The sequence below is a fragment of the Polyodon spathula genome, chromosome 19 (assembly GCF_017654505.1).
Source record: "Polyodon spathula isolate WHYD16114869_AA chromosome 19, ASM1765450v1, whole genome shotgun sequence".
In the NCBI taxonomy this organism is placed as follows: domain Eukaryota; kingdom Metazoa; phylum Chordata; class Actinopteri; order Acipenseriformes; family Polyodontidae; genus Polyodon; species Polyodon spathula.
The window spans coordinates 20,680,504-20,752,592 of record NC_054552.1 but is presented as its reverse complement, the minus strand read 5'-3'; the positions used below and the strand labels follow the sequence as shown (position 1 = coordinate 20,752,592).

Genomic DNA, 72,089 nt, shown 5'->3' with positions numbered 1-72,089 from the left:
ATATATTTCATATCACATCATTAATATATTTAAAAAGCATATCAGTGACAATCGCCCCCACCATGCTGTAAATACAGAACTAGAGCCATCAGTAATATGAAAAAGATCATTCACTATAGGCACTTTCATCCACTATAGGCACAAGTACAAATGTAAGTTAGACACACTGACAAACACAAATTAGACACTCTGCTCTAAATTGCTCAGAAAATAAAATGAATAATTGGTCACTCTAAATTAAAAAAAAAAAATATATAATAAATAAATAAATAAATAAATCAGCCTTGTTTAAAGGTTGAACACCCCCCCCCCTTCAGCTGCTTCATTCAAAAACATACATAGCAAACCTATGGAAAGCTACAGTTACTAAAATAAAGTTTGAAAATGCTCTGCACTGATCCTTAAAAGACCGCATACACAATTTCAGACCAAATTTTATAAGTGGGCTGTTGAGCCCTCTAAGCAAACATAATCTATCTCTGTAGTTCCCTATTGTTTCCCTCTCTTCTGTGGCAGCCTGTTAAACGCAGTGTCTTTCCAAAATCAAAGACATTTCTCAGGTGGCACGGAAGGTGGTGATTATTTTGATCACTTCTTCACATAGGGAATTGGGGTCATTCTTCTCTTTCAAAGGGCAGTTTTAGTTAACAGGTTCCCATTTTCTATTTTCCATCTCCCTATACCCACTAGCACACCCACTCACAGGGCAGTGGTATTGTTGGGTGAAAATTATTTTTAATAATAAATATATAAAATAAAAATGTATGTCATGTATGTCATATATGTGCTTTCATATTAGCAACTAATCTCTATCTCCCCACCCTAGCCCAGTAACCAGCATTCTTTTTTCACCCAGTATTTTTGATTGTACAATTTTGTTTAAATGTGTAAAGCACCTTGGCTAAAGATGCTATAAAAATGTAAATAAATAAATAAATCCCTGTTCTGTCCCTGTCCAGTGGAAGCAATAGAATTGTTCTTCCTCTAGAACAGTCAATCCATTTTCTATTCCAGGTGTCCAGATCAGAAAAATAGAAACTGAGAAATAAAACACATTGTCATTTCCATTTCTTTCTTTTCTATTTTTCAAAAGCTGCCTGTCCCTCAGATTTAATAATAAACTGTCCACTATTGGAGAAAATCAATCAAACAAATATAAGCAGCGCGACTGCCTGAGTCCTCTTTTGATTCCTCCCGCTCTCAGAAATTGGATGTGATTACAGAAGCATATCTCACAATCTCAGGCCCTGCATGGTCACCATGCACCTCTGCCTCAATTTATATTCTCTAGGCTGTGACAAGCAGGCTCTGGGGGGAGTAGAGTATTGAGCTGGGATTGCAGACCTGATCCTACCCAAATGACTGGTATAACGCCAGGCTTAAATCAAAGCCAACCTGATTTAAAAGCAGCCAGTAAGGTATGTGGCTGAGGGCCTTATCTAAACGGCTCAGTTTGTTTGAAAAATGTTGGTCTGTGATTGCTTTGGTCAACAGTGATTCTGTCCCTCCCAGCTGAAAAAGATTGCTGATACAAAGGAGTTTAATTTAGCAGAAATAGAGGAAGGTTATAAGTGAAGGATATTTGAGAAAATAAAAGAAAACCGAAGTGGCAATGATAGCACTGCAACAGTTTCAATGTTGTAAGTTATTGGTAACATTTTCAACATTGATTTTTCTGTTATCACAGTATTAAGAACTAATACACTGGTATTCGGTTGATATACCATTGTTCTAGATTCCAATATGTGTTCCAAATTGTGTTGATTGGTTATTTCAGGGATTCATTCTAGACTTTAAAGCATCTGTGGTGTTTTTTCAAATTATTCTGGTAATCAAAGACACATAAAAAGGAAATGTTTACACTTCAGTGATGATGTTGGGGTTGCGGTGTTCAATGAATTTAAAGTGTGAAGTTGCTGCCTATTTTATTTTTGAGACCTGTCTAGTTTAGTTAATGACAAACAGGGCTTCGGCACAATGTGGAGACTGATGCAATTTTAGTGAGACACTGCTCTCCTTAAAGGCTGTCAGTCAAGGTGAGTGACAAGCGTAATCTTCTCAGTTACAAGCGTCCCTCATCCAACCAATTTATTCCCCACAAAAAATCGGCAGATACGTCAAGTAGTCTAGCAGTGGTGCACTGTTGATACAGTGGCTCTCAAAAGTATTCACCTCCCCTGGACTTTTCCACATTTCACTGTTTTACAACATGGAATCAAAATGGATTTAATTTGGTGTTTTTGCCACTGATCAACACAAAAAAGTCCATAATGTCAAAGTGAAAAATAAAATCTACAAATTGTTCTAAATCAATTACAAATACATAACAGAAAATAATTGATTGCATAAGTATTCACCCCTTGAGTCAATATTTGGTAGAGGCATCTTTGGCAGCAATTAACAGCCATGAGTCTATTTGGATAAGTCTCTACCAGCTTTGCACATTTGGACAGTGCAATTTTTGCCCATTCTTCTTTGCAAAATTGCTCAAGCTCTGTCAAGTTGAATGGGGACCTTTGGTGAACAGCAATTTTCAACTCTTTGAACATATACTCAATTGGATTGAGGTGCGGGCTTTGACTGGGCCACTCTCCCATAAAGGCCAGTTTGGTGAAGCACCTGGGCTAGTGTTGCCGTATGCACAGTGTCTCCCAGTTCAGCTGTGGAAGACTATAACTCCTTTAGAGTTGCCATAGTCCTCTTGTTGGCCTCCCTGACTAGTGCCCTTTTCGCCCAGATTGAGGACGGCCTGTTCTAGACAGATTCGTAGTTGTGCCATATTCTCTCCAATTCTTAATAACGGACTTTACTGTGCTCCGGGGGATATTCAATGCATTGGAAATGTTCTTATATCCTACCCCTGATTAGTGCTTTTGAAGAACCTTATTCCGGACTTGATTTGAATGTTCCTTTGTCTTTATGATGTAGTTTTTGTTAGGAAATGTACTAACCAACTGTGGGACCTCCCACAGACAGGTGTATTTAACCTGAAATCATGTGAAACACCTTAATTGCACACAGGTGGACTCCATTCAACTAATTATGTGACTTCTAAAGACAATGGGTTGCACCAGAGCTTATTTAGGTGTGTCATAGCAAAGGGGGTGAATACTTATGCAATTATTTTCTGTTTTATATTTGTAATTAATTTAGAAGAATTTGTAGATTTTATTTTTCACTTTGACATTATGGACTTTTTTGTGTTGATCAGTGGCAAAAACTTCTAATTAAATCAATTTTGATTCCATGTTGTAACACAATAAAATGTGGAAAAGTCCAAGGGGGGTGAATACTTTTGAGAGCCACTGTAAGCTACAGCTCTGGAGAATGCAAGATGGGTGGCCATGTCTATTCTTTGAGGACTTTTTAGAAAACTGAATATTATGGCTGATACAATATGTATATGACTTAATATTGTTTCATATACAATAGTCTCTAGGAAGCAAGCAAAGTGTTCTTAAAACCGAAGTGTTCTCTAAGACAGACACAATGTGACTCAATCAGTAAATAAATGCATGTGTATTACTTGTCATGATGCACATGCATCAACAAATGAAATTAACTGAATAAATAAAAGCAAAACAATAGGCAAGCGTATGTTAATAAACTATAAAGTAACAGACAAACTAATGTTAATAAAACTAAAGTAAAATAACACGTCAAAAAATTGTAATCGCAATGTATTATGAAATTAACACAGCACACCTAAACACATAAGAAAATGCAGCAGCAATATACAAGACATGCACATTATTTAACAGAATGGTAAAGCAATTTACCAGAATGGGAAACACCAAACTGCTTGGCGACTTGGGCTCGAACAACGTCCAACTTTGTGTAGCAAGAGAAACATTGGCACATTTTGCCATTTGTTTACATGCAACTTTGTAGCTATGATGTGCACTCATCGAAATCAGAATACAAAACAATTAAATGATATGACAGAGGCTCTGAAAATATTATTAAACCAATCCATGTCTCTCAAGATGACAATAGCAATGACAAGTCACTTTTTTACACAACAGTACTTTATCAGTTGTGAACGAATCGCTATCTGTGCCAAGAAGGCGTTCCTTTAGCCGGAGCATTTGCAATGGGAAAAATCAGTTTTCCTTAGGCAAAGTATTCTCTTATTAGGGCAAGGTATTCTCTTATTAGGTGTTCCTATATGCAGAGACTACTGTATGCTTAATAAAATATGAACTACATCACTACTGCATAGAACAGGCTGAACATAAAAAGTGACATTAGAAAAATAAAATGCAAAAAACAGAGGAATGTGAACCGGGAGTAAAGTTATTGATCGTTTCACCAAACCTGAAACAGATGAAGACCTAAATATGATTGCCAGCGATCGGTCTTCAAGAAGTACTCAGGCAAAAGGGGTTGCAACTTTTTTGAACAATGGTTAAAGCCAGGAAAGAAATGCAAAAGCTGAGTTTAAATCTAACGTCCATATAATTGATAGAGATTTAGTAAGTGATGATGAGCCTGTCCAAAATATATGTGAAATACTAATTAGAAAGGGGGGTGTTTATGAGGAAAGTAATTTTGTGGTAGAATATGGGGTAACATTGTAGAAGAGAGATACACAAGACCCCAAATAGTATGCAGCCTTCACCATGGAATGGAAGGTAGACATTCAAAAATATGGGTGGAAAAAATACTCTTTAAATATGTTTGGGAATTAGACTAACCTACAGTCCTAACATATGTAGAAAGTAAAGTATACAGTAGAAACGTACAGTGGTTTGAGGATCAAGCCCACAATGAATAATAGTTCATTTTCAAAGGAATGAAAATTAGCATGTGTTCTTCTATGGCTAGGGCTGTTTCTTTTTCCATCACCAATGTTTCAGAATTCCATTTTCACATCAATGTTATTCACCAATATCTGTCTTGAAAAGGTAGAAGTCAAATAATTCAACAGAAGTCTGAATAGAAGCAATATCCTTGAAAAGATTCTCTCAGGGTTCAGATCTGTTCATAGTACAGAAACTGCCCTTGTCAGAGTGGTGAATGACTTACTGATGAGTGCAGGTTCTAACTCTATATCCATTTTGGTTCTTTTAGACCTTAGTGCTGCATTTGATAGTGTGGATCATGTCATTTTAATTGATCATCTTAAAAGCAGGTTGGCCTGACTGGAACTGTTGTAAACTGACGACACAACAACTTTATATGTCTGTAAAACCTGGTGACACCACTGCTGCTGCAGCCTTACAAAAGTTGGATTTTGCAATTGACAAGACAGAAGTTTTGCTTTTAGGTTCTCAGCAAAACCAAAAATTTCTTAAATAGATTGATTTAGGCAATCTGACCTCTAGTATAAAATCCAATGTGAGAATTTGTTGGTTAAATTTTACTCTGATTTGCGTTTTGAGGCTCATATTCAAAAATTACAAAAATGTCTTTTTATTCTCTATCATGGGGTTTCCATGCGGGTCAATTTACACGTGAAATAGTGATGAGGGTGCACGTTTGGGAGAATTACTCAGGTAAATCAGGTTTGTGGCTGAAAAACCGACCAAAGAGAGAGATAGGGTTTAAATGACGAAACACATAGGGAAATCCACGGCCAGTTTCACATGGAAACCCGCATTTCACATGTAAATGTTAATGATCGTGTTTATCCTTAACTATAAATATTGCAAGGGAGCAGGTCAGTTGTTACTGTGGATTCCAAGACAGCAGAAACTATAGGCTGCAGGGCGATTTTATGGTTAGCAGTGGTGTAGTTCACCTTAATGATAATGAGGCTTTTTTTATTATTGTTTTGTGCAGTATCTGGTCTGTTATGTTGTATGTCTCTTGAGGGTTTACAGTTCTGTATAAAACAACTTACCATGAACTGCATTATGCCCTTTTATAGTATTGAAGTAGCTGTTTGAGAAAACCCTTGCTGTAAAAAACTAAGCTAAAGTTAAACACGAAGAGCAAGTGAGCTGCTTAAATGTAACTCAATTAATTCCCGTCCTTTTTTTTCTATCCCAGCTATGTCCAAAGACAACGCTTGTCTGCCCTCCACGTTAGTAAATATAGTTGGCGAACTGGATGTCATGAGCCAGCTCGATCACCCAAAATAGCACAACATCCAACATGTTGTTAATGCCCTCTCAGAACTGATCAAATAAAACTGCAAATTAACATAGTGATTGTGTTTTGTTCGTTTACATCATTAACATGTAACACAACGGTAAATGCAACACAACTTAAAAGGAGAGAATCTGACAGCACGAGCCTCCTTCGATCCTGCTGTCCAATTGAAACTGGCGGCTGAGATTTCCTTCATAGTTGCCAAGTCTGCTTATAACAAGCTGAATTGGGCTTGTTTTTGAGAGTTGTGGGTTGTAATTTGCATAAACACCCACTTTAACATGGGTTGCGCTTGTTTTGCTCGTTTTTTGTGAAAGGCAGTGCTGCTTTTTTTCTCGTGAGACTGTAACCTTCCTCTGTCTCACAGGCAGCCACTGATTCCTGAACACCTAATGTTATTGTTGACAAGAGTTTGTGCAGGATACAGCAGGTAGTGGCAATTTTGGGAACGATTTAATGCCCACTACCTGTATTTGCCCAAGCGTGGTGTTGAATGCTTCCTCAGCAGCTGTCAGCTGTCTGGACAGGTAGGGCTTCTAAGCTAGGGCAGTATACGCAGCATCACTTGATCCCCTATATGCTGCGGTTTTCAGCTATGGTGATCTACAATACGTGTTGGTCAGTTTCACTTTATATCTCGGAGGTTATTTTTAATTAATGAGTCGTAATATAAATTACTATAGTTGAAACAGTATTCAATACTAATGACATTTAAAAAACAATTTGGTCAAGAGTAGTAAAGCACATTATTAACCAGCCAGGCCCAAGGTATTTTGCTTTATTATAGCAGCTTAGATTAATTTGTATACCAGTACTCTGTTCATAGAAACTACATTTTCACAAAATTTCAATAGTAATCTGCAAAAACATCACAAGTACTTTACGCATAGCTAATTTGCATATCAACCCCCACCCTTCCCAATCATTTGCATAACGTCTGATGAAAAGCCTTGTTTTCTTGAGTAAAATAAACGGAAGCATTTTACACAAGACATTTTTCTCGTGCAAAAAAAAACTAAAATGTTAAGCCCATATATGAAACATTGCTAAATTAGGTATTTTGTTTCTTTGTCTGATGCTGAAAAGTGAATTCATGCTTTATTTGCTGGGCTTCCTTATCACCCCTTATCACATTTGCAGCTTGTTCAAAATGCAACTGCTTGGGTTCTCACGAGAACAAAAAAACAGGCTGATATAACTCTTGTGTTGGCCTCATTGCACTGGCTTCCAGTGGATTTTAAAATTGATTTTAAATTTGTACTCATTACATATAAAGCACTAAATGGCTTGGCACTGGATTAGCTAAGAGAGATTCTGTTCACATTTAAACCTCTACACATTTTATGGTCAGCTAACGTTTGCCTTTTTCTGCCTTCCAAAAGTAAAAATGAAAAGGATAGGAGAAAGAGCACTTAGTTATAATTCCCTCAGATTGTGGAACATATTATCCTTCTCTATTAGAGATGCTGCTTCAGTCAATATTTTTAAATCAAGATTAGCCTTTTTAATCTGACTTACAAATCCAATTGTTTCTAACTATTTTGTTTGCTTATTTTTGTATTGTTTGTTTTATTTACCATTCTTATTAATGTCCCATTTTCTCCAATTTTTTTATTGTTTTTATTATTATTATTATTATTATTATATTATTATTATTATTATTATTATTATTATTATTATTACTTCTTGAAACTGCATACTTCTTTCTGTTTTCACTGAAATATAAAATGCTTTGAGATACTGTGATATGAAAGGCTCAATATTATATGTAACGAATACAAAAAAAACCTACTTTAGATAGTTGGTTGTTTCCTGCAGTGTCTTCAACTCTTCTCAATGTCTTCTCAAGAAGATAGGGATTTTTGCATGGAGCACAATTGCTTAATAAAGACACATGATGATTCCGATCTCCCCTTCCTAAATTCAAAAGTTATATCACACTGCCTTAGTGTATGCATACAATCAGACGGATGAAAAAAAAAAAAAACAGAATACAACCTTGACCAGCGTGGGTACGGCATGGTACTGCAAGTGCTCTTTCATTTGATGTGCGTGCATACGTCCTGGAGCTGAAGGGTTAAGGACTTGGGAGGTCGATTGGCCTCAAGGTTAGAGCTGGGTCTTGAGAGGCAGCCTCTGGGTACTGTGAGATCCTAAAATGAAATGTCTCTGATGTACTCCCTTTGATGTATTCCGCTCATACTCCTTTTCCATGTGGGGATATAATCCGCTCAGATAGATAATTAAAAGAAAAACAAATTCCAACAGATGACCAGGCAAGGGCAAAAACAGAATTACAAAGACAAATCAAAGCTGATCAGGATGCAGCAGCCCTGCACTAACATTATGCAAATGATTCAAACAGCTTTGGATGGGCGAGGTACCTTTCTGAATTCTAACGAGCGCTGCTGAAATTAGACACCTCTCATTGCCGACTTTCTTACTTTGCAATCTTTCTAACCCTGCAACAACCCCACCTTTAACCAGTTCCAATCTATTGTCCATCCTACAAAGCAATCCCTGTTCTAGTTGGCATTGTTAGCTCACTTGGGTTCAGTTTGGGTTATTGTGCATATTGAATGACTTTCAAACATTACAATCCTCTGCCTCTGTTGTCTCTGTCTCACACCAGTTTAATCCTACAGCCCATTTTTAAAGACATGAGACTTTAACATCAGGGAACATGGAAACATTTATTTTTAACAAATTGGATAATAAATAAAGGAATTATGGACATATATACAAAAGCGACCAAAAGCAACCAATTGCTTAATTGAAAATGTGCAAAAAAAATTATTCGGCCAAGGGACCCTGATCACGTGGCACAAGATAAGGCTCTTCACTGAATGGCCAGTACAGTGGTAACAATGGCAACATAACCCTAACAGCTCTTGTCTCATGCATCTGATCCACAAACAATAAAAACAAATATATATTTATCGGAAAACAGGTCCTTGTGCCTTGATGTCGTAATTTCTCTTATTTTATAAAGATTTTGTGTGAGAATGTCTGTCTTACAGCACAGCAGTAACATTACAAAACACCCGCATTCAGTGCTATCTCTTAACATGTCCTCTACCGGAAATACACAAATAGGACCTTTGTATTGCACATTGCCTGAGTAAAAAGAGTTAAAGGGCCAGGTGGGATATTTAATATTGGGCGGCACCTAAAGCAATCAGGTAAAACAATCGGCTATCCAATAGCAAAAGTGTAAAGGATGAAAAAAGTATATTTCTGTGCGTTACAAAGGGCTTTGTTATTCATTTATTTACTTATTGCAAAGAGCTGAATTTTATTAATTTGTAGTAGCTTTAGTGTTTTTTTTTTTTTCTAACCTTGCTTAAAAAACAACTAAACTATAAAGCACTATCATTTTATGAGTCAAATGGCAATACTACTTCTGGGTTTTTTGTATGTCTAGGCACTTTTTTACAGTTTGCCACAATTTGCAGTTTTGTTTTAAATCCTCTTTGGATAACTTTAATTTAGCTTTAACCCTTTGCATTCCATTTATTCACCGCTTGTCAGGCGCATCAGGTCCAATTTTCACACGTGCTGTTTATTTTACACGCCCTGTTCTTATTTTTTTCAGATTAAAACAGGTTTAAAACGCATTGCATGGCAAAACGACATCAGTACTGCATCTCCAGCCAAGCCCCTCCCTTTGTTCGTTTTATTTTTCACATACCTTTTTATAGACGTGCATATAATGTGATCCAAGTCATTATTTTATTACTATAGCATCTCTAAAAAGCTCTCCAAATGTCTGCTATTCTTTGAGCGCTGGATGCAGAAGCAGCTACCTCCTTTGTTATGTCCGTGTTATCTGTGTAATGGATGGGGCTATGAGATACTCTAAATTTATTTCGGTTTCATTCGGCTTATATCGGTTTCACTCTTTTTCCGGAGAAAAAACGACTATAGACCGGTACTATATGTCTTTTTGATGATATCGGACAGCAAAAAGACAGGGACTGCAAAGGGTTAAATCTTGCCCACTGGCAGTTTGCTTTTGTTTTTTGTAGTGTTTTTTTTTTTTTTTTTTAAATGGGAAAGGAATGAAGTCAACATGAATTGCAGAAGCATTTCCAGTGTTTTTCTGTTTTTTATTGTCTATACACTGATTTCTTTTCTTTTTTTTTTTTCAGAAGCCCTAGTTGTAGTAGAACGTTGCTCAGGGTTACGTCACAAACGGGATCTTCACTGCTGAAGTCTCGTGAATATAAGGTATGGCTATCTGAGATGTTTCCTTGTAAAAAATACCTTTTGGTCCATTTGTGCAGCTTTTTAGTGTGAGAAGGTGATTTACCCACCCTTTTCAGCCATACCACGGTTTGGCCCTGCACCTCCTGTAGCTTGAGGAATGTGTGTGATATGTGTGTGTGCTACCTCACGTTCTTATGACAATGGGTAGAGAGTTTGGAGTTTCTAAACTGCAGCGGAACCCCACCATAATGATCCTTTATTTTCTGGCTACAGTTGCGTACCCATCATCCCTGGCAACTGCAACCGCATCACAAGTAAATATATCACACTGGACCAGCTTGCCAGCTCTTGAAACTATAACTTGCAACTTGGTGACATCTTCCAACAATGTACACAGCCTCCTGGATGTCTTACTGTAACATTTTTACTCTTAAATGTATCTAAGTTCTCTATTTTCAACATTAAGTGTCTTTAGATGCATAGGGTTGTTTCAGTCAGTTTTTTTTTTCTATAATGCAGCAATACACTAAATGCAGTACAACCATGTTAATATGAAAGTGCTGTACATACCTATAACCATGCAGTTATTCTACTAAACATGTAGCAGTTATCCTTGTAACCTTACATCACAGCTCATGTGTCGTGGTTCAATTCAAACACAGCATATCTCGGTTTTGTTAATAAAATCTTCAACTAGAATAGGATACATTACAGTAATTGCGATGGACCAGCTTTCATCTGTGCACATGGAACCAACCATGGACATACAGTAGTTTCCATAGAGCTTGTGTGTGTTTTCATGGTACCCTTTATTACACAGTAGTTGAAAAAGAAAATGGAGAAGAAAGAGCGAGATTCTTTACTGCCTCCAAGCAGCAAATGTTAATTTCTAAATACAAGCAAGTAGAATAAATATTAAAAAAATCACTGCCACTTCAAATAAAGCGAGGGCGGCAGCAGACGCTGTCAACGCGTAAGTATACAGTATCCCCAGTAAGCACAAAATCATATAACCCAACTTTATTTTTATATTTTTGTGCTGCTGTATTTAGATTCATAGTTGTTTATGGTCATTGTGACAGGCTGTGGCTGAGCGGTGACGTCAGGCCAGATGCAGGAACAAAAACAAACCAGGTACGGCAGTGTAAAAATATACACTGTGTGTCGTTTATTAAAGACAAAAATTAATATCTAAACAAAAAACACTTTTTGTTTAGATATTTACAGAGCACAAAAGAAAGAGATAAACAAAACAAATCACGAACATAAACATTTGTTAAAATATTTTATTTATTTTTTGTTTGAAAATAAACGGCGCCACAGCATCTTTTGCCCTGTAGCACTGAACTTGTCTGTTTCTACCTGCATTCTGGCCTGACGTCACCACTCAGCCATCCCTGTCACAATCTCCTTTTGTGCAACAGAATAAACCTGACTTTCACAATTAAACCTGGAAGTTATCCAGATAACTCATTAAACCACCTTTATGCAACAGGCCCCTGTATTTTCTAAAACCGCAGAGATAGAAGGGGAGCGTTTAATAACCAAAGTATTGTATAAGCAAAATAGCCTTGAAGGACTACTAAACAGGCTTAATATACTGAAAATATTGCCTTGGTAACTTAATTTTTCCATATATAACACCATCATTACAATTATGGTTTCCCAGTTACAATGTAACAATATGAACAATTTTTGCAGTATTGTGGTGGTTGTGAATTTACAATTTAATTACTGTAACAAGTTAAACAATAAAAAAATAAAAAAACATGCAAGGCGAACGCTATACTATGAATAAAAATAAATTAAATGTCAATTCCTTGCTACTTAGCAACAGATTGCATTCCCAAATGAGTTCTGCTACTTGGTAACAAACTTAATTCACAACTGATGAAGCATCTGCAATATGTGAGCGGTTGTTTTGCACAATAAAATGTCAGGGCACTTTTCATATGGCACTTACACATCCCTGTATGATCTGTAGCGCCACAGATGTAGTGATGCGCAGGCGTTAGTGTTAATTATGGTTTTACTCATTTTGTATGAAGGCTGTCTTGTTCACAGCTGTTTGTAAAAACACAACTGACATAACCTTTGTAAAGCAGCAAGGTATTTGACTAAAAACCATGACTACCAACACAAAGTCAAAATGATTAAATGAGGGATGTTCTACCTAAAAAAAATCAGCATTGACTATTGGAAAATATGTTTTTACAAGACTAATTAGATGAACTACAGTACACATGAACAATGGTGGAGTGTGTGGTAAAGTTAAATATGTGTGCACTACAAAACAAAATAAGATATTTTGCAAGCTTCATGCATGCTATGCCATGCCACATCTCTGAGACCATTTCCACATCTGAATTTTGTGAATGCACTAAATTGATGTTGCATTAACTTGCAGTTCCAGAACACTGGGCCTTTTCCCATCATGTTGTAATAATAAAGCATGACTTATAAAATGTAATAAGGTCACCAAATTATGTTTTAATAACAATTATTTTAACACCTGTTTCCTTTTTATTTAAAATCCCTTAAACTGGGATTTTAAATGAAAGAGCATTTTCAACACAACTTGGCAAAAAGAAAAGTCAATGCCACTGTTCTATATTCATAATTGTGAATCTTGGCTGGAATAAATTTATAGAGGTTTGATTTACCTGCATGTTGATTACAGAGTTGGTGAGTAGTTGAAAAATAGTAAAAAAATTAAAAAAATAAATACATTGACTTAAACAATAATTAATCACATGCTTTTACCACACAAATCAGTGATACATTTTTTGTATTACTATTATAAACAGACGGCTACCTATACCTTTGTGGAATATATATATATATATATATATATATATATATATCTATCTAATATATATATATATATATATATATATATATATACACTGTACATGTTTACAAAATAAATACTTGCTAAATTAAAAGTAATGAAAAATATTTTCAAGAAATCACAACATGAATCAAGCAAAATTAAAATGTCCAACTAACGGGATGACCACAGACATGCCAGGTATCATTCATTTTGGAAACTTTTTGGCCTTAAATTTAGTAGTCTTACTAATTAAAAAAAAAAAAAAAAACTAATGATAATTCACAAATCTCACTCCAGATCTTTTGCTTTTATTAAATTTCTGAATCATCCTGCGTACGTCCTATGACCCTTAGGAGTACCCCCAGGGGTACGCAGACCCAGGTTGAAAACCCCAGCTCTACTGTATAACTCTGTCAGATGTCATTAGTATATTTTGGTCTGTTAAAATTATACAGTACAAGTCAGGAAGAGCCCTATGTTAATGTTGGTATTCAGCATATAGTCCATAACATAATATAGTTATATAATATAATATAGCAATATAATATAAATTGATGCAGTTGTCCTTTTATATAAATCATTGGTTTGAGTGTTTGTGAGAAAGAATAGACAAGAGGCCTGGGTTGATAATATATGTAAAGAAATATGTAGTTCATGCCTATTTAAAAGTTTTCCACATAAAATTTGCACTGAGATTTTGCAGTTTTATTCCCCCTTACTTGTCCTATGGTTTTACTGTGAATTTATCATGGTTTGTCATTTTTTTATTTATTTACCATACCTCTCTGTGCTTTACAGTTCAAAGCTAAGATGTATCGTGTTACTGCGCATTATTACACTTGCTTATCCATAGTAACTTTTACACAGGCTGGAATAAAATGTGCAAACTGATCTCAGCTGAGAAGGGCCAAGGTTGAATATTTGGAACTGAATAGTAATGTTAACAAATTAGTCCTCAGTTGACCCAAGACCGATACTTTGGAGAAAATAAAATCCCTCTGCTCAGATCATCTCCCTGGATTGAGTGGTGAGAATGGAAACACCACGCTCCCAAAGATTTAACCATGTGTGCATGCAGATAATGCAATTGCTAATAATTGCTTGTAAAGGAACAGATGCAACTTTCAGGCAATCTTTAACCTTGGGACAGTCGTTTTTCCTTTATTCTTAAGAAACCATCAATCACTGAGTAGGTTGTCTAGTTTATATTTCCTGTGTTCAATTCACTCTCACTGATTTAAAGATAGCAGCTGCAGTACTTTACGCATGTGTGCTTTTCTAAAATTCTTACAGATTTGTCTGTAAGGAATGGAAATTGTTTCTGTGAAACGTCCCTTAGAGATTTTGAACAATGGGCAAAAAGGACAAAAACAATTACTGTATTTACAAAGTGGCCTGGTTTGCATTAACATTTCACAGCAGTATTGTAAATGCGGTGGCTCAACGTCAGTTAGCTGATTCCCTTTCAATTCAAATGACAACCATTACCAAATGGGAAGAGCCTCTCTGACCACCAATCACAGAACATATATAAAAAAGTTGCCCTATCAGGGCCCTGCTGTGAGAGGGAAGTCCCTCCCACCTCTTGTTGAAGAGGGACATCCTCACAGTAGCACATCGCCATTTTCTTTTTCATTTCAATGAGACAGGTCAGATTGTGTTTGCTTTCTTGAGCCGAAATTGGCTGGTTTGTTGGGTTTTACCCGCAAATTAATATAAATTCCACGGTAAAATCGCGCTTCTGATCATTGCTAAAGAGAGCTAGTTTCGACCCCTCTTTTGAGATTGGCGGTGGTCTTTTTTCACGGCACGAGGCCTTGTGTAGTTGATATACTGTGTGAGGAGCTGTTGTGGTGCTGTAAGGAGACTCCACGGGCTCCCGGTGTCGTCCTCTATGCCAATTTAATCGGTCACAGCGACCAAAAACAAAACAAAACAAAAAAAAACAGCTCGGGCCTAGTGCCCCTCTCAAGCCTTGGGCTTTCCTGACGTGGCTGTGCTTGTCCTTGACGAATATGCCGACTGAATCGGCTGCATACCCCGGCATTGACCACGGTTTTTCCCACCGACTGCGAGGTTGAGAATAACAGCGCCTACCCAGCCCCGATTGACTCAGCACCAGTGTAAACATCTAACCCTAACCCTAACTGTGCCTACCACTGGCACCAACCTTGGTACAGGTCCACTCGGCACTGACTGTTATGCATCGACATCGCTTTCCTCGGCACCGATTGATTCAGCACCGGTGAACCTTTTCGGAGCCGTCTACAACCCGGCACCGACCGCGCTACACATTGGCACCGACCTCAGCACCGATTGACTCGGCACCAACCGTGCTCTCTTCGACGCTGATCCCAGCACCGACTGATTCAGCACAGGTGAATAGCTTCGGGGTCATCTACAGCCCGACACCAAACGCACTACACATAGGCACCGACCTCGGCGCCAATTGACTCGGCACCGACATCGCTCATCTCAACGCTGATCCCGGCACCGACTAATTTGGCACCAGTGAATCGCTCTAAAGCATCTACAGCCCGCCCCTGACTGCGCTACTATCGGCACCGAGCGCAGTAGCTTCACCTGCAAAGCCATGTCGGTCCAGTTTACTTGATCCTCGGCTGGGTTCCACCAGTGTGACCAGTGCGCGGCGATGCTGCCCAGGGAGCACGAGCACCCATCCTGCGCCAGATGCCTAGGGCCAGAACACATGGCCAGAGCACTGGCAGGTGAGCTGGACTGCTCTCCATGTATGAAGTTCTCAAGGAGAACTAAGCAACAGAGAGCAGCCCTATCCCCAGCAAAGTATCTCTCCTCAAGCCATAGGAGAATGAGATCAGTGGTCCAAGAGCATCTGCATTGGTCGTCCAGGACCCCCCCTGCTACAGTGACCAGGGAACTCTCCCACACAACTGGGTCACCCTCGCCTTCCCCACCACCGTTATAGAGGTGCAGACACCTCTCAGGGGAGGCGAGATGGTCACCGCCGAGGCGGTACCACTCAAGGGGATGCTCACCAGGGAACAGACAGTCGTTGCGCAGGCACCGCTCCCCTTCCCTAAGGGACAGGAGGTCACCACGCAGGCACAGCTCCACTTCACCACACAGGCGCAGACGATCACTGTCACAGTCACTTCGAAGGTGCCCAAGCTCGGCCGAGTGGTGTTTCGTGGAGCTAGCGGAGACTTTAAGGGCTCAGCAGACAATGCTGGAGACCCTATTAAAATCTCAGGGCAGGCTGCCCCCTATCACTAGGCAGCCTCAGCCCCCACAGTCTCATTCCCCATCCCCTCCACCATCTGTCCTTCATGGCGCCCAGATCGGATGTCTCGGACCTAGCCATCTCCGTTGGGCAGGCCACAATCGGGTGCTCTTTGCTGCCCATGTATCATGGAGGGAGGAGTTCCGGACACTAATGCAGCGTACAGCTGCAGCCACGGACGTCCCCTGGGTAGCAGAACAGGAGGGAAAGGGAAACCGCTTCCTCCAGTAGAAAGGGCACCCACAGCATGCCCTCCCCTTATGCCAGGACTTCCTGGATTTGGTGCGCTCTTCCTGGGGCAACCCAGCGTCTGCACCCTCAGCCTCCAGAACAGCAGAATCTTTGCTTTTTACTGCAGGAGCCCAAGAAGCGGGCCAAGGTACATTCCCCACTATCGGGGACACGGTCACAGTATTGGTGCAAGTTCCACCTTCACCAAGGGGGATAAGGACCCAACCTGCCCATCCAAGCCTTGGAGGACAACAGACACGATGCTGAAAAAGGCATATGCGTCGGCAACATTGCCAGGCTAGGGGTGACACTTTCTCCTTCAGGAGACTGAGTCCGGGGCCTAAGAAAGACCCGCCCCATGCCAAGCCCAAGGGAGACCGCCCCTGAGGGGCCCCAGCTGCCACCAAACCCCCCCACAACTAGACTTACCAATGGAAATGACCCATGGCAAGGCTGTACCCAGGACTCCTGAAGAGCTCCAGAACTAGGAGACCTCCAGAAGAGCTCCAGACAGCTCGGAGTGGAGGCTGCATCCTCAAGTAGTGAAACAGATTTGGGAGAGGTTTCGACCAGCACGAGTCAACCTCTTTGACACAGCCGAGTCCACTCATTGCCCCCTATAGTTCTCCATGGAGAGAGACGGGGGCCCCCTGGGAGTAGACGCGCTAGCTCACCCCTGGCCACAGGGGCTATTGTATGCGTTCCCTCCTCTACCATTATTACCCCTGACACTAGAAAGGATCAAATTTGTTTGTTGCACCCAGATGGCCGCAATGCACCTGGTTTGCTCTCCTCTCCTACTTGTTGTTGGTTCAGCCGTGGCAGCTCCCGCTGTGCAAGGACCTCCTGAGCCAAGCGGAGGGGCTATTATGGCATCCGAACCCAGCCCAGATCCAACTCTGGGTCTGGCCATTGAACGCAGCTATCTATTTAGATGAGGTTTGCCAGATGCAGTAGTAGAAATACTACAGTCTGCTAAGGCGCCGAGCACTAGAGCCCAGTACTCATATAAATTGAAAGTTTTCCAAGACTGGTGCCTTGCCCGATTGAGATGATATTAACCTTTTTACAACACTTGTTTGATACAGGAAAATCAGCGTCCACTTTGGAGGTATACCTGGCAGCAACAACAGTGTGTCATGACAAAATTGACTCGTTGTCCCCTTGGGCACATTTCTTGGCAGTGCAATTTCTTAAAGGGGCTCAGAGGCTTCATCCTCCCATGAAAAGTATGGTCCCCAAGTGTGATCTAGAACTGGTACTGGGGGCCCTTATGGGTCCCTGTGACAGAGATCGAATAACGCTTGGTGTTAGATCTCCTTCCCGACCTGTGAGGGCACTAGAAAGAAGGAACAGAGTACCCTTAAGCAAATGGCAAGACAATTTATTCCGTAGGGTACGTGGAAGTCGGCCATTTAGGAAGGGGGCAGAACTACGGCACCCAAGCTCACTGACCCGGACGGTAGACGACGTGGCATCTGAGGATTATAGGAGCAGATGCCCTCGTTGATGGGCGAGGGTATAAATAAGGGGGCGTAGCTTCAGTGATCTGTTCCTTTGCAAATGGTTAAGCTAAATAACCAAGAAGGAGCGTGTATTGTGTATCGAAAACCGTGAGTGTTCTGCGTTGTCTGTGTAATAACACTGTTTGTCTTGTGTGTCGTTTTCTCATTAAGAATACTGACACAGTCCGGAGCTGCAGCCGCAGGCCAGTGAAAAACACAGATATCACCACTCACCTTCCCACTACAGGAACTGTTGTTTTTACAATTACAATCACTTAATAAACACTCTTGCACCTGTAAATCATCATCTGTGTCATTTATTCGACCTGCACTGCACTCGCCCGCACGTATTTACCACTTTGCCACAGTCCCCCATTTGAGCCCAAGGCAGTACTGCGCCTTGTTTCATTGAAAGTGGCATTTTTAATAGCCATTACGTCTGCCAGACGAGTAAGTGAGCTTCATGCGCTTTCCATTGATGACACATGTATGGCTTTCACTGGAAGTGACTCACGGGTAACATTAACAACAAATCCATACTTTTTACCAAAGGTGGTATCCTCATTCCATATTAACCAATCAATGGTTTTGGAAACTTTTAGACCTCCCCCGCACGAGTCAGAGGAGGAGCGTAGACAACACACGCTATGCCCAGTTCGGGCTTTGCGCTGTTATTTGAATAAGGCATCTTCGTGGGCTTTCCTTCATGGCGCCTCCTTAGATGAGTTATGCAATGCTGCTACATGGACAGGTAGTCAGACATTTGTGCGTTTTTACCGCCCTGATGTTACAAATCGAACAAGACCCTCTCTGGGCTCTAGAGTTTTGCAGGCAGCATGCCCTTAGGCTTCATGTGGGCTCTGATCCTATCGCCGTAGGGCTGTAATTTCAGTAATCTGGAGCCACGACAGCTTTGGTACAGCTTTCCCATTCAGTAATGGTTGTCATTCGAACTGAAAGGGAACGTTAGGTTATTAACTTAACCCTGGTTCCCTGAAAGAGAATGACAACCATTACCCTTTGAGGTCGTGTCCCCAGCTGACCTCTGTTTTCGAAAGAAAATGGGAATGTGCTACTGTGAGGACATCCGTCTTCAACAGGAGGTAGGAGAGACTTCCCCCTCACAACAGGGCCCTGATAGGGCAGCTTTTTTATATGCTCAGTGGTTGACGGTCAGAGAGGCTCTTCCCATTCGGTAATGGTTGTCATTTTCTTTCAGGGAACAAGGGTTATGTTAATAACCTAACGTTAGTTGGCCTGTATTTATACCATCAGTCATACATTGAGGGATGTTAACCCTAACCATTATTTTAAGCACAAAACAGAAACCAGGACCAGGATCACAGAGTGGTGAGGGTATGGAATGGGTCACCAACTCATGTTGTTGAGTGACCCATTCCATGTTGACCTCTCATTCGTAAAATGCGGGGCAACATTATTAACTTAATGACTTTATAAAACAGCAATGATGGTTGGTATTTCTCTGGAGCCCTTAGAGAAAGTATTTGGGGCACCTAAGGCCTCTAGCATTAATGTGATACTCCTGTGCCAGTATAACAGAAAACAACATGGTTACATTGTGACTGGCTTTCCCTTACATAAACTATACCACGGACACTTGTACAGCATGTTGCTATAACAGCAGTGTTAAAAAGGTGGCATATACCGGGGTGTGCTTATAGAAAAATGAAAGTCATTAAAATATAAAAGCTGTGCTACACGTGGTTGTGGCAATGTGACAATTGAAGACTTCTTAGCATTGTTGATCTTCTATAGCTAGTTGATTATAATTAGGGGCTCTGTTTTAGGTTACTTTTTTTTTTGACCTGTGCCCAGAGTAACATATGAAGCCAGAATGATTTCTGCAGTAAAAATCTATGAGACCAAAAAATCAAGTCTGGCAAGTTGGATATGATTTCCATCAATCTTACTGGCTTACTTAGATAGCCATCATTTACATATTGGTTATGAAAATTAAGAATATGAGGTTTGTAATTAAGGTTGGGTTTGTAATTCAGACTGCTGCAACTACTAAAAGTGATATTATAACTGGTACACTTCTGTACAGATCAAGAGTGTACTTGCCATTGAATCAGCTTCCTGGCTGGTGAATACATGTATATTTTTTAATTCAAAGCAACTGACAGTCAATATTTAATGAGTCTCTTTAATCTGTGATTGTTGTATTAATAATTGCAGGATAGTTTGGAGCACCTCAAAGGAGATTGCCTTTGCCAGCCGATACAGATATGAAACTTTCCACCACTGAGCACTTGAAAGTTTGAAGACTGCCCACGTTGTTACTCAGTAATTACTTTTTACAACCACAAATCCCACACCCTGGAGTGGAAAAACACAGTTTAAATGACAGCTTTATATAAAACCACAGTGAACTTCATACCCATAAGCCTGGTTCTTACATACATTTCAATTTACCATTTATCATATTTTAAGAATATAAGGCACACCCAGTGTATAACACATTTGACTTAGCAGTCTTGGGTAACATCTTTTATATAGTATAATGCACATATCATGTATAACTTGTACCTCTTGTTTACTACCCAGTTGACCTTCCCAAGATGGTATCCATGGACACTGACCTTAGCAGTGTTACCTCTAAAAAAATCCATGCTGCAACAAAAGAGTATCAACCCCAAACCCCATGTTCCTAAAGCCTAAGCATCTGGTTTGGGATATAGACTCCTTCACAGACCTGACTTGGAGATGACGTTTTGATTATTGGGCAGATTCTCCTTCCAGAAATAAAACCAAGTTTTCCAAGTTTAGGTAATATTAGTATAATATGAACCCATTTATTATTTACATTTTTTTTTTCTTCTGTACTCTAAATTGATCAGTTTGTTTTCAGGAGATATGAATGTATGAAGTAAAGCTCATTTCATTTTTTTTTTTTTTTTTTTTTCAATATCTTAATAGTGACCTACCTGCTGCTTGATTAAGTCTGTAGAGCAATACTAATCATTTTCTCTTGCTCTATTCAAGCTCCATTGTTTAACTATGGTATCGTAATGACACATAATATTAAGAGATAATTATATTTGGCTGGGTTTAGCCGACCTAATTACAGGAAAAGCCGGTGGCAAACAATGATGTTCAGTAGTTATTTAAGTTCTTATTGCTGCGCTGCTATTGCTTGATCTGTGTATGAAAGATAGAAGATTATTATAATAATTATATATTATAGTTTGGAATCAATAACTGATTGACAGCAAGACTAGGATGGGGATTGCATTTCCCATTTGTGCAGCTGGGGATGGGGAGTTTGTTGTCGGACAAACTTCAGTACTTGCTCAGAAATTATCTTGGTAGTATTGAATAGAAAATGGTCGCCTCTTTAATATGCAAGAGATTTCAGGGTACCATTCTACTTGTGAGACGTCTTGCTCATTAAATTATTTACCATGTGTTTAAAGAGGAGACAATTATCTATTCAGGGATACCAAGATATTTAGTAAGTAATGGGTCTGATTGAGGAAACATTAGCAATACAATCCCAACATCTAGTCTTGCTTTAAATTATTTGTTGAGGCCAAACTTTTGAACACTACTGTATGCAAAAATAATCAAATTAATAGGCACTATAAATGTAAGAAGTCATAACATAACACTTATAGATTAAAAACAGACCTTCATCCTGGTACATAAGTAACTTAAAATCTTTGAATGTCAGTCTCCTTTTAATGAAGGATATCTGGGTCCTGAAGACAAGCTGCATTTTTCTATTAAATGTTGAGCTGGAAGTTCAGGCAGTAAGAAGTTGGTGGTAACCTTTTCTCTTCACTGCAAAGCTTGCAAGCAAAATGTTGCATATTTAATTGTTGTGAAAGCCAACCTCCCTGAGTAATAACTGCAATTAATTGTAAAGGTTGCTAACAGAGCCGTAGTAGTTTTATAAACTAATTATCTCACAGGCAGAGATAGCACATGGCCCCTGCAGGATGGGGTGGATAGCAGTATAAGGTAAGGTGCAGGCTCCCCAGAAATATAATGTATAGTGGGTGTTGTTTTGGTTAAATATCGTTAAAGGAAAATAAGTTATCAGTAACTATAAGACAAACTTTTTTTTTTGCTGGGAATTGTTTTTTTTTTTTTTACCTTCCACCTTGTTAAAATGTAGGATAACTTTAATAACTCTAGCCAGTTCAGTGGAGGGGCAGAACGATTTCTAACTAGACAGAGTCAAATAGCTGCTGGTAAATATATTCCAGCAGCTTGACAAATTTCCACTTAAATGTTTTACAAAAAATAACGTACTGTATTTGATAGTCTGCTGTTGTATTTGCGAATGTACTGTTTCATAACACTTTTCTATATGTGCAATATATTTAGATTTATACTTAGATTTGACTACATCTATTATTAATGTTCTGAAAGTTCTTCATAACAAACATATTTATCTCAATCTAATCAGACACAGAGGTTTGAATGTAAATACAGACAAAGCTTACTGCACCAGTATCTTGACCCCACCCCTTGACATAATGAACAATATAAATGTTTGGCAGTACTTCTGATTCTCCAACTGTTTGTTGAATAGGTTTAATTGTTTCATGTTGTCTTACAATGTGGTAGAAATGGCAGTCCTGCTATCAGTGCTTGATACAGTGCATCTCTCTAGCCTGGGCTTTAAAAAAAGAAGCCTGTTACAAACTGAGGTGTGTGCTGCTGTTGTTGTTGATGTCTATTTCTATCACAATCAGACAGATTACTCGTGGGAAAACTACAGCCTCAGATTCTCTCATTTGAATGTGCATTTTGTTACATAGATGTATGATGTTGGGGTACACACAAATGCTTCATCCATTACATCACAGAGAAGACTACCAAAATGGAGAACTTTACTGAGGAGACTAAAAAATGTGTCCCAACGGAAAAATAAAATCATATTCAACACATGAATATGTTGAAAATAGAAAACACTGTGGTGTACACGGGTACAATGGTAATAAAGATCAAACATCAAGGTATTGTAGTGTTACAAGTTAACTGAATACATAATTAATTTTTAATGACAAAACATGATAAAATTAAAAGGAACAATAATATGTTTAGTAAATACAATTCTTGGTCATAAGCACTATAACCCATTCACTATTAATTACTGATACAACCTCCTTTGAATTTATCCGAGCTTCTAAATAGCTTTTCATAGCATGTACAAGATTTTTACAAAGTCTTTTGACAAATCTTTTGACAATCAATACCTGAAGACTACCATCTTTTTCAACCTCATCAACTCAGTCCTACAATATGCTTGATTAGATTCAGAACCGGATATAGTTTTCTATCAATAGGCCATGAATCTTAACCCAAGTGCTAACCAATTCATAAAAATTGACATCATTAGGGCATGCTACTCATAGGAATAACATTGGGATCAACAGAGCAAGCAATACAACCTGAATAGCTCTGCCTCATGCCCTGACAAGGATTATAAGCAAAATAGCAACAGCACCCCTTGTGGAAATGTACTGCAATGATAACATTTTAAAGATATAGAAAAGTGTTATAACAAATTATAAAAGCAGTGTGAACTACGGGTGATAAAACAAACTAAATATGGTTTAATATGATAACCCTTTTACACAGTACGGCAGCCATTTCCACTACATTTCACATGCCTCTGTAATGTGCTTTGATGAAATCAGAAGGATGTATACAGAAACCACACATCATATCTAAACACAGCACTATGTTCCAGTTACAGTAAATGACACATTTTTAGATTCTGCCAAATCACAAACATGTCAGCAAAATACACATAAGCATATCTGTCATACACTCCAGCCCTCATTCGAATGTTTCAGAGCATATGTGCGGTGAGATTCGTAGCCACTATAAATCAGGCACATAATGCATTGCAAGTACTGTATCATCCAGTGTATTTGGCCATGCACATCAACTGAACCACCTTCAGAGGAAAAACAGAGCAATCAAGGTGTATTTACTGTGGGGAGGCCAAGCAGTCCTTCAGCAAGGATGTCACCGCATTCTTTGTTACTCTCTCTCTCTCTGATCAGTTGAATGCTCTCTGGATTGCTCACGACAGTGATTTATAGGATTTTTCTCATATTCTGCAGGTTTCCTTAACAGCAAAGTAACACAAAATGTATTCTGTGCTCAATGTACCCACACTCACAATGAAAAAAAACACAATATTTTAAAATCACATCCTTTACTTTAAAAAAAAAAAAAGCCGCCTTCCAGCACTGTGATTGAATTACCCACTAGTCCACTAACCGTAACACTGCATATGTTCATCTCACAGCAGGGGGAATAAATCTTGTGGGTAAAGCTAGTGGTGTAATGGCAATCTATATTGGGTGTCAGCAACAATGTGGCTTTTTACCATCCATCACGTTGACCCTTCTCTCCTGTTTACAGCTGTCCATAACTTGGTAGTATTTTCCCTGGAACATTCTGTCATGAAAAGCTGAACTGACTTCAGCAGATATTTCAGAGCTGTATAATGTAAAGAATATATTTAGTCAAAGGCCCTTTCAATGAACTAAAGGAACAGGGCCATCAGGACCACCTTTCCTGTTAATAACTAATCAAATACTTTCCCAGCTGACTGAAACGCCTTTCAGCCAATGAGGTGCTTCACCACATAGACACTGCTGAGGTAAAATGGCCAAAAAGTAATACAGATTTCCTGGAATGAATGGAAGGCAAAGAAACTGATAACTTTCTTTCCCTAGTGTACTACCAGATGGCATGTTTGCGATATTACGTTTCTGCACATTTGAGATCTATATAGTCAATGGAGTTGACTTGACAGATGACATTTTTGTTAGTTACAGCCACTTTTAAGCACTTTTTGTTTCTATAGCTGGACAATACACATTGTCCGTGCACTGAATGACCCTGGCTCTGACCACTCAACAGAACCTTTCATTGGCCTTGGTAATACTACTAGGAACCAAGGTAAGACTGAATAAACCAAGCACTCCTTGTAAACTCATCTCAAAGCACGTATCAAAAAACAAATAACAACAAAAATCTATATCTGAACAAAGGCAATCAGCCAAGAAAAAGTAAGTTGTCTTTGTTAGTCATCCTTCCACGCCAATAATGAATCATGCATGTATGCATTCATGTTTATGTGAACTATTTCTGGATTTTAGAATCCAAAATAGTTTACACAAAACATTCATTAAATAAGATTATTGAAAAGCCAAAAAAATAATTTCAGCATCCATTTTGAGGTCTGAATACAAAGCAGGAATGTAAACTTAAACACATGTTTTTTTTTTTTTTTTTTTTTTTTTTTTTTTTTTTTTTTATTATTATTATTATTATTATTATTATTATTATTATTATTATTATTATTATTATTATTATTATTCTTAACAGACTAGAAAAGATTTTACCTTGCTTTACAGTTTACTACCATATGCTTTTAATATGATATAACACACTAAACTGTTACAGTAGACAAGTCTAGCTTTTGCAATCTACTTCCTTGCAAAACAGGTTGTCAAAATGCTAAATTCCAGAGGAACGGCAATTAAATGTAATTCATTATTTTTTTAGAGATGTTTATTGGTGATACTTAACCATTCAATGCATAATTATAAGAACACTCAACAGTGTCATGTGTCTTCCATACCAATCTCTCAAAGCTTGGCTTACACTCCACATTGATCTATGAACTGTGTACAGCCTCTGCAAAATCTATTCGCTTTTACATGCCTGCTTAAATAAATTATAAACTGGGTAGCTGCATTATTTATCTATTTACACCATGCTGTGGTGCTAGGGCATCTGATAGCAAGATATTAGATATTAGTCTATTTTTAAAGCTGCAGGGAGAAAGACTTCTTAAGCTTCTCACAAAGCTGCTATAATAACTTTGCTTTGTGGATGTTAATGTGCCACAGCACTTTGTGAATAATAACAGATCAATCCATCCCACCTCGTGACACAGAAAACAGGCCTCTTAAACAGCAAGTAGAACAAAAGATACATGCTGATGTTTTTAAAGTGGGATTACCTTTGTAATAAAAAGTATTCTTCTTGCTATTATCTTTATTCATTTCACACTTAAACAGGATGCAGAAGTCAAACACCCCATTTATATGAGGCTATGTGGTCCAGTGGTTAAAGAAATGGACTTGTAACCTGCATGGAACCTCATTCAAATCCCAGCTCAGCCACTGACTCATTGTGTGCAGTAAATGGCTTGCGGTATGCCCTCTGGTAAACAGATTGTCTTTGTATAGACAACGGGACACAGAAGTGAAATAACAGCTGTGATAAAGTATAGAAGGATGATATATAGGACCCAGAATAATGCAGTTTGTACTCTTAAAAGAACAGAAAGCACTAGTGCATGCTATAGCTAAACCTCTTACAGACTGAGTCAGAGGGCCCATTAAGGTAAAATGGAACAGCAAGGCAGAATTAAAGATCCAGAGAAAAGTGAGAAAGAACACACTTTGTCACGCAGCATAAAATAAATTAACATAATATGTTATTGATGTCAGAATTTTTGTTAGTACATTAGGACACTGCACATCCGAGCTGAGCCAGATCGTAACCTTGAGCAGTCGTCACCCCCCAGGATTTGGAGTGACTTTAGATAATCACATGCTTCGCAAACCATCATACCTGCTATAGCTTATAATAATGCAAAGAACACAGGCATTAAATGACCTGTTTCAAACACCTGACATGGACCCTATGAGATCATGCAGCTTTGTCAGTGAAGTAAATTATAAGTTTCGGCAACCTGATAGAAAGAGGCCGGAACAAACTAACAACAGAAATGTGTTAAAAGCGTGGAAAGACAGAGAGGCATTAGTCGCTGTAGAAACACCCCCTGTCCCTGCTAGTAACCTTACAGAACCGCATGTTAAAATAGGTGACACTCTTTCAGGTAGACAAAAACAGAAAGTCCAGGATATGAGACGCAGAAATATATGTGTTTTCATCATCACCAGGGAGAACAGAGGCAATTAAACATGGTGTAGTCACTGAACCAGGGCGGAAAGTACATTTAAAACCATATCGTATCCATGAGACTAGAAGAACAGCAGTTAGCGATAAAATGGTTTAGCCCGATTGTTCTAATGGGAAAACATGATGACTCTCTTTGCTTTTGTAATGATTTACATAAAGACTATATTGAAATCTGAGGCCAATCCCATGCCTTGAGTGGATGAGCTAATAACCTCATCACTCTAGACCTCACTAAAGGGTACGGGCAAGTTCCCCTCACTGATCGAGCCAAAGAAAAGATTCTATTCCAGAGTGGTTGTTTCAATCATTCAATCGTACATAGTTGGTACATATCCCATGTACCAACTACAATACACCAACATTAACACAATACGTACAAAATATAACACAAAAATATGCACAGGGGCGGGGCACACTGCCACAAAACCAAGAAAGATTTCTGAAAAATCTGGAAGCAGAATCATTCGAACAGCCTGGCAAAATCCGTGGATTACAGTAAAAGATTTGACACAAGAATATATATATATAATATTTAATTTAAAAAGCATAGTATATATACTATATAAATATATAAATATATATATATATATATATATATATATATATATATATATATATATATATATATATATGATGATAGTGCTTTTTATTTTTTTTTACTTTTGTTTAATAAAAATCAGTCGTATCAAGCACTGTCAACAGATGCAGATGTCTTGTGAGTTTAAAGTGTCTTGGCTTGGTTCTAGTATGGATAAAAGGACAGTGGGAATGCCCAGCTGTGACAGTGGAAAAGGGGTACTATGATTTATATTAAATAAACCAAAAACTGCTTTCAGAATCAAGACACCAGACAATAACCTGGAGTGTCACTTATTAAATGTTAATTCCACAAATATTTCACATTCTTCGCTTTGGTTAACCATTTCAATTTGGTCTACAACCTCCTCCTTTGAAACAGTAACAGCAACAGTTCTGTCTCTCTAAATTAACATATTAAACACAAGCTAAACACATGTATGCGATCATTTTTATGCCAAATGACAAAACAAGTAAATGTAGGCCTCCCTGGTCTCATTAAGTTGGTATAAGAAACATATACTAATCCAACCAAAAATGTGCATTAAAAGACTTAGGTTAGTTGTACTAGGATGGGCCAGTCACAGCGCAAACGTACTGCAATTTGCATGTTTGTTACGACAATTCACAAAGTGCACATTTTGTCATATGTACTAAGAAAAAATATGTTAATGAAGAAAGCCGCAATATACTCATTTAAATATTATTTGTGTCATCTCAGCGAGACATTTTTTCAAATAAAATAGCGGCAGTTGAGTTGTGGTTTACTGCAGCAGAGGGTGCCCGAAGGATAACATCTATACATGCAAGGGTGCAAGAATCAAAACAGTTTGTTAAATGTAAACATCATCTGTAGAATGCATTCTGTTCCAGCTTTATTTGACGTATTTTAATACTGTTATCTATATAAAAAAAAATGAAAGGCAGTTTAATTCCATCAAATTCAATAGTGAGGCCCCAACCTTCACTCCAAAAAGCTTTTCAGTACCCCTCGCTAAACCAGGCATGTTTGTCTGACATAAGTCAGAGTTTAAAAACAATACAATAAAATCGCACACACATACATGTACAATGATCGATGTATTTTAAATATAACTCATTGTGCTGAAATAACACTAATGTGTTTAGGTAGGCTACACATTACATTATATAAAAATCTAAATCTGTACACTAGGCCTTTGTAAGTGTCGCAATTGCCCGCAGCTTTAGTACATCTCATTACAATATTTTTTATCCCTCATTTGCATCATCTTCACCCTGTTTTTGCGAATTTCTGCAGGAAACCCAGATATTATTAAAACCACATATTCATTTAAGGCTAAAGCGCAAATAAGAACTGTGGCTGCAAAGCATTTGTTAAAATGATGATAACAGTGTTGCGACTGTTTAGTACATTTCACACTACTCAATTGGTTTGTATGTGGATTGCGATATACAGAACACTTTAGTACATCTGCCCCTTACTGTTCTAAACTCCCAGCACCACTATGCAATATTCGAAAGATGTTTGAAGCAGACAAATAAAAGTATTGTTTTAATACTTTTATATCAAAATGAGATCTTCCAGGACTTGGTAAGGGTAGTATTAAAGCCTGTGTACACTCACACAGAATCAGACCTCAGAGCCCTCTTAAATTATCGCTGCATATTTTAACCTTGAGAATGACATTTAGCAAGATGACACGTGGAGGCTGCTGTGTTTCAATTGTTTCTGGGAGGGAGGCAGTCACAGAGATACTGTATGCTTCAAGCTGAGCAGGATCATGGCTTTCATAATGTAGTATAGTTGATAGTTGGACATCCTGTACTACTGTAAAAACAGATCATTACTACTGACATTAGTTTTTGGAAGAAAGGAGCATGTACCAAAGAAAGCAGTATTTTGATACAATATGGAATGTGCATTATTTTATTTTTTTGGCTAGTTATAATTGTAGATTTTTTGTTATTTTGGGTAAAGTACATATTTGTTGTCTGTTTTTCTACCTGTACATGGGGATATAAATCCCGTTTCTGGTGATGAAGTCTCAGACAGGTTACCAGAAATTTGGAATTGGCCTGAACATCAATATAGATAACCAACTAACCAAGTCACTTCAACACTGGACACAAAAAGAATCTATGACATAATTTACTTGGACTTCCAAAAAACCTTTGGCTAATCCTCAAATTACAATCCATGGGAATACAAGGTTGTACATGCAAGTGGATGCAAAACTGGTTAAAACACAGGAAGCTGAAAGTACTCGTAAGAGGGTAAACACAGTGAGGTGCCCTAGGACTCCATCCTTGAAACCATTAATGTCTCTTATTACATCAAAGACTTTGAGGAGTAGCTAGCTGACATGCTTACAGCCACCCAGGAAACCCCAAAAGATTAGTTGAAATTCAATATTAACAAATGTAAAATTTGACACGCCGGTCACAAAAATGTAAGATCCAAACACCAAATGGTGAGGCTAGAACTATAACAGGCACACTAAGACAAAGCCCTCGGTGCATTGCTGTCAGCAACCATACGTTATGGGGAAGCAATCAACAGCCAAAAGTGTAGCAGTCCGAGGAGGCTATGATGAGGTTGTATTATGCACTGGTGAGACCACACTTGGAATATGTTGTTCAATTCTGGTCCAGCAGCACCAAAGGGACATTGTGGCCCTGGAGAGATTCCAAAAAAGACTAATCCCAGGAGTTAAAGGATGAAGCTGTGAAGAGAGGATGAAAGAACTGAATCTATGTGGCCTGGAAAAAAGAAGAATCGGGGAGATATGATTGATGTTCTTGAACACGCCCTCTGAATGTTGTCTGTCAATGTAGAATAATTCTGCTTCTCCTCTGTCTTATCTATCTATTTAAATTTAGTATTGCAAATAAAAGTTAAAAAAAAGAAGTGTTTGCTGTCAGTGGCAATACAGTAACCACAACAGCAAACAGTCTCCAGTTTGAATGACTAGTTGAAGAAATCAAACAACTTGATGCAATCAAACAACTTTATTTCAGCATGTCTGTGGGCAGGCTTGACAGTTTGATGAGTTCCCACAGCTGTCTTTGCTTGGGTGTTTCATTCCTGTGCAAGAAAACAGCTTTAGCGTCATGTCTACACCACCCACAAACTGCAGATGGATATGGCAGGGATATGGCAAAAAAGAATATTCTACTAATAATTACAGAATATTTCACCTCTAGTTGGACCTTCTGATTGTATACTATTATTGTACACAATATTTAGGAGGCTAGAAAATTGGTCATCTGCAATATAGTCAAGTTTAAATGTCTATATTTGATTCACTAGATCTCTATTCTTCCAAACTGTTGTTTGACTATTCAGCAAGAACCATGAGTTCACAGAAGGATCCAAGTGATTTCACAAGAGGCATATCCTTTCATACGGTAGCTGCATTGACCAATGTGTCCAGTAAGACAGTCACCTGGACACAAAGGGGTCATTACGGACTGAACCCACTAATATGTGCTACGTACAGTGACAAGCAACAGCCACGCTGCAGGTGCACAAGACACACCTGCTTCCACTGAAACTTAGACCAGAAAAAGGGACCAACACAGAACAGGACAGACAGAGGCATGTTGTTTGGTGAAGCTGAGCACTTTGCTGAGCTCAGCATTTAATAAACAAAATAAAAGATTTAAATAAAAACAGCACACGGCACTTAAAGCCAAAATAAACAGACAAACAAAACAGACTAACATTAAACAAAAAGTGGATGAATAGACAAACACGGTGATTCAAATCAATTGTTATTTTCTTTCTTTTCTCCTCCACACCCGTTCTCCACTCACCGAACACACAACCCAAAGTGAAAACATGTTGCTTTTATGCAGCTGTACCAAGACTCGATTGCTAATCAATCATTCAATTGTCTCAGTACAACTGCATGTGAATTAATCTAGTGCAATTTCTCATGCTCAGATATTATTACGTTTTATCTGCACGTGAAGTGCTGTGCAATCCTCGTGCCTAAATACAAATATACATTTTAAATCACTGGTGTTTATAACCCATATTATATCCCATGTACCAACTACAATACACCAACATTAACACAATACGTACAAAATATAACACAAAAATATGCACAGGGGTGGGGCACACTGCCACAAAACCAAAAAAGATTTCTGCAAAATCTGGAAGCAGAATCATTCGAACAGCCTGGCAAAATCCTTGGATTACAATAAAAGATTTGACACAAGAATTGAGAGAAGATGGTCAAGAAATTAATGTACAAACAATTCTACGATACCATAACAAGATGAATGTCCATGGGCGAAAACCTTTGTTTAAAAACGATGCACAAAAGAAAGTGATTGTAGTTTTACATTGAATATTTGAAGAAGCCTGATGATCATGCTCATGCTTAATCATGCTTAGTGTTAAACATGGTGGAGGTTGTGTGGTGGTACAGGCTTGTTTTTCTTCCTCAGGCACAAGTGACTTTCATATTGTAGAAGGATCAGTGAATGCTGCAAAATAGTTAGTCCAGCAGGATAATGACCCTAAGCATTCTGCAACGTCTACAATGGAATTTCTGAAAAAATTGAAGATTACAGGATTGGCCATCTCAATTCCCAGACTTCAATCCCACTGAGATGTTGTGGATTGATTTGAAGGCTGCTGTTGCAAAAAGAAAACCAAAGTCGATTGCAGAACTCAAAGCTGCATGTTTTGAAGAATGGGCAAACACGTAGGCTACTTCTAAAAACATGCCAGGAACTGGTTTCAAAATACAAAAAAGGTCTGCAAGCTGTAAAGGGAGCAAATGGTGGGCAGGCAAAATACTAATGTAAGGGTGTTAAGGTAAAGGTAATGAAATTCGTTTTTGCATGTTATTTTTCATTTTATGCATGTTATGTAATAATGTGTTGTTTTTTTTATATAAAGCTGAATCTCTAATTTCTATCTTTCAATATAACAATTAGAAATCACTTAATTTGTGTTTTTTTCTTATGTTTTTAAACTGTCCAAATACTTTTGTTTGTGACTGTGTGTATAAGGGATCCTGAGGAAGCTGTTTGATTTCTAGGTATGTTTGGGTCAGGTCACAAATTAAATTGGTTTGTTTGCCTCAGCATTCTACAGCCTCAGGGGATATTAGTCCACTGTACCATATCATTTTGCACAATTGGCAGGCTCTAGATGAGAGAAGTCCAAGCCTGTTGGTAAGGGAGGTTCTGGTATTTACTGAGGTGCACATTTTCTTTATGAGCACCAATATTTTTGAAATAGCAAAAACTGTTCCAGATACAATGCAACACAGGGTAGCCTCAATCTCATCTCCCATAGGAGCTAATAGTCAGGGGTCCACATGACTGCCATTGATCATGCAGACTACTTCAGTGAAAGCTTACACTATCGTTTTTGTTTGATCTGGGTTAAAAATATTTCCTTTCAAAGAGACTCACATTCAGAAGTAAGATCAAGCATTACAGTTTGTGGCTGTGACTTCAAACCTCCAATTTTCAGTGCTAAAATTGAAAGTCCAGTACTATATGGTAACTCATCTGTTTTGCATGGTTAATAGTTGGAACTAATACTAAGTATACTTAGAGTAGTATTTAATGCACATTTTGTAAGAATTTGCAGTGATTGTTAAAAAATTATTCTAAGCCAGCATTAAAATACAATATAAAGGGGAACACCTAAAATCACACGTACGATGATAGTAATAGTTTGAAAACAAACTCAATGCACTGTATTTACTCGCTATCTTGCCACACAGGGACTTACTAAAAATGCTCAACCTTCTACTAAGTGAAACAAGATGTGAGTTGTTTCACTGGTCATCTTCTAAAGAACAGCAAACTGTTTAAGTTTTAGGTAAAAGAGTCCTGTGTCTGTCTTGTCATATTGGCATCCATGACAAGACTATACATCTTCCTAAATATATGGGGTTGTCATTCTTTGACTGCCAGGAAGTTACATCATGACTGGTACACTCGATAGCGCATCATGAAAAGCAACTGTGATGGATTCTATCAATTACTAGTGCTTTGTATCCATGGAACATGAAGTTGCATGGTGAATGTTTCTGGGAAGATAATAAATCCAACATGTTGTGGGTGGCCCATAGGACTTGAAAGAATAATAATATGTTACTGGTCATTATAGTGCAATAATAACCTCTTCTAAATGATTAGTGTATTTGTCAATGAGCTTTTGGCATGATTTTTTTGTGATTTTTTTTTTTTCTTCGCAAAATTGTTCCAGTTCATTCAAATTCCAAGGACTTATCTTAACATTATATATCTAGTATGTGTGTGTGTGTGTGTGTGTGTGTAAAGGGGGGGGGGGGGGAAGCAGGTGGTGTCTACAGGTCACTTCATATTTTTAGTGCATTCTGATCACCAGAGGTTTGTTTTGTGAAAAGTGTTGTAGTTCTACTATAAAAATACTATGAAGGTTCAGGGTGATACTGGATGTGCTTTATTATAAAAATCAGTGATGGCTCGTCACAATAATATACTGTGAAGGAGATGACACCTCATCGTTTACAGGCCAGTTTAAGAAATACGCCCAAGCAAAACTAAGAGGCAGACCACAGACTTGGCATTTCTTCTGGCTGACAGATCTTTGGAATGTTTACAAGTACGTTTGTCAAGCAGCATGTAACAAAACAAAACAAAAAACGAACAATTTCTGGTGTGTTGTCAGATGCTAAACATAGATTCCCAAAGGCTGACAAAGGCTGCAGTAACGTAACACTGTCCTGCAGATTTAGTGAGAGTTGTGTAAAGAAGGAACATCCTGATAAAGAGGTCAGATGAGCTCAAATAGGTTTGAAATTCAGCAGGGGTATTAATTGAGGCTTTTTCATTTTTACCAGAACCACAGTGGCTCCTGCAATGTGCCTCACATTAACTCAGAAGGGGTTTCTTTAATTTCACCTATTGTTGTGAAAGTTGGTTTAGCCACCTAACAAGAATAAATCATGCACTTCACATTCTAGGTAATGACGGATACAGCACAGTATGAAGCACAACATTTCTTACAATCAACATATTTTACCATAGCAACACAGGGGCTTGTGTGGCACACTGCTGCAAAACATTACAGTACTAATTTCCATAGCTATATGTGGGACGCAGTGCACTCTGTAAAAAATAAATAACAATGACGTATCTGGTATCCAGACCAGACAGACATGAAGAGATTGAAACCAAGTAGAAATGCTTTACAATGCTGAATGGTTGCCATTAGAAATAGAATAACTCAGTCAACTCAATTAGACCTAATGAACAGTTGTCAGCATATGTTATGCCTGTGATTTAGCAAAGTAAGCAGGTATTAGTGTGCTGTGTGTTAAAGAGATGAGTAGAGGGAGGGGGTGGAACAGTATTTTCTATAACTTTGCACAATCTACTCCCAGCAATGTATTAGAAATGCATCTATAAGTATACATTCATGTAATCAATACTTTACTCTAATGCTGGTTAATGGTAAATGTATGTCCTAGGTTCAACCTTTTCTTAAAACCTTACCCGTTTCTGAAGGTTTCCCCTTTAAAGTGTCTGCTGTACTGAATGGTACCACTGTAGCAATAAAAGGCAAACTAATCAGTTAACTGATTTTATTTGTTTCCTATTTATTTCATATATAATTTATGTCACAACAGATTTGGATACAAATTGCTGGTTTGGGATAGAATACCAAACAGTTATTTTTAAAACTTTTAATTATAAGTCTTTGGATGAACAGAATCAAAAGACAGTATTTGGGAATGTCTTCAGAAACGCATGTGTTAGCTTTCTATTGGGCAAAGTTATTATAAATAATCCAAAATAGTCTGCTCTATAAATGTTAACTTTACCATTTACTTCCCATCCCAGCATAATTATCCATGCCATTTAAAATGTTTACAACATCAAAAACATTAACCTCAAGTAAAACTATAATAAGTAATAATGATGAAGTTTTTATTCAAATCAATATAAAAATTATCCAAAGGGTCTCAGAGTAACGTTCTGTCGCTTTTGTCTTTCTAGATACTATTTTGTGTTTTCATCCCTTGTTTTTCTTTTGCAATTTAGAAATGTATACACTGGAGAAACAACATAGAGGATAATCTGGATGTACTCATTGAAAACAAATTTAGCCAGCTGCTATCACTGTTACTGCAGCCTTGCCAAATAAATAAAACAAAAAACATCAAAGTATGAGTATCGTGATTTATTATTTATGTTTATTTATACCTCTAAAAAATGCAGAAATATTGTGCTTCACTGATTTAGTATTCAATTATTCCATTAGTTGGAAACTGGAAAGTTCATGAGCAACATAAAACACTCCCAAGCAGAATCGCCACACACCAGCTTAGCTTTGCCCACCCTGTAAAATATCACAGTAGAAATCTCGAAGCTTAATCGAAATCATGCATGCATCCTGCTGAACAAAAATGTAAAATTTATGCACAGTGGTTTGGAGATAATATACAATACCATCTTTTTTGTATTCAAGATCATTATTTTCTTTCATTTTCATTTTTATTTTCAACCTGCGTACCCCCTATGATCCTTAGAAGTACCCCCATGGGTATGTGTACCCCCGGTTTAAAACCCCTGTTCTAAGTGATTCCAGTTAAGTGTAGAATTCCCCTATCATATAGTTAGCTGAGAAGTTCAGATGACATGCATTCAAACTGATACCAGTCTTGGCAACTGCTATTGGAAAAAAAACATGTGTGCTTGTGGAATAGCTCTTGTATGTATTTGATGATGGGACAAATATCTATTCAGATATACTGTAGCAAAGGGGCAGGAGTGGGTTGTAACAGGCATCCTGCCCCACCTCCATCCATTCATTTTGAAAATCTCTTACCTATAAAAGCAAAGTTTTTACATCTGGAATCAGCTTCCCAGAACATTGAGATTGCCTATTGACATTACACTAAAACATTCGAAGAGAGTAGAACAGATTGTAATGTTGCTATGTACAGATTTTATGTGGAAATCCTGGATAATGAATTGCTCTTGAATTTTGCTATATTGATAATGGATTACCCTTTCACTCATTCTGGACTTTTCTGTACAGTATGTACAGTATCGTCTTGATTTACATCAGTTCTTGAGCTGTGTTAGAGTAAAAGCTGATAATTCTGCTCATTGTGAAATATGTACTGCGCAAAAACTCCTAACATGTATGTAATTGAATACTTTGTATGTGTGTCCTATCTGACTCAAGAAATATGATATTAATGTTCAATACATGTTCTATCTGCGGATCCTTTAGTATCCCTCAAGAGAGAGATATGCTATTGGCAGTGTCGACACCAGTGGAAGGTGAAATTTGTTTGCCTCCCCTAAAATTTCCACTAAAAATTACATTCATGGAAATATTCTTGTGCAAAAATACCCCTACAGTCCTTTATAGAACCTTATTTATCTTCCATGGGTCTCTCCCCCCCAAAAAAAAAAACTTCCTTGCAAGGGAAGTCTGTGTGTCTTTTATCATAATGCTTCATAACTATGGCTAATGCATCTGATTATCCACTTGCTAATCTACACATTATAATATGAATAAACAGCATTGGCTTTGCAACAGTCAAGTTTTAGACGAAAATACCTTCCTTCAAATATTTATTTAAATGTATCCATTCCCACAGAGTTACAATATTGACAACATCCCTGCACCCCCTTTACATACAAATGTATGCAACAGTGCAAGCTGTATGAATTCACAATAACTTTCAATATGTGGCCCATAGTGTTCTGTGCACAGGCAGTTTGCCCCTGAACAACAAGAAACAACAAGAAACTTTATTTTGCTTCTCTACATTATGTGTAGCTTAACTTCTTCAAGAGAGACAGCTCATATTATACAATTATAAAACATATTATAAAACAAAAGGTTCAGTTTGTGATTTTGGAATAATCCTGCTATTAAAATATATAATTGCTTTATATCACAGGAACTGCCATCAGTAATGAAAAAGTACAAAAGGTACTTTATTTTGAGCATGTGTGTTTAGAAAAAAAGAAAAACTAATAAAACGGACTATAACCTTTTGTACCCCGCAAGCCTGTTTAAATCTTAATGAAGTGGAAAAAAATAATTTATGTTCCTCTTCACAAAGCCATTAAAACCGTGGAGAGAAGATCTCATTAACAAAATAATTTAGCTGTCTTTGTCCCTTCTTGTTACTGTTTTTTTTTCTTTAAAAAGCAAGTTGTTTTTTGTTTTTGTTTTTCTGCTGACTAATGCAATGATTCCCTAATGGTGTGTGAAATAGGTTTTTGTTTAGGGTGTGTTTTCTTAATATTATTTGGTGCTAAAATGAGATGTGACGTTAATTGCAAGGCAATTAAGTATGTGTTGTGATGGTTAATTAGGCCTGGCTGCAGGCAGATACCGGACAGTAAGATATCATCATGCTTCCTATCAATGTGATTCTGTGCATCACTAGTTTATGTACCTGGAAATATATATATATATATATATATATATATATATATATATATATATATATAATAAATGCAAATTGAACAGTTATATGAGGAGCAGTGAAAATGCTTCAAAAGCTAATTGAAGGTTGACCCGAAGTTGACAGAGACTTAACACCAATGATAAATAATCAGAAGATGTACCTAGACGGTTAAAGGTTAAGTCTATCAAATACAATATGCCGTTATAGTGGTAATAAAAGATACTGCAGATGGATTTCATGTATTTTATTTGGATTCATATAGTCTGTGTTACAAAAAAGCTGTTGTTTGATGTGAAAAATGGTACTGCCAAACTGGATCATAAAGTGTGTTTAGTGCTTGAAGAGAGCAATGGAAACATTCAAACGAACCCTTATCCAACAAAAACCCAGCATTTCAACAATACAAGGAGAGCTGTCATCATGTGGCAAAGCATTACAATGGACATGGACACTTCTGTCTGAAAACAGACAAAGGAAAAACAAATGTTTCCTGTTTCCAGATGTCAAAGATGTGAAGGATGAAAGTGGTACAGTACAGTTAAAAAGCTGGCACTTTTTTTTTTTTTTACCATAGAACTAATCTAAGCATGGGACATATTTTATTGTTATTTTTTTATGGGAAACTTGATTGTGTTTCTGGAAGGAGAATCCATCCTACTAATCAACACGTCATCTCCAAAAACTCTGTGGGGCTTTCATTGTTGTTGCTTCTTTTGTTTGGCCTCTCAGTCACACGTAGCCAAACAGGAAGACGGTTGTCTTTAGAACCTTGGATTCACTAAGGTTTCCTCCTACCAGTGAGTAGGTTTTTCCTTACCTGAGTGCTGAGCAGTTCGTATTTAGTTTCTGCAGGGTGCGTGGCAGACTCTCTCTCAGTGCAGTTCGTGCTCTGTAGTGTGGGAACATGTCTCAGCAGCTTACTTTTCAGGCTGTCATTCATTCTTTTCCTATCTTTTGGGGGTAGGTGGCAGTATGCCACTGTGGCTGTTGCGTAACCATTCACTATATTCATTTATCCAGTCATGGTTTAGTGGCTTTGTCTTTTGGGGGGAGGTGGCCCTACTCGCCACTGGGGTGAACCGGCAACCATAGCATCCTCCATAAGAGAGAGCTAGGCTCGTTGGCATTTGTGGATATAGCTTTTAACCTCATCTCACCGACAGGAGACAGAAGTCGAACCAACAGTGCATCACACTACATTGTGAAAAACATTGTGGTTATTTTAACTCAACACATGATCACTCAGGCAACTGTTACAAAATAACCTGTAAAAAATAAAGTGAGGAAATAGAATGTAGCCTTTTTTAAATCTAGAAAAAGGCCAAGTGGTATTATTTACATGGAGCTCTTCTGTTAAGAACCGAACGTTTCCATAACGCAAAACCGCAGATCGAATTTAGATTGACTTTAGCTGCAAAATTCTGTAAAACATCAATTATTTCAGGGACACTACCAAAATTGATTGTATATTCTATTTGATTTGGTATGGTTCTCTTAAATGATCTTTACACATAGAAATGTTGCCGGGAAGGTTGAGTTTTAAATAGAAAAATCAGCAGTAAACACACAAGCTGGAAAGGAATGTTGATAGATAAGCCTCCATCAAGAAAATACTTTCTGTTCTCTCTCCCTCTCTCTCTAGTGCTGTTTTCTAAAGAAAGACACTCACCCTAAATGTCCTTTTTTATCTTTCAGTCTTCGCTGTTTACTACCGTACCAGTTTTGAAGTACAAAAAGAAAAAAGGGCACAGATAGAGCTATCAAAGACATTAAAGGTCACTGCCTATAAAAGGTTGTCCCCAAAGTGCAGCTGGTCAGCTGTTACCGAGGCTGGAATCTTGTTTAAAGGTATTATTGCAGGGCTGTCTGTTCCCAAAGAGATGCAACATTTCAGGAACCAGGAAATAAAGTTATAGCATAAACTACACTGTGTACACTTGTTAGACTTTTAAACATCCTACTGTTCACCTTTATTTATTTTTTATTAATATTTATTTTTATAAATTCAGCATCTTTTGTGATTCATTTTATTCTGGGGAGCTACACATAAAAGAAAAGTAATTTTGGACATTAAAATGTCTAGTCTCCAGAAGTAATTGTGAGGGTTCAATTACTCAGCAGAGTCTCCTGTGTCGTCCATTTTATAAACCTAATTGTACAATTGAGACCAGAGCTCCTAAAGGCAGAAAGAGCAACCTAGAGAGAGAGAGAGAGAGAGAGAGAGAGAGAGAGAGAGATGGAAACAGAGGACAGTTGATGGAGTGAAGCCCTTTGGGAGGACAATGGCCTTCATGTACAAATGGGTTTAACATCCAAAGCCACTCTTTAATTGTTTATCCTGTCTCTAATTGCTTCAGTTTGCTGTGTTTTCAGCAGCAGCCAGGCTGAAAGTGTAACCGAGTGCAGTCTGATTAGAATGAATGAGGTGGTGACGGGAGTGCAATGAAACAGCTACAGTTGCAAGAAGGGGGGGGGGGGTGGGGGGTGGGGGTGGGGGGGGGGGGGCCTTGCCTTGCCTTGCCTTGCCTTGTCTCAGTTTGTTAACAGAAGGACGAAGGCACATGACATGAGTGAGTGCTATTGTAGAAGGCTTTATAGGCAGGGGTGTTGTGTGCCGTTTGTCTGGATGTGTGTCTGTTTGTGCAGTGGCACACGTGGGTGTATCTCACAACACTGCTCATTTCTATCTTGTCGTCTCAACAATTCAAATAGAATTTTTTTCTCTGCCGTTATTGTGAATGAAGTCAATGACAATCATAGATTTCAACTTGTGTTGATTTGCGCATTATTTAAGCAGCCCTATAAAAGCATAGCCAAGTGTAATAAAGCATAGTGAAAGAATGGTGAAGCAAAACAGTATAAAGACCAGTTAGGTATGGTATGTACAGTATATAACATGGCAAACCAGGGTAAATTATGCTAAATGCATAGTATAACCAGAGGAAAAGCATGGTAAAACTACAAAAGAACAGTGCAAAACTACTGTGGTACATTTTTATAAAAGTAGTGTGGATTAGGAATGAAAGGAAAGCTTTATTGTTTATATTGCTAGCACCTATTTCAGTACCAAATGTCAACAAGATAACTTTAGTTTAAAAAGAAATCAGGTCTAGGAGGTGGGAAAGGGACATTTTCCAGTCCTTTTATGCTGAATGTAGACACGAAAATTCAGATTCTGCACATGCCTCTATTAACAAAAGCAGACATAGAACTAATTGACACTGTACCGAGCACACTCAAACACATACACGCTGCAAAGAACAATCTGATGTTGATTTTTGTATTTCTAAGCAGACACATTGAATGGGATTAATAATAGGACAATAAGTTAAAAGCCCAGCTAAAGTCATATCTGTCCAAGTCAGACGAAATACTACTACTAACAATACTAAAACATCTGCGGGATTTGCTTTTAGACTATTCTCAAGGGATGTGGGGAATTGGCTATTCATGTATAAACAATGACAAAAGGTGAATTGGTGAGAATACTTCACTGTTTTAGTGCCTTTAGGCATGAGAAACTGGATTATTTCATCACTGAGTTGTTTAACTGACTTAAAGCATTTAAAATGTAACTGATATTCATTCAAAATGACAGTTCCAACTGCAATTGATATTCCCCCTTAAACCATGTTAGTATTAACAATTATATTGACTGGCAACATATTATTTAAATTGGACAATATTGGCCAGATTCATAAAACTGTAAGGAGTGTTGTAAGGACTGTTCTTTAAAGCCTATTTTGATTAAGTTTGCAGTACATAAAACCCATAACAAACAGGTTTAATTGTCTATTCTCATTTTTCAAAGAGTAGTTTAACCTAAATGTTCATTAACACCTAAAAAAACAACAATCCTGAAACAGACCTTAAAGTTATAACATATAACTTATAACTCCATAAATACTACATAACATTGTATCCCTACAGCACATGCCTTCATAATCACACTCAAATCATAGCATAAGCATGTAATTATTTGTAACATTCTATACAATACCTTACAAACATTCTGCAATAATTATAGTTGCCAAGAATTACAGTAAAACTTATGATGGCAACCAGTCACACAACTGCTCTTTAAATGCTGAATTTTAATTTCCCGAAATTGTGGTTTCTAAGTATGATTAGTGTTCTCATACTTATATGTATGTCGTTTTTTCTGAGTAGTTATAAAGGATTATGCACATAGTTTATGCAGTTTTATGTAGCCTTTATTATGGTATTTTGAATAATACAATATGTCCAGTTCAAATAAAGCATTACAGATTGCCGAGGAAAATGAATAATTGACTGCTGTAGATTTGGTGTCGGGTTTCTTTGACAAATTCGCAGTGTTAATTAAAAGACCAAAGGATGACGTCACATTTTAAACGGGTCAAGAACACGTTTAATAAAAACAGAGAGATTTGTTTTCGTTATTTGCACATAAATGTACAGCAACGTGTGCTAAAGTTGCAGTAAGCATACGTGTAAGCTTACCAATAGGGCAAAATGTACTGTTAAATGTTCGAACATTATATTGCATATTTTCATCAATACACTTTGAATTGATATGCATGGACACAAAGTATCTGTTAATAAAAAATAAAATCAAAGTAACATTTTACATTTGCTTTTTTTCATTATTTAGATTTAACGATCCCTTATGTTACGAATAATCAATCCAACGGTTCCTGAAACAATGAAAACATACATCGATTTAAAGAAATACATAGCGCCAATGATAGTAATATATAATGCTATAAATCTTAGATACTTGTCCATGTATGTAATATGTGTAGCGGTATACTAGTAAATCCCTCTTTCTGTCTCTCCACCTTCTGTATCACTCCCCATTTTCCCAATCCCTCTCACGAGCAGACTTAAGCCGGCACACAATAACCTTGCAAATTGCTCTCAGTGCGATGTGAGAGAGAACAGTGAGTCTGTGCGCTTGTGTGGGACTCAGTGTGGATCTCTCCTCTCGCAAAAGCAGACAGGACCCAGTGCAGCCCTCATCGCGCTGTGGTCCCCTCGCTTGCTCTCTACCTCACGGACACGAAAACTGTCGTATGCAGAGGCATTTTGTTGAGGTGATAGCAACAGACTGAGGAATTTGTAAGAAAATACATTGGAGCCAAGCGTAAACAGCCAAGGACTGAGGTGGCTCATCTTGCTGTATTTCTTTGTGGTGGGAGTAGCCGTTTATGGAGTTTAAAAGGATGCTTAGAAGCTGTTATAGGTGAGTTGATGGAAAGAGTTGTGCAATGTCCTTGTTATTGATTTCTGTTATAGTTTTTTTTTTTTTTTTTTTTTAAATGCAACTCCCATAAATGTATTGCCGCTCTCACTGTTGTCGCATGAGGTTACATGCAGCTTCAAATATTGGAACATCGTTTCTGTTACCCATACCGAAAGTACAAGGAAGAATACACATTTATTGGGAAAATAATCTAACATAATGTATACTGTTTTAAATATCGATGTATATATCACTCTGACTATCCATCGCGCTGGCTGGCCATTAGGATTTATTTTATTTTGACAATAGTAGTGTACATACTGTGGTGTTTATGTATTTGTTTTTAATTCGGTAAAACCACTCGCCTTATGGTGTTGTTATTATACATGCACTATTGGTTAGTCATGTACTGCTACTATGGCTTAATACTGAAAAATCTAATTTACTACAGATCTATGATGCAAATGTGCTGTCGTAGTGTGGCGAGAATCAGGGCCTTGCCTTTGCTTGTGTGTGTGCGCCCTCTTGAGGTAAAATTATATATTTGGTTTAGTACAGTAGCTGAAATTTTTTGAAGAGTCGGATCTGGAATCAAGTATATAACAGTCTATATATCAATATATAAATAAATAATAATATATATATATATATATATATATATATATATATATATATATATATATATATATATATATATATAGCGAAATACAGTGTACCTGTAAACTAGTGCTTTTCAACCTTTTCATCTCAAGTACCAGTGTTTCCAGCAGGGACCACCAGGTGTACCAGTAACTATGCGCAATCTTAAACTGCTGTTGTGAAACACAAACCTACCCCATTGCAACCGTTTTTCTCACTCAGAAGAGTTCACACAATCAACAACACAGACTGGCTGCTTTGTTTCCCCACCAGTTCACAACAGTACAGCTCATCATAATTTCTCATCTCTCTGTGATTCAGTGGTGCAAACAGATTGATACATCATGACTGAGGGAGTGTTGTGGTTGGTGAGCATGTCTCTGTGATTCAGTGGTACACAGATTGATACATTATCATTGAGGGAGTATTGTGCTTGGTGAACATGTCTCTGTGATCCAGTGGTACACAGATTGCCAGTACTGGTATGCCTACCACAGGCTGGAAACCACTGCTGTGAATTCAAGAATACTGCAGTTGTATTGAGAATATTGGTGCTGTAACTATATTACTTGCACATAAATTGTCAGTTTCCAAAATGAATGTGGAAAATGAATTCTAGACTGGGCATTCCTGTGTCATGCTATACTGATTTTCAGTGCTTGCTCATTCTTGCATTGACAAACACAGGTTTCCTGTGTGAGTTTGGCTATATTGTATTCTGAGAATCATTTACCTTTACTAAAGTGCTCCTGGTACCTGCTAATACAGACTATGGTCTTAGCGGTGTTTTTACATAGTTGCCATCAACTTGAAATCAACACAGCATTCTCTGCTTGGAATAACTTCATTTTTGAAATATTACCATTTTTAAAAGCCATTTTAAGGCTAGTGGTTCTGTTTGTTAAATTGTAATTCGGTATATATCCTTGTTTTGTCTTGATTGGCACCTGACTTGCTGCCCCATGAAGATGTCCCTGCGAACCAGATGCTTGCATCTTGGTGGACTAATCAAAATAAATAATTTCTTTCTTATTGAAGATTGCAGCCATTTTTAGGAGTTGCTATAGAAATAATGCTGCTATTAATCTGAAAATAAAGAATAGCCTAAAATTGACACATATTAGCCAACTGAAATATTGAATCAGTTTGAAAGTGTCAGCCACCAACACCCTCCGCTCCCTGTGTTTGAAAGAGCAATGCAGTTTTCAGTAATTAAGGGCCACTGGAAATCCCACTGGACAAATACAAATCAATCAATAATAGACATTATGGATGAAATGTGTCTGATAAACATGGGATTGCTATATTAATTTTAGTGTACTATTGCTCAGTTCAATTCCCAGTTCAATTTGATACAGCAATAATCTACAGTATATTCTGGTACATAGGGAGGGTTCTATATTAATATTTGATACCTAATATTAACCTATAAAAATGTAATTTTCCTGCAAAGAGCTTTATATTACATTCTAATTAGCAAATGGTGTTCTCAAATATCCAATACTGAAGCAAAAAAGGTACTTCTGCTTGGTTGTTGGTAGTTTTGAAAAGATGAAACCTTCAAAAAAGAAAGAAAGCTCGCAGATAGGCGGTCTGTGCAGATCAGGTCAGTGCAGAATACGAATCAAAACCTGGGAGTATACTGACTCGCCCCTCTCTGTCAGGATGTCATGGTTACATTTATACATCATATCCAGTTTTGATGAACTTGTTAAGCACATTATGAGGATACAAGATATTGAGAGTTAGAATATGAGAGAAAATGGAGGTCTGCCTACTCTTCGGTTTTCAGGATGCTTGTAATTGTGTATAAACAAAAGTTAGCATTTTGAATGATTTTTTAACAGCTAACCAAAGGTAGCTTTTCCCTGTGTGTGTAACATCTAACCTAAATAAAAACAAAGGGGTGGTCTTTAAGGTGTCAAGCACAGTACATTAGTATATTAAATACATCAACAATGATTTAAAAAAAAAACAGATTAGACATCAAAATAATGTATTAAAAATGCATAATACATTTGAGTAGAGATGAGCGGTGTGTTTCCATTGAGCCAATGAAACTTCAAGTATGGAAATGACTCAGAAAATATCACAACATATATACAAACCCTCAAACATACAGGACATTAAAACGCATGAAAACCTAAATATGAGGAAAATCTGCAGACGCTGTGTGCTGCATAGTTGCCACTGTGCCACCATCAGGTTGTTTTTTGTAATTACATTGATGCTTGTGGCTCTACATGTTTTTGTGGCATGACTTCTGCCTCTGTGTGTTGTTGGGGTATTTTGGGTCATTTATTTTGTCACTCATATATTTGTATTGCATTGTAAACATGTTTCTATATTTCACTTGAACAATCACAATCCCCAGTAATTTTCCACATTTATTAAGTTTTTTTGAGGGACGTTCAGGGAAGTGCAAAGTTTGCCACAAATATATAGTGTAAAATACTAGAAGAAGCTAAGCCAAGTAGGCTAACGTTTCAAATAGTGCCCTTTGCAATGTACTGTACACTGTTTTATGAAATAGTATTGCAGCTTCACAATGTTATCATTCAGAATAATGTTATTCTGCATTGCACATCATCCTGCATAGAAACAGCATGTCTGAATGTTCTAGTGCTCATAATGTATGCTAATCTGTAACTGAACTGCTTTGAAATACTCCATGGGTAAAGACATTAGTTTCGCTTTGGTGTTTAACAAATGGTAACCCGTTTATATGTAAAAGCAATCAAAAAATAAAACATGATATTATTTAACTATTTAATACCAGTGACACTAACCCTTCTATGAAACCAAAAAAAAATTACCATTGTGATACCCTTCACCACTAGTTCATACTTGTGTAGCTTCCATAAGATGTTTCTGTTGAAGAGTAGCAGAATGCAGGTCTGAAATACATTGTGAATGATTCTGAAACATCATTCTTGTCAGCAGGCATTGCTTCATTATGAGACATTGCAAATGAGACTGACTTCTCACTAGCTTATCCACGCAACGCAACTCTGCCCCGAGTAATGGACTAGAAAAGGACATTATTATTATAAAAACAATCATGAATGAATTTAACAGCAGTAACTGATGCAATGCATTTTAATGTTAACACTGAATATGTCCCTGCAGTATACAGCTGCTCTTTAAACAATCCAAACAATTCTCCTTCAAAGCAAGAAGTGCTGGAAAACAAAACAATAGTTATACTCATGTAAGTGTCAATCGCCACCAGTTATGTTTACTGAGTTGCACTTTTTATTTTCAGTATTACTTATTTTTTCAGGGTTTTTCTTAACTGTCACATTTGTAGAGTTATATGTATTTAGAGATAAGAACAGCTGGACATTTGGCAGTCAGTGTAAACTAAAAATCACGTCATGTTATCAAAGTGTGGTGTACAAGTATGGGAGCTCGTTATTTGGCATTCAGACAGTTTTCAAAAGCAGCAATTGGTTCAACAGTTAAAGCATGTAAAGATGTACCCAGAGCAGATTTGACATTATTTACATATTGAAGTTAAATTGCAAATGAGTTTGCTATAGAGAAGCTTTGAAGGATTGCAGGGGGAAATAATAAGGGCCTGTGAAAGAAATATAATAATATAATATAAATCTCCCTCCTGACCTGTGAGGGTGCTAAGCAGCGAAAGTAGGATCCTTTGGACAGGTTGGCCTGACAATTCTTTTCCAGGGTCGGGAAGTAGGTCAGTCTGGAAGAAGGTGAGACTCCATTGCAAGAACGTATTGACCTGGAAGGGAAACGACGTAGCAGCTGCAGATTGTAGTGACAGCTGCACTCGTTTACCAAGGGGTCATGCATAATGGCATAAAAGTGGCCGGAGAATCGCAATCTACTCCTTCGCTTGGTTTTGCATTTAAACCATGAGAGACGCAGTAACAACTGTTATAAAAAGAATATTCGTGAGTGTTTTGTTTGTTTGTCGCTGTTAGTAATTGTCTTTGTTTGTGAACAACCAGACGGCTAGCACGTATCCTGAGCTGTTGCCTTGGGTCAGCACAAAGCTGGAACAGCACTACAACACGGTCACAAAATAAATTGTTATCATCCACCATGAGCACTACTGCACGCACCTGGACTGGTGAACGCGGCAAGTATTATTATGGGGCGGATAACGTGTATTTATTATTTGGGTGCAATCCCTTTCTTTTCTATCTCCGTGCTTTACACATTGGTGTGTATAGCTGGAGCTTATTGTTTGGTCGCCAGACCGGGATTTACAAAAATAAACATCCTTTTTCCCAAACCGGATTACAATTGTGATTATTCCTGCACTGCATCACCTCTGCACCTGTTCATAATCAGGGACTTACAGGGGTATTGTTAGCTCCAGAAATGTTTTTATGACACCTTTAAGTACAAATAGAATTTGATCTTGTGTGAACAATAACATTAGTTTAGAACTGTCCTTTTGTATTGACAGCCACGGGAAAGGATGCACATTACCAGCATACTTGATTTCCATTGTGGTCAAAGATATTAATATGTATGTGTTACAATCCCTTGGGCAATCCTTTAAAATAAATTAAATAGATTTGCTTTTTCAATTGTTTTAATGCAGAGGTCTCCAAGATGGATTTCTTGGAGATAATAGCAAAGACCCTGAAGGTTGAAAAATCAAAGGAGCAAGATTACATTTCATCATGAGAAAGCCTGTCTCCATAGGGGCTTCCATGCTTTAACAATGGACATGGGGATGTACAGTAAACACTGGAAGTTCATAACAGGACCCATGTAGCCCTGGCAGCTGTATAAGTGTTCTGATGTCCATATAGCAAAGCTCTGGAGTAATGGCCTCTGTTAACATAAAATGTCAAATTACATTTATTTAGTTGGTGGTCCATGCTCTAAATAACTATAAGTGTTCCTTAGAGTGCTGACCTGTGCTTTTTATTGAGGGCTGTACTCACTGCTTATCCAGCTGGTCTCTCTACTGTGGTTTTAAAATATGTTTTTGCTAGAGAACTCCTTAAATTTGTTTTTCTGATGATTGTGATGCTGGTAAGAATGGTAAAAAGAGAACAAGATGCCAGGTGTCTTTCCACATTGGGGCTCATTCATCTGGGAGTAGGACTGGCAACTGGGCCAATGAGGTTGGCAAATTACTTGAATCTTACCTGGCGGTTTAAACCCAGGGTCAGGTACAGGGTCGTTAAAGACAAATAGGTATGCAGCAGCTGAAATGTAGCCTGACTTGAGAAATTCATTTAAATCATTGAGTGTGAAGCCATCACAAAAAAGGATGATTGACCTTGAGCTGCTGATGGGAAATGATTTCTGAATTAGGAGGCTGTTTCTGTGGAGGTCAGAGTTCAAGGGGCAGCATAAAGAGGTCAAGCAATGATGAATGAGTCTATGGCCTTCCCTTACTCCCTTACTGATAACTGAATTGCTTGTGCCAACTCCCTGCCACAAGACTGATTGCCCCTTAAGGGCTAGATCTGTGCTTGGCTGAATTATACTATGGTTCACCACATTTAAGGACAGCAGTGTGACCACAGGGTCATGGTCAGCATTCCCTCTAAGGCAAAAATGCGCATATTCGTCGCAGTAGCTGGCAACAACCTTCACACTAAGTTTACTAACTTTTGCAAGTTATTATCATAAATATCAACATCAATCAAGACTCCAGCCTCTCGAGGTAAACCTATTATTTTGAAACCATTCTTACAAAGCATTAACATAAGCATATTTGTGTCTGTCTTGCAGCTGATTCTCTGATTTCCCTCTGTAAAAATGTATGTCACATAAGAGCTCCCTTGGGCATCAACGAATTTACTGGTACAGGGTGGGCGAAGCAGGCATCTGGAGATTCTGCCTCTATAGAGTGCTGTTCACAAATTTGACAGTTTTTAACTCGTTGTATAATTGAATTAAATATAAAAAAATTAATATCATAATGCCAGTCGTAAACACAGAGAATAAGAAAGCAAAAAAGACGGCAACAATGGCAAAGAACTGCATTCTATGCTGAAAAACTAAGACTCAAACTCAAGACGGAGCGTTCCCGAAGTAAGTAAGGTAAATTAATTGCGTATTTCATTATTGTTAGTTTATTTCTTTCCACACTACTTGCCTTTACTGAAGCTATAATTAGCAATTTTAAACCATGGCAGTTTCTTAATTGAATTGTATTTTCTGATGAAATTAGCTCAAAACTATTTTTCTAGCTGTACAATCCTTAAAGGAAATTGATCACTTTACTGTGTAAAGGATGTATTCACTACACTACACACCATTGGTTTCATAAAGACATTCTGTCTGGAGACATGCCTCTTTTTAAATCTTGCAAATAACACTGCAGAATTAGGAAAGAAACCATTGAGAGGATTAATTATGTGTTTACATTAAAGGGGCGCTATTTAAATTACAATTGGGTAATACATAGCAGTGAACCTGTTTTATAGCAACAAGTCAGTCAATACGCCTTTATCAGTGTTTCATATTTTATCCTGGTTATTATTATAATGCCAGTAATAAACGCTAACTTAATTTGTGGAATACTGTACATAGGATTACTCTCACATGAAATTGCTGAACTGTTACTAATCTGTTTCATATTTTTATTGTTATTGTAAATGCCAGCAATAAGCTAAACAGGTCTTTTTAAAACACCTTTATTTGTAGACTGAGCTACTGTGTTAATGGAAGACTGTAAATATGATTCTCACAACTGTGCTGGACATTTGGTTTTCTGAACTGTTGTAATATAATTCTTAGGTTTTCCTGCTGCTTATAATGCCAACAATGATGTCTATAAACATTATGAGTGGTTTGAAGTATCTTCAGGTGCTTTACTTACTATTACAGCAACAAGAGTCTGAATGAAAAAAAAAACAAAGAATTGTGGTAATTCTTATTAAAATTACTTATTTTAACAAGCAACATTATATTTATGTTCAAATGCCATATTTAATTATTAATACATTAATAAAAAGTGGGAACAAATGAAATTTGCTGTTTTTGAAAAACTGAATTTGTTATTCCCAAGAATGGAACAATTATTAGCCTTTAACATGGTTACAACTGAAGGCAGTGCAAATGCCAATGTTTTATGCAGTAGTATAAAGCAATTTTATGCAGGCCACTAATTAAGCATGCAGTCTATATCTATGATAACAACCAACAGGGCTGCATAGGATCAGAGGGCGATTCAAAATCAAAGGCAGAACCACAATAAATAGTCTTTTTAAATTTAAAGTAAATTGTAAAATTGTTGAGATACTTGTGTTGGAATATTGTTTCAAAATTTTATATGCAACAAAAAATATATTAAAAGGGTTAATGCGTGGCCAAAGGTTTCTCAATCATAATTTACCCATTCTCAGTCAAAACAGCAAGTTTGTCACTATCTAAAAAGGTTTGAGGGAACTCTGTTCACAGTATTGTATGAATTGGGTGAGGTGTGCCAGGGAAGCATCATGTCCCAGACTGGTTACTGGCAGGAATCAAACCCAGAGATGGAAAAGCTGCAGTTTAAGCGCTGTCACATACTTTAATGAACAAAACACAAAAACAGGAACAAATAGAACAGGGCATGAGGGCCAAAATAAAAGGTTCAAATAAAATAATAACACGTAGACTGGGCAGACCTCACTACACCGTTCCAATGAAACACACTTCAAAACTCACCGAAACTCCTTCTCCAAACGATTTAGCTTTCCTTATATACATTTGGGAATGGTGGAGAGCATACCAAGATGCATGAAAGCTGTGCTTGAAAATCAGGGTTATTCCACCAAATATTGATTTCTGAACTCTTCCTAAGTTAAAACATTAGTATTGTGTTGTTTAAAAATGAATATGAACTTATTTTCTTTCCATTATTTGAGGTCTGACAACACTGCATCTTTTTTGTTATTTTGACCAGTTGTCATATTCTGCAAATAAATGCTCTAAATGACAATATTTTAATTTGGAATTTGGGAGAAATGTTGTCAGTAGTTTATAGAATAAAACAAAAATGTTCATTTTACCCAAACACATACCTATAAATAGTAAAACCAGAGAAACTGATAATTTTGCAGTGGTCTCTTAATTTTTTCCAGAGTTGTATATATACACACAAATGACTTGAAATGTGATATCGCTCTTTATTTATTATTTATTTATTTATTTATTTATTTATTTATTGTTACATCCACCTACCCTCTGCTACTACTGGTGCTTGTATTTCTGGAGTCTGTTTCACTATGTGTTGATTGGTTGAGAGATGTGTAGTGTAGAGCTCTTTAGTTTAAAGGAGAAAATACCATTCTTTTCAGCCGGAATGGACGGATATGTACGCCTTTGTGGAGAAGTCAGGATTTCCACTTTGTCTCATATGCAGTGAATTTACATTGTCATCTCATGACAAAACATGAGATGACATTGTAAATAACATGCAAAATAACCAGAAGGGGAGCCGCGGGAACAAGACCTGCGAGGAGCTGCAAAGAAAAAGCAGGGCAAAGTAAACTACTGCCGTAGTCAAGTAAAGGTGAAAGTTTAAATTCAGCAAGTTTCGCAGGCTCTTTAGAGATCGTTCTCAAAGGTAAGCTGATGATGGTGAATATGTGAAGAGCTATATGCTTAGTATAGCCAAAGAGCTATTTGAGAAATTCCCCAACAGAAACAAAATCTTGCAGCAAATACAAGATATGCCTTTATCTGTAAAAAGTGTTCATGATCGAGCTGTGAAAATGGCAGATCAGGTTGACAAGCAGCAAATAGAAAATATAAGTTCTGCTAGATATTTTTCGTTTGCTTTGGATGAGCCAACGGATGTCTGTAATGTTTCACAGACGTGTATCCTTGGGCGATATATATGTGACAACTTAGTACGAGAAGAAATGCTTGCAATTCTGCCAATGAAAAAGCAACCAAGAGGTGAAGACATACTTAAAACGGCTGTATGTTGTTAGCGACAAGCAGATACAGTTAGGGAAACTTGTTTCAGTGTGTGCTGATGATGGACTCAGCATGATGGGGAAACACAAGGGATTCGTTACTCTTTTGGCAGAACAACAGCAATGTCCCATTTTAAGCTTTCACTGTATTACACACCAGGAAGGACTCCATGCTCAGTATATTGGATTACAACTTCTTGATGTAATGGCATCGGTAGTGCGTATTGTCAGTTGTATTCTTGCCCAAACCATCAATCACTGTCAATTCCAGTCCCTGCTGGAAGAAGATGATTGCAAGTAGTCAGGACTTTTGATGCACAGCAATGTACGTTGGCTCTCAATTGGAGATTTGGAGCTGGAAGTTGCCAACTTCAAGGAATCAGATATTGGAATTGAAAAGTTTCATACTCTAAATTCAAATCTGGAAAGTCTTGCTCAGCAACATGCAGAACTATCAAAACTGTAGAAATGGACTGATTTGAAGAAATTGGAGGGCAAAGATAACCTCATTCTGCAATCTTGGAATGAACTTCCACTTACAAACAACACAATGCAGAATGCCAGTTTTGCTCTCTTAATGGTGTTTAGCTCCACCTATATGTGTGAATAGCCATTATCCTTTCACATCAAAAACAATTTGCTTTCAAAATTGACAGAAGAAAGCCTGAATGCTTGCATGAAGCTAAACTTGACCAGCTTTGAACCTGACTTCAAAGAAATTAGAAAAATGATGCAGCAGCAGAAGTCACTGAACAGAACACACTGGTACAATAATAATTGTGGGGTTTCTTCGCACTTTAAATTACATACATTGTGTGTTTATGACCGGCTCCTTGCAGACCATTTGCTCTAAATTTCCAGTGAGTTTAGCTGTCTTGCATAAAAAGGTAGCTGACCCCTGTCCTAAAACTACAAATTTAGTATCTAAACCATATAATGTAATCCAGCTATCCGGTAAAGCCAAGTTTGGGTTATTATAGGATGAAAAGTGGCCATGTTAATGTCCGTAATCACAATGCAGTACATTAAGGACACGTGCACAGTCTAAGTCAGTACACCAGGATAATGGCTATTGCTTGAATTACATCGTGTAACAAATTTTTTATTTTTTTTTAGTTCCTGGGTAGTAAGTGTTATTTCTTAATTGCTTATGCCTCAAAAGTATAGAAAATGGCTATTATTCCCCACAAACTTTGCTTTTGTGACCAGGACAGATACATTTCAAAATATCACTATTTCCAATGAGAAAACAGGCGAATTTGTGTCTTTTCATTCACATAAAGTCAGAAAAAAACAACATATGAATCCAAATTAACATGTATTTATACTAAAGTAATACAAAAATGACTACAAAAGATTTAGAAGTGAGTAGTTTTTCGAGATTTACGATTATACTGTAAATTTTCTATACTTTACAAAAATTGTGTTACATAGTGTTATCGCTCTTTTGGTTTATTATAATATTTCTAATGAGTCTCCAATTGCTTGTTCCTTTGGATTTAGTGTGACATTACAAAGCTTCTTTTATGTATTTAATTAAAGGTTTTGCACTTTCTTGTTCATAAAGGACACAGCACAGCGGATATTCATGTATTGCCATGCTTTACATGTATAACATACCCTGGTGTTCGTTAAAAATCCATATTGATCCTCAAATTGGCAGTTAGCAGCAGTCCTTGATTTCTGGTAGTGCTGGGTAGTCTTAGTGCTCCTCAACATTCAATTCTGGGCTTTCATATTTTTGATTTTTACTTTGCCACATTGCTTTGTGCATTGACCTTTAATTAATAACTAAAACATATTGAAAAAGATAAGGAGTGTTCAATCTAAAGGGCATTTTTAGGGCATAAATGGTTAAAGCAAGTAATTTACATGCTTTTCTATTTACTTGTTAAGTACTTCTTGTAGATAGCATCAAAGTGTAGGGGAGGTGGACGGGCGGACTAACACTGGAAGATCCTGTTGTGCTGGAAGTTGCTGCTTGAACAAAACTTCCAGTTGTACAACAGTTCCAGTTGTAACTGTGGTTCAGATTATATTCTGAACTGAAATATACTGTACAGATGCAGAATTTTAGTACTGTACATCCACATGGGAATTCACACAGCAGTTTGATTTAAAGGTTGTTTAACAGTCATGAGCTCGAGTGGAATGACAGCAATGAGCAGGTAGGACCGAAGTGAGCAGGACCAATGCAAGAGGAATCTGAAATATTAACTGATTTGATCTCCCAGGCAGGTTTGGAAATAGCAGCAGGGTGTAATGTGTTTGCCAAATAGTATTGTAGAAGTATTGTCAGGAATTGTTATGTAACGGATTTGCAGACATTTTTTTTGCCAGAGCAGTCAGACACAACAGGAGTAGTACTCGTAGCCGATTAAGAGACAAGATTGTGAGATCAATCGGCTACAGCACTAGGACCAGACAAGAGTAGATCAGACGAATGCCCCCCTCCCCCTCTTTGAACATTGTACATCAAATGTTCTTATAGATTGTAAATCCTTTTTTTAATTATGGGATTTATGCAGGGTGAGCAGATGTCATGCAGGCCTAAGACTTCAGTTTGCGTCACCACCTGCTGATTTATTTCAGATATATTTCAGTTATAGCCCTTGAAATTCCAGTTTAGCCACAGTTGCTCTCTAGCACTGCAAAAACAAGATATAAATGGTTAAACGAGTGCCCCAACACACTAACCTTAATTTTGCCACAAATTTGTTATAGCTGCATATGCCGTTCTCATTGTAATTTCCTTCCAGAAAAAAAAAAAAAAAAAAAAAATTCATTTATGTTTTAATACAAGGGGATATAATCCTTTAATAAAAATATTTCAATATCAGGTTTCTGGTCACATACTGTACATTTTAGTATGCAGCTGTAATTGCTGTACAAAACACTAAATATTCTGCAGTGTAGCATCAGAGGGGGGTCATCATATCATATTATATTCTGTGCATGAAAGTAACAGAATTGGAATATACAGAGGGGATCTTAAACCATTCTCTGTGTCTTCTTGGTCTGGTTACAAACTCCCCCACTGACAAAGAATGTTTTTAGAAAGAGTCGTAAACTAACTGCTGAACAAGTGTTTTATCTCTACCTATCACTGAATGGGTCATTTTGGCGCCAGTAGTATTTTGCTGAGGGCAACTTCCAGACAATTCTGAGTACCTTGATACTAGATGGGAACCTGTCCTTGTCGTAAATCCAGCCGACAGGGGGCAAAATAGCAGACCAATGGAGAACAAGGGGCCACGTCAGTACGAGAACAGCCAATGAAAGACACTTCACGTGGACTCAGGCACTGCCCAAAATAACCAGACTAACCAATCACAGGGTTGAAGAGAGAATCACGAAACCTGCTGACTCTCGAAGTGTGAGCGAGCTTCTGCTGTGAGCTAGCTTCTACTGCGTGTGAGCTAGCTTCCAGACATGTGTGCTGACCAAGTGTGCTGTCCGCAAAGGAGGTGTGCATGAGGAGTGTCCACCCACTAGAGGTGGCTTAGTGTTCGGAGGAACGAAATGGATGCTACACTGCTCTGAACAAAATTGTAGAGTCATGGGAGCACACATGCTCGAATTCACAGAAGGCAAGGAAGAACCAATGTTCTGAATAATGCCTAAAATCATCTTTTGAGGAAGGGCCCTGCCGTCTGTCCTACGAGAGACTAGATCAGTAAACGGGATACTGCATTAATAGGAAAGCGGGTCTTTGTTTCCACATATCTGCACAAAACGAATGAAGCAAAGCCGTACAGAAGACTTGCCACAAGAACAGTTTTACAAACTATATAACTTTTCAAATGCAACACATTAGCTGAACTGAGTTACGTCTGATCCACTGAATTATTCCCAGTGGGAAAACTGCCAACAACAAAGATAATGTTGCAAGCCTTGGAGATCAACAAGCTGATCTCCGTTTGAAAGGAACTATTTGTTATTGCGAGCCTTGCAATACAATGCGTTCAGCAAAGTGCCGTCTACATTGGAACTGCAGATCTGGACAGCTGCAGTATTCATCGACACAGATTGACTTCTATATATGGAAATCGATAAATATTCAACATGTCTATTATTAAATACTTTATGACTCGAGAAAGCAACTGAAGCAAATTCTATCAAGTTAAGTAGAAACTGTTCTAGAAATAGAATATATCTTCCTGTTAGAGTGTATAAGAAATGTATTATGTTTGTTTGAAATGTGCAACTCAAAAGGAGTTGCCTCGTGAATGCAGAGAATTTCATCACTGCCCCATTTGAGTTAATTTGAATATATAATCAACTGAGGTTGACAACAAATTATTAGTTTGGTACATCACATCTAAACTAAATTAACACAGTAAAACTAATTTGCTAAATTAGGTACTGGAATGTTGGATTCCTTTCTGAATGGGAAGTTGAATGAATTCTCGTGCATATTGACATGATCGATTACAACGAGAAACAGGTATTGAAAATACTAATGCAACGTAAACACTTTGTTTGATAAAACATGTTCAGTATATTAACCATGTATGCTAATGATGTTATGGTCGTTGTAATCGTCTGACTATGGAATCAATGAACCGCATATTACTATTCACGCATATCTCTAACCAGTAGCCTTTCCTTTCTGTATTATTAGATTAGTTGTGCACCCCTTTTTTCCTTAAATAAACAGTTGTTTTATATTTCTGACACGTTGTGTGGATGTCAATTGTTGTCAAGGGAATCCGAGTTCTACATGATATCACCGAACTATTATGGTATGTCTCAGTTATTAACATTTGGACGTTCTTAAACAGTGCGCCTAGAGACTAATTTATATGTAAATAAACTGTATACCAAAGTCACTACAGCAGGTATGGTAGGTCGAAGGGACTTCATAGAATCACATTAACAGTCAATTTCAGTTAAAAATAAAATACTTCAGTGTATTTCTGCTATAAATTTTTATATATTATGTTTTTACTTTAGATGACAAGTAATGGATCTGTGTTATATATAACGAAGCTTCAGAATTAATCTCCCAAATCCAATTTTCCTCAGCTTGACACTTGGCAGATATGCAAATGTCATATGCATAATTTCTGTTTCACATTTGCCAAGCTGTCTCCAGATATACCAATTAATAATGAAAAGAACAGTGATAAGAACAAGCTGAATCAATGCCTTGGCTGCTCAGCATCAGACAGATGAGGTTCTGGTTCTTTTCATTGAGCAACCCCTGTCCTGTTAGTAAGTACAGTACATGCAACATGAAAGTGATGTGACTTACGCTAACTCACACCACCACCATGCTACTTTCCTGCAGCTTTCACTCATTCTTCATTGTTCTTTCAAGCTACTCTCCTGCACATCTCCCTCCACTGCAGCAGCACAGTCCTCATCTATGACTGTAACAGTCAACAACAGATACGCGTCAACAAAATAGACATTTGATATATTTCTGAAGCAATGATGTGCATTTTGCACATTTGAAGGAGGTATTTATTAATATGAAAAACCTAAATAAACGTGTTTTCCCCAACGGAAAGAAAATGATAGTTATGCTAATCCCGAATACGCTGCTTATTCCACTAACTCCACGCCGTGCCTTATAACGCCTTGAGTGTCAACCCATCCCCTGCCTTGCCTTAATGCGTCATTAAAACATGGCTACCACTTGTGAGAACATATTGAGAACTGAGCCCCCGGTATCAAGCTATAAAATAAAAATAAATAAAAAAATAATAAAAAATAATAATACACATGAGTCTGACCTGTGAATTAAACTACTGGACGTGGCCATAGCCTGTGTGAAATACTAAAGTGAAATGACCTTTAAATCAGCTGTTCAGTCTTTGCTTTGGAGTGCAGTTTTTTATTTTATGCAGCAGCAGTGTTGAGAAGTGATGAATGTCGCTAGGCTCAGGGGAACAAACCTACTGACTTCACAACTCCAACCAGGAAACAAGAGGCACAATGTTTACGGTATCAGTTTAAAGACTTGCAGCTAAAATTAACCTATTTGTTTTTAAACAGCTTTACAATGAAAGTAAGTTGGTGGGTAGTAATATTTTAGGATCTGTAATAATATTCAGCAAAATATTGTCTGTGGCTTTTGCATGACTGAACAGTGTGTTTGCTAGATGTCAGCATGTAGTCTTCTAAAATACTGTAGCCTTTTTGCCCCAAAAACAAGGTGTGCCGCTTTATTGTTGTAACTTGTTGCTGTATCTAAGGTAAATAGTTTACATTTTAAAAAGAACATGGTGGTTGCAACATACTATTGTGTATTCATATAGACAAGTAAAAGTCCAATAGACACACGTTTAGACACAGTCTTCTTCTGTACCAAGGTGTATATTTTAATTCAGAATATTTGGGGTTATGAAATATATAGCTGCTCTGTGGATCTAGACATTTTGAAAAATACTTTGAGGGAAGCACATGAAAAAAAGAGTGCAAGATTTTTAGGTAGGACTGTTTTAGTAGTTAAATGTTAGCCTTTGGTGAAGCAAGAGAGAAAAAGTAAAATATGATTAAAAATGAACTTGTTGTCTGGCCAGGCAAACCGAGGTACTTCTAAAAACTTCTCCCTTTCATAGCAATGACCTGCTTTGTATTAAAGCTTTGGAGCCCATTTGTCACATGCAAACCTCACCATGTCATGCACAGCCTAAACTAGCCTACACTGTTGATCTAGATTTCAATCACAGTGGCATAGGGATCATCTTTTGTATTAGTTCAACTGGCAAGTGAAAACTTGGAAAATGGATATTGCATTATTACAAAGCTGTTAGGAGGAGCAATTCAAACAAGCAATCCCTTATAAAAACCCAGTAAAACTTCATTGAAAATTAATTGTCCAAATCAACAGCAACTTAATGATAGATTTACTATGCTTTTGCTACATGTTGTAATGCCCCCATATTTCAATGGCACTGGCTACTGTCAATGCTGCTAAGTATAGTTAGGCACTGTCATGAAGATTCATGGTGTTTCTAGCAGACTTCAGCCATTTTATATTTTTGTTTTAATCCAATATTAAATTGTAGGATATATTCCACAATGTCATATTAGTTTAAACAGGTTACATAATTAGTGCAAAATATTATTCTGTAATATTTAATATGGTGTCACTTTGAGTGATGGAAAAAAAAAATGTTCATAGATTTAGTCATGACTGATATGGTATCTGTACAAGTGTCAGCAATTCAAATTGAATTAGGGTATTATTTTACTGAATTAATCTGAAATGCAGTTAGGATGTTAGAAACATCCATGCATATTTGATGTGTGTGTTATGAAATGCAGTTCAAGATTAACAGTATAACTACATGGTTATATTCTGTTATTTACATGACTTGCCTGGAGTCGTGCCATTGCCATGTATGAGCCAAGTCTGACCAAAACATGCCACATATACAACATTCAAGTTAGAATAACAGTGACAATGTACTCCATAGGGAATGGTGCTAGGACCGCTGCTGTTTCTGGTCTTTACCAATGACCTTGATAAGGGCATGAAAGATATTAAATACATTTGGATCTTAATAAATGCAATGAGTTACAGGTCAATCACATAAATTCAGGATTCAGATAGAGAACTGGAACAGGCTGACCATGAGGAAGACCTTGGCCTTGAAGTAGCCTTGTTGCTTTTAGCAAAACAACCAGGCAGTGTGATGATTACAAGGCAGATGAGGCTATTAGTTTGTTTAAAGCAGTGGTGAGACCAAGGATATAATGCATGTTTAATGCTGTGGTGAGACCGAGGATATGGTGCATGTTTAATGCATGGTAAGCCAAATTATCATTTAGAGATATCTCAAATTTTTAAATATATCACAAAATCATTTTAAAATATCTAAAATACATTTAGAGATATCTCAAATTTGGCTTGCCATATTAATGCAGTGGTAAGACATGATTTCCATCACATGAGAGTAGATGTTGAACTTCATGCTGATTTGAACTCGGCTCTCGCCAAGATAAGCACCAACTAAGACGTAGCTTTGCAGTAAACTAATGTGATCCATCCGCCTCTCCATCCATTTGCGTTGTTTTCCATCTGAAGATGTAGATATCCTTCTGTCTGGTGTTGATTGCTGAAGTGTAATGCTAGCTCCAGGGATCAGCTAATTTTACCTCCCCAGCGCATCAGCACACACACGGCTGCGATGCTGGCTCTGGGGATCAACCCATTGTGGTCTCCCCTGCGCATTAGCATGACAACCGTCTGGATTGAGCTAAGTAGGATACATCTCTGGGGTCTTCAAGTGGGCACCTTCCATCCTCTGTGTTTCGTTGACTAGCCCACGACACCTCAAGAGGGCTCAACATTGATTCTGGTGTCCCAGCATCACCCCCCTCCATCCCCCACTCAGCTCAGCCCAGCTTACTTACCTGTACATCAGCGTTGCTTTCTTTCTATTGTATTTGAGATCCCCATTCCAAATCTTTCCGTCTCAACCACAGCCAGTTGCTGCTCCTTTCTGCTGCTTCAGATAAGTTCTTCACTGTGCGATGCAACTCTTGGCCACTGAACCCGACGTCTCTGAGAAACCAGGTTGTAGAGTGTGCCACAAATCCTCAACAACCCACCTCCACTGGGTAAACATGGACTCTCGCTGTTCCGCTTCAGCAGCTAGTTGAGCATATCAAAGTTTCTTCCTCTCATATGCCTCATATGCCTCATCCACAGCATCTTCCCATGGCACTGTTAACTCTACCAGATGAACAAGGCATGCTGATCCAGACCACAAGACAATGTCTGGTCGAAGTTTAGTGGTGGCAATTGCAGGTGATAAAATAAGCCGTTGACCAACATCTGCCGGCATCTTCCAGTCTCTAGCAGCTTCCAGTTATCCTGCGTGAGGCTTGGTTTTAACACCTTTTCTTGGTGGTTGCTCTCCTGGATGGATGAATATTGTCTTTCGTGTGTAATGCTTTGATGGAACTGGTGGCATCTTATTGGTCAGGTTACGCTTAACTTCCATTGCTAAGGCCAACCATCGCAGCACCTGGTCATGGCGCCAATAAACCGTCCTTTTCTAAGATCCACCTTACATCCTGTCAAAATGTGCCTTAATGTTGCAGGTGATGAACACAAAGGACATGAGGGATCCTCACCCACCCATAGGTTTAGGTTCTGAGGTGATGGGAGTTGCCTTGTGCCATGTAGGGGGAGCTGAACTGAGACCAAAACCTCCTTTTCCATGCTGAACTTGCCCCATAATATCTCAGATTCGAAGGGCAGCCTTAGCATCTTCCACAGCTTTCTTTACCGTCCATTTTCTTCCAGTTTTTAACACAGGTGCTGCCTCCCTTACGCATTTGTCGCGTGAATCTACTAATGTCATTTCCAGTCACTTTGGCGCACTTCAACAACTCGGTTAGAGCAGAGATTGGTAGCTGCAGTATTCTTTTACCATAAAGTCCCACTCTGCTGAGGCAGCGCGGAACTCCCAACCATTTCCTGATGTATGAACTGATTAAAGCTTCCAGCTTCTCAATTGTTGTCAAGGAAACCTCGTACACAGTCAGTGGCCACAGCAGTCTTGGCAGTAGACCAAATCGAAAGCACCAGAGTTTCTGTTTGCCTGGTAAAGCGCTGCTGTTTATGTTCTTCAACCCTTCCACTGCTTGCTGTTTAACTTCTCCCATACGAACTGTGTCCTTTAGATCCCCATCTTATCATCTCCCTAGACTTTTCACTGGCTTCTCAGACACTGTTGGTATTGCCTCACCATTGATGTAGAACCTTTTATCTACTACTTTGCCTTTAATTATAGAGATGCTCCTTGATTTAGTGGGCTTGAATTGCGATCGTGCCCATTTAATGTTATTGGTTAATTTGCCCAATAACCAATTAGTGCAGGCTACGGTTGTAGTCATTGTTGTCATGTCATCCATGTATACTCGAATTGGTGGTAGTCGCATTCCAGAAACCAAGCGCTCTCCTCCCACTACCCATTTTGGTTCCCTTATAATTACTTCCATTGCCGTGGTAAAAGCTAGTGGAGAAATGGTACATCCTGCCATTATTCCAACGTCTAGGCATTGCCATGTAGTGCTGAATTCTGAAGTTGAAAAACTAAATTGCAAATCTCCAAAGTACTAAATTACATTTTATATTGTCATCTGTACTCTGAAAAAATCAAATGTTGCCCAAAGAAGTTCATGTAGCACTGAACCATATGCATTAGCCAAATCCAGGAATGTCACAAGGAGCTCCTTCCTCTCCTTTTTTGTGGATTTAATTTTTTGCCAGATTACGCTGATGTGTTCTAAGCATCCTGGGGAACCTGGAATGCTTGCTTTTTGTACCAAAGTGTCAATGAAGCAGTTCTTTAATAGGTAGGTTGACAATCTCTGCGCAGTAATGCTGAAGAAAATCTTGCCTTCTGTGTTTAATAGGGAAATAGAATGAAACTGACGATGCTTGTAGAATCCTTTTCTTTTGGTATAAAGACTCCACCTGCTCGACGCCATGCTCTTGGTACAACCTGTTTTTTCCATGCCACGTTCATCAATTCCCACAGGATTCGTAGAACCCCAAAAGCACTCTTGCACACACTGTATGGAACTCCATTAGGCCCTGAAGATGATGATGCCCTTGCTTTTTTCACAGCTTGCTCTACTTCTTTCTACTTAGGTGCACAGTCCTCCATTTGATATTCGGGTGGATTGATAGGTGGGATGTCAGAAGGAATTGACATAGGCTCCTGCCTTTCTGAATCTGTATGTGTTTCCTCCAAATATATTTCCAGCTCAAACTTAGATGATTTTAGTGTGCCATTTTTCTCACTGGTGAATATCTTGTTTAAAAATTTGAATGGATCTTTATAAAAGTTAGTTCTCTCACGCTCTTTCGTTTGGCAGCGTTTCCGTAGGCGCTCAGCACTGCGCAATGTTGCAAGCTTAACTTTTATGACCCTTTGTAACAGATGGAGTCCCTCCTTCTGACTTTGTTCTGCTTTTCTCCATTGCTTCCTCAACTGTCTCCTTTCTCTAACTAAGCGTTCAATCTTCTGCTGCCATCTAGACTTTCCAGGAATAGTTTGTACTTTTTCCTTCCTTTTTTCAATTCCAAACCATATGCGTAGATGATGTCCCCAAATTTATCCAGCTTCTTTTCAACTGTTCCATTTAACCTTTCCAAATTAAAACAGATATCCATGTTTACTGTGTCCCACACAGTTTTCTCACAAGCTCTTGGCCATTTAACTCCAGGCTTGTGTCAGTTGAGGTTCTTTTCTCTGATACGCTGGTTCGTCTGACTGGGTTCGCAAAGATCATTAGGTTCATCACTAGTTGTCACATTGCTTTGCCCTTGCAGTATCCCATGTTGTCCAGATCACAGCATTTATTTATTTATTTAACATATTCCCTAATAAATCAACTTGGAAAGGATGCAATCTTTGTTTAATGCAGTGGTGAGACCGAAGATATGATGTATGTTTAATGCAGAGGTGAAATCATGCTTGCAACACAGCGTACAGTTTGTTGTAGAAAGTCCAGTCAGGAGCAACCAGACTAATCCTAGGCTTTAAGGGTAAGAGTTATGTTGATAGGTTGACGAAACTGAATCTGCTCAGGCCAGAATAAAGAAGGATTACCCTTGCTGCGGAGAAAGTTGAAAACTGAGGGGATACAGACTTGATTTCTTATGTTTTAACAGGATCAGCCTATAAAAAGGAGCCGACCTTTCAGTTAAAAATCCAAATTAGGCCGCTCTTGGAATCTTGCATGTGAACACTAGCAACTTGGACATTTTAATATCACACTTTTTTGAAGATAGAATTCAATATGAAAGTAAAATGAGGGTGTCTAGGGAAGGACAGTAGCTGAGCTTCAACACTGTTAGAAGATTATAACAGAGCCATAACTGTGTGTTATATATATAGCAGAACAGTTCAGCTGTTACAGGTCAGAGAGATGATTTACTGTGCATAACAATGGAAGCTGTCATTTTTAAATCTTTTTTGTATTATGTCTGCATTCTCAAGTAGCTTTGGGCTGCTGTTTTCATCATTAACACTTGTTGGATTCTTGCCACATTTTCTACATTTAGTCACCAGTGTCCTCCTCTTATACATATCTCTTAATGAGTTGTTCCAGTGCTGCTGTTATCATCACACAAGTATTTAATGATATATACAGTATGTAGTCACATTCATTCCTTTTTTAAAGATGTACTTATTAGCCTACCTGTTATCATCTTCAATTTTACACTCTGGTAAAATGCTGGTTATTCAGACGTATTTACTGTATATTAAAAGTAAATCAGGTTTGTGTGTGTGTGTGTGTGTGTGTGTGTGTGTGTGTGTGTGTGTGTGTGTATATATATATATATATATATATATATATATATATATATATATACAGTACTGTGCAAAAGGTGTGACCACCCTTTGCCGTCAAAACAGCATCAATTCTTCTAGGTACACTTGCACACAGTTTTTGAAGGAACTCGGCAGGTAGGTTGGCCCAAACATCTTGGAGAACTAACCACAGTTCTTCTGTGGATTTCGGCAGCCTCAGTTGCTTCTCTCTCTTCATGTAATCCCAGAGAGACTCGATGATGTTGAGATTAGGGCTCTGGGGGCCATACCATCACTTCCAGGACTCTTTGTTCTTCTTTACGCTGAAGATAGTTCTTAATGACTTTCGCTGTATGTTTGGGGTCGTTGTCATGCTGCAGAATAAATTTGGGGCCAATCAGATGCCTCCCTGATGGTATTGCATGATGGATAAGTATCTACCTGTACCTGCTGCCATTTTTCTGCACCCCAGTTCCTGTGTTTTCGTGCATAATTGAGTCGCTTGGCCTTGTTTCCACGTCGGAGGAATGGCTTTTTGGCCGCAAGTTTTCCATGAAGGCCACTTCTGACCAGACTTCTCCAGACAGTAGATGGGTGTACCAGGGACCCACTGTTTTCTGCCAATTCTGAGCTGATGGCACTGCTGGACATCTTCTGATTGCGAAGGGAAGTAAGCGTGATGTGCCTTTCATCTGCTGCAGTAAGTTTCCTTGGCCGACCACTGCATCTACTGTCCTCAAGGTTGCCCGTTTCTTTGTGCTTCTTCAAAAGAGCTTGGACAGCACATCTGCCTGCCTTGAAATTTCTGCCTGGGAGAGACCTTGCTAATGCAGTATAATTACCTTGTGTCTTGTTGCTATGCTTAGGCTTGCCATGGTGTATGACTTTTGACAGTAAACTGTCTTCAGCAATCTCACCTTGTTAGCTGAGTTTGGCTGTTCCTCACCCAAATTTATTCCTCCTACATAGCTGTTTCTGTTTAAGTTAATGATTGTGTTTCAACCTACATATTGAATTGATGATTATTAGCACATGTTTAGTATAATTGTTTAATCATACACCTGACTATATGCCTACAAAATCCCTGACTTTGTGCAAGTGTACCTAGAAGAATTGATGCTGTTTTGAAGGTAAAGGGTGGTCACACTAAATATGGATTTGATTTAGATTGTTCTTCTGTTCACTCACATTGCATTTAGTTAATTGATAAATGTAATCTATTAGCATGTCTATTTTTGAAAGCATTCTTACTTTACAGCATTTTTTCACGCCTGACTAAAACATTTGCACAGTACTGTGTGTGTGTATTTATATATATATATATATATATATATATATATATATATATATATATATATATATATATATACACACACACACACACACACATACATACATACACACACACACACACACACACACAACTGTGCAAAAGTCTTTTATTATTTATTATGAGCATCAATAGTTTACTCAAAGCCTCCACTAGTGTTTTCTACTATTATAACTACCTTGACTTGCATAAAGAAATCTATTTATAAGTCTCAGCATAAAACATAATAGTAAAATAGCAAAATAGAATGTATTAAATGGATCCATACAGTAGATTATGTATTTAGATATATAACATGATAGAATCGACTGCATATAGTGATCAAAACCACTGGGACAAAATCATTCCTATAATAACCATGCTAAAATACTCAACTTATAAAAATCAAGCAATCCGCTTGTAAGAATCATTTCAGGGCAAACTGACTACAAGATACGATACTGTATCAAGTGTAATGATATGTACAACCAATAAAGCTTGTTTTTTAATTTGAACTCATCTTGCATGATTAGGCATATTTATAGTGTTTATACAGTATAATCCCTGGTCTGCAGTGACTCCCAGTAGAAAAAAGTCATTCAATGAGTTGACATGGCAGGGGTTTATTTTTTTTGTTCTCTGTTAGTGAAAATTTGTTTTAATTAAAGTGACTACGCATTCACTGAATGCATACGGAGTACAGCACTGGTATTGTGTGATATGCATGTGCATTGCGTAGCGTCGCGGTGAGGAGGGGATGGGGAATTGTGGAGCTTTGCATCTATGCTTAATGAAAAACTGAGATTTTCATCGCATCAGAAAAAAACAATCCACAGATGCTTAAATTCAGTGCTAGTTCTGACAATAAAATACTGTACTGTAAAGTCATTTTGATTCAAAGGCCATTTACGTAACAATGCCCTACAGTTAAACTAGGCACCCTCACGAGATGATCACTTCTATATTGTAGTAAAATAGGATTCTGCAGCCTTGAGTAAACATAACCATGATCATATAACAAGCTGCTTATCCATGATGACTCGTTTTGATTGTGTTGATGTATTGTCCTCAGTGATTGAGCACCATTGACATTTGTATACTGTATTTAAACTGCTGATGCGCGGAGGCACAATTTTGCGAATTGTAATCATATCAGTCCGCTTTTAAGAATCAACTGCTTATACGAATCAAGTCATCCGGGACGGATGGGATTCTTATAAACGAAGTGCACTGTATTTAAGTCTTCTACTGTTCACTTAATTAATAAAATTCAAAACAATTATCCATTATAAAAACATACTTTGTCCTTATTGTTTAGATTTGTACATAAAAGAAACCAGAAGAGCTTAGATGGGCTGGAAGTCCTCACCTTGCTCGTACATTTTCTTATGTTCTAATCAAACATTATTTATCTCAATCTTACCATTCCGATTCTCAAAACACTATTCTTCTTGGTATTCAAAGAACAGCACTTCCTAGGTGTACTGTATATTTGAATGTATTTTTTGTAGCTATAAAGGAACATGCTTATGAAGGCTGCCAAGTTAAAGGGTGTAATTTAATGTTCATAAGGCATTTAGGATCATGTGCTGTCATTGCTAACTCACACTTTTCCCTTTGTTGTGTCTCTGCAGGTAACAGGTAGGATGGTGGCCGGGGAGGCTAGCGTGCACAGCTCCCTGGTGGCTTGCTGGCAGCCCATTCTGCTGCTAATGCTGGGTACTGTACTGTCAGGCTCAGCCACAGGCTGCCCAGCTCGCTGTGACTGCAATGCCCAGGAGCGATCGGTGCTGTGCCACCGCAAACGGCTGATGACCATACCTGAGGGTATCCCAACTGAGACACGCCTTCTGGACCTCAGCAAAAATCGGATCAAGACCATTAACCCAGACGAGTTTGCACCCTTCCCCCACCTGGAAGAACTGGAGCTCAACGAGAACATCATCTCCACCATCGAGCCTGGGGCCTTCAACAATCTCTACGGCTTGAGCACATTAGGGCTGCGCAGCAACAAGCTGAAGCTCATTCAACTGGGGGTTTTCACAGGGCTGAGCAACCTCACCCAACTGGACATCAGCGAGAACAAAATTGTCATACTGCTGGACTATATGTTCCAGGACCTTTACAATCTTAAGTCTCTGGAGGTGGGGGACAATGACCTAGTGTTCATCTCCCACCGAGCCTTCAGTGGCCTGACCAGCCTGGAGCAGTTGTCCCTGGAGAAGTGCAATTTGACCTCTATCCCCACGGAAGCACTCTCCCACCTCCATGGCCTGATCGTGCTCCGGCTGAGGCATCTCAATATTAACGTGGTCAGGGACTATTCCTTCAAGCGGCTATACAGGCTCAAGGTCCTCGAAATCTCCCACTGGCCGTTCCTGGACACCATGACCTCCAACTGCCTGTATGGCCTCAACTTGACCTCCCTCACCATTACCCATTGTAACCTTACCACAATTCCTTATGTGGCTATCCGCCACTTGGTCTACCTGCGCTTCCTGAATTTATCCTTTAACCCAATCCACACAGTGGAAGGAGACATGCTCCATGAATTGCTTAGGCTCCAGGAGTTTCACTTAGTGGGTGGTCAACTGGCCACTATAGAGCCTTATTCCTTCAAGGGACTGAACTACCTACGTATTCTCAATGTCTCAGGCAATTATTTGTCCACACTGGAGGAGTCTGCCTTCCACTCAGTGGGCAACTTGGAGACTCTTATCTTGGATAACAATCCTCTGGCTTGTGATTGCCGTCTACTTTGGGTCTTCCGTCGCCGCTGGAGGCTCAATTTCAACCGGCAGCAGCCTACCTGCTATGCACCAGAGTTTGTCCAGGGCAAAGAATTTAAGGACTTTCCAGACATACTCCTGCCCAATTATTTCACCTGCCGTAAATCCAGAATCCGGGAACGGAAGCCCCAGCAGGTGTTTGTGGACGAGGGTCACACTGTTCACTTTGTGTGCCGGGCAGATGGGGATCCAGCACCTGTGATAAGGTGGGTGTCCCCTCGCAAGCACCTAATCTCAGCAAAGACCAACGGGCGTCTGACAGTGTTCCCCGATGGCACACTGGAGGTGCGTTATGCCCAGATACAGGACAATGGCACCTATGCTTGTATTGCTAGCAATGCAGGAGGCAATGACACTGTGGTTGCCCATTTACATGTCCACAGTTACTCTCCAGATTGGCCCCACCAGCCCAACAAGACCCTGGCCTTTATCTCTAACCAGCCCAATGAGAATGGCTCCAATGGGACACGAGCCACTGTTCCCTTCCCATTCGACATCAAGACACTGATAATTGCAACCACCATGGGCTTCATTTCCTTCCTTGGGGTGGTGTTATTCTGTCTGGTCCTCCTCTTCCTGTGGAGTAGGGGCAAGGGCAACACCAAGAACAACATTGAAATTGAGTATGTGCCCCGCAAGTCTGACGCTGGCATAAGCAGCAGCACAGCCGATGCTCCTCGCAAGTTCAATATGAAGATGATATGATATGCCAAAGGCATGGAAGGAAGGAATAGAAAAATGGAAAGCAACTGCTCCCCGACATCCCAACTCCCAGGATGTTATTCTCAACAAGCTCGAAGCTGGGATGGCGATGTTTGATGTTGTTTTTTTTTTGTTTTTTTTTGTTCGTTCACTCCTCCCTGGATGTTTAATCAAGACTTATTACAGATAGGCCAACATGGACCACTTCTTTGAAACCGAACTTTGTGTACTGAATTCAGTGGATTTTTATGGAAAAAAAGTTAATTAAAGAATAATTAAATTAACCATTTTAAAGTTTCCTATTATTAGCTGGAATGCGAGAGGCAGTTCTCTCCCTGCAGAGTCTTTATGCCTTTATTTTTTAACTAAAAAAAATCATTTGTTTTATGGAAATGATAACTATGTAGTATCCTTGAATAGGGGTTGGTGAATACATAGCTTCATTCTTGAAAGTTAAGAGTCTTTTCTACGTGAACATTTGTTTTTAGCAAAGGAATATCTTTTCACCTATATTCTCATTGACAGAAACAGTACTGTGCAGTAGTAGTGATTTCACAAAGATGTAGTGGGCTCCAACAAAGGCGGGGATCAAGTGTCATCACTGTAAAAATATATATTATATACATTATATAAATATCTCCCCCTTTCAACACTATTGTTAATGATCATAAAAAGAACAGTTCTGTTTTTTGGAATGCGTACTAAGAAGTCCATAGTCCAGAGGGATTAATTAATCACAGGTATGGCTCAACTAGTTGACAACCTTAACCAGTTTCAAACATCATCCCCATCCAAGAACCAGCAATCCTGATTTCTAGAACACGAATGAGACCTATACACATAACTGTTTTATGTAATGTTTTAAGGACTGCTTTTAAACATTCTCTTATTTCATAGTGCTTTGAATATATTTAAAAAAAAAGAAAAACTTCCATCGCTATAACAGTCGAAGACTCTTTCATTAACTACAAGCTTGATTTAATTAATCAAATGAGCTTGTTCACAAAACATTCCTTAAAACAGTTACAGTATTCAAGTTTTGGTGAGCAGAGCCCAATATTTCATATTACACTAGAGTGACCAGCAATACCTCTAATACAGTGACCAGTAGTCAGTTTGCAAGAACAAGGGAGAGCTGGAGTCTTTATTTTAAGCTCTGTTCAACAAAAGGTCATGTGTTCACTTACCCACGGAGCTGTATCAGATTAATACTTCCTTTTGAACAGGAATATTTTCCAAAAAGTGTGACAGAATAAAAATGTCTTAACAAAACATGTATACTATTTCTGTTTGACCCCCATCCATGAAAAGAAAATCTTACATTAACTAGAATTTGAGTCGTGTCCATATTATTATTATTTGTTTCTGAAAATAAGGTTGCAAAAATCTAAAGTGTTTTAAAGTGATGTTTATGTACCAACTGGAATAAAGAACACACCCACAGTGAGCCAATATAATATGGGCAGGGGGTCATGGAAGGCTGTTAGCATTTTTGGCCTAAGGTGGCTGAAGCATAAAAGCCATTAAACAGCTAGTTGCCATAGTTAGGTATACCAAAGGCTCACTTTGTCACATGTGTACTTTACTCTGGTTCATGTGGGAAGCGGCTCCTACTAGACCTGCAAAAATGAAGGAATTGGAAACTTTCTTTGTTATGTTAACCCAGGATTACAATGAAGTTGTCCGAAACTAAGAACTTCTTTTATTTAAAAATAATGATAATAATAATAATTAATTGTTCTGTGCAATAAAGGTAATATGCAGATTATTATTATTTTTTTTAATCAACACAATTTTCTTGATGTTAAATTGTTTGATGAAAATATGTTATGTTGTATTAAACATCTATGGCGTTTTTTTTTTTTTTAATTAATGGTTCAATTATTAATTCAAACGTGGGGAACACTGTTGTTATCACTATTGTTATTGCATATTTTTAACCATTAACAAAGACATAAAAAGCATATATACAATTATTGTACTAAGAGATTAATATATGACAAATCCACTGGAAAACATTTTCATCAGTGTCCACACAAAACAATGAATCTAGACAGTATCACAAAATGTAATACTACCCCTAGGGATACATTT

The 72,089-nt window shown here is 38.1% G+C and overlaps 1 protein-coding gene across 1 annotated transcript; it reads left to right on the top strand.

Moving 5' to 3' along the window:
- Positions 1-43,058: 43,058 nt before the first annotated feature.
- Positions 43,059-71,828, top strand: LOC121294315 (leucine-rich repeat and immunoglobulin-like domain-containing nogo receptor-interacting protein 1). Its single transcript, XM_041217910.1, has 2 exons — positions 43,059-43,360; positions 68,139-71,828. The coding sequence occupies exon 2, from the start codon at positions 68,151-68,153 to the stop codon at positions 69,996-69,998; it is 1,848 nt and encodes a 615-aa protein (XP_041073844.1). The 5' UTR covers positions 43,059-43,360; positions 68,139-68,150; the 3' UTR covers positions 69,999-71,828.
- The last annotated feature ends 261 nt before the right edge of the window (positions 71,829-72,089 follow it).

Excerpts from the sequence above, each read along its gene's own strand:
- LOC121294315 (XM_041217910.1), top strand. The coding sequence starts at position 68,151 with ATGGTGGCCGGGGAGGCTAGCGTGCACAGCTCCCTGGTGGCTTGCTGG.